A 60,948-nucleotide genomic window follows, 5' to 3' on the forward strand; every position below is an offset into this window, starting at 1 on the left:
TCGATGAAGGACTCCCTCAGTGGCTTCCAGTTCAGATGTCAATTACAGCTCATCATGAGATGAGCTCCCATTGCCCAAAGACATTGGGAATCTTAGAAGAACGAGGGGTTTGTATTTCATGGTGGGAGTATAATCACGTTGGCAACATATGATAGGAACCAAGGTCCAAGGCTAGCACAACAAAGAGGAAGTGTCTTAATGTAAAAGGTATTTAAGGGAAAGTTGTGAGAGATTTATATTTGATTAACATCTCCAGGTTTGCTGCAACGCCTGTTAATGTGAGGCTTGCTTGATCAAACAAAGCTTTTGTTCAATGATTTCTCGCCGGCGTCCTCTTTGATCCATTCACAACACAAAGTTGTCCTCAAGCCCGGACGGGGAAGACAAAACCAGCAATTTTCAACACCTTAAAAACTCCTTCCAAGAGAACTGATAAATGTTAGCAGTAAGCCTATCAGTGCCAGGTGGTTTATTTGAAAACATTTGTAGTGGAATTTCTGCCTATTCGTATCTTGTACAGTGTCAGGGCGACCCTGACACTGTACAAGGTAAGAATAGGCAGGGTCAGGGTGGCCCTGACACTGTACAAGATAAGAATAGGCAGAAATTCCACTACGCATTCACATTAAAATCAAATCTAATTCTTCTCCTTTAAATTGTGCCTCACATAAGTCTTTGAAATAGTTTGATTGATTGATTGATTGAGACTTTTATTATTAGGTTGCAGGCACGTGCACACATAGGGCCCTATGGGTGCTTGAGCACCTGCCCTTTTTTGCCTCGTCTTAAAAAGTGCCCTCTGCCTGTGTGTGTGTTTTTTTTCTTTTCTTTAAACAACATTAATAAATTCCTGTCAGGGATGTAAAAAAAAAAAACAGCGGTACAAAAACTCCACGTTTTCTTGTAATACCGGGTTGTTTGAGCCTGCCGCTTCCCCTGAGACGTGACAGTGGAGCAACTTGAACCTGGGAGTTATAGTCCAGTCGCCGTCCACTTATTCAGCATCTAATATGGGTAATATTTCAGAAAAACGCTGTATTTTTCTATTATTCAATGTGTTAGCTTCTGTTTTTGCCGGACGTCGGAGCACGGCGCATCAATTGAGCACGGCACATCAAGTCCGCACAGAGCAGAGCGGATCGTGCGGGACAGGAAGTAGTGTCCAAAATACAAAATAAAACACCGGGTTAATTTTCAAAATAAAATGCACTGTGTTTACGGCGGATCACATTTTTCTCACAGTAGAGTTTTAGATATAAAGTTTATTGTGACTTTGCTATTACTGTGTGGGTTAACAAAATAATAATAATGATAATAATAACAATAATAAGAATAATGATAATAACAATAATAAGAATAATGATAATAATAATAATAATTATTATTAATAATAATAATTATTATTTCAGCATTCTGGGGATATAAGATGTAGGTTATCTGTTAGGAATATTGCCATCTGTATTTAAACTTGATTCATGTTGATTATGCCTGCAGCACAATGCCAAAAAAAAGAGGATACAGCCCTCTACTGGCCCCTGGTCCATATTTGTGGCCCTGTATTGCGTTTCAGTTGTTTAGTCTGAGCATTAAGTGAGAAAGACCATAAGTTACAACTTGATGGTGTTTTCATCAAGTTAAGGGAAGAAGGACAGATTTTCACATTGAAGTTTTTTTCCATTTGGATATTTATTTTTGTATTTTTTTTCAAAGTTCATGTTGCACTGTTCAATGTTCAATATTAAAATGCTTATCTTTAACAATAAATAGCCTAATAATAAACCAGTGTTTTGTTGCTTTTCATGTCTTCCAAGCCTATGATAATGTGAATTAACTCATTATGACAATAATTTGTTGACGCAAAAGAAATGGCAATCACTTTTACCTACAAAGGACACACAGCTAAGTAGTTAGCTTCCTATTAGCAAATTTAATTTTACATTAGTTTCCATATTGTGTAAAAAAAAAAATTCCTGCCCTTTTCTGACTTTAAACTGTATTTAAAAAAATATATATATATATATTTTTTACATAAATAAATACAATCATGTGTGCTTACGGACTGTATCCCTGCAGACTGTATTGATCTATATTGATATATAATGTATATATTGTGTTTTTTATGTTGATTTCATTAAAAAAAAAAAAAAAAATTTAAAAAAATTATTTTTTTTTAAATTTCATGTGCAGCCCGGTACCAATCGGTCCGCGGACCGGTACCGGTGGTTGGGGACCACTGGTCTAAAGCGTGACGTGAAGAGTACCACCTGGAATAGGAGACATTTTTTTTGGATGCTTTTAGGGCTCCCCAAACTTTTTGACTCAGGGGCCGCATTGGGTTAAACAAAATTTGGCCGGGGGCCGGGCTATACATATATATATATATATATATATATATATATATATATATATATATATATATATATATATATATATATATATATATATATATTCCGAGCGCGATGTCACGTTAAAATGCATTTTCACGGGAAAATGCATTTTTAGACAATTTGGATCTTTCTGTGTGGAGTTTGCATGTTCTCCCCGGGCACTCCGGCTTCCTCCCACCTCCAAAGACATGCACCTGGGGATAGGTTGATTGGCAACACTAAATTGGCCCTAGTGTGTGAATGTTGTCTGTCTATCTGTGTTGGCCCTGTGATGAGGCGGCGACTTGTCCAGGGTGTACCGTAGCTGAGATAGGCTCCAGCGCCCCCCGCGACCCCGAAGGGAATAAGCGGTAGAAAATGGATGGATGGATGGATGATTTGCCTGAGCGGCTAGGAGACGCAGAGAGTAACAAGCGGTAGAATATGGATTAGAAAGGAAAGATTTTTATAAACAATAGAAAAATGAATAAAAACTTATTTTTATTTTTTAACTTTGGGGCCGGATTTTGGACGCTAGCTGGCTTGATCCGGCCCGCGGGCCGTAGTTTGGGGACCCCTGGACAGTGTCCCTACAAGAGACTTTTGTAATGTGAAATATGGACACAATTAACTCTTTCAGGAATTTGATCGTTTACAGTACACAAAAAAAATCAGTTCTTGTGACAGTAGCTAGTAGCATTGAAGATTCCAAACGTCTTTTATAAATTCATGTTGTTTGGACAACTGTCCTTACATGGCACATCAACAAAGGGCAATTTGCATTTATTAGTGTTTCGTGTTTTATTCCACGTAACTGCACGAACTGATTATTATTATCATTATCATAATTAATTAACGTTTATTTTAGATATTGCTACCGGAACAACTTTTACTTTGAAAGGTAACTTTCCTCTTGCGTTCACGTATCTTAACAGATAAGTGTCGAGTTTTTTTACAGCAAGAAATTGTTCAAGTAGAAAATATAGAACAAGACGAAGATTGGTTAGTTTAGCCGTAAACGATATTGTGGACTTCCGACAGGATTCCGTAGAGGAACGTCGAACAGTAGGTGTTTTTTTGTCTCCTTTTGTCCACTCACTTTTTGACCCCAAACGTATGAAAGCGATAAGGAGCAACAACATGTCGACTTTACGACACGTCTTAAAAAAGTAGTTGTTTTTGTTTTAAGTAATGACAGTTAGCCCATGTTTATAACCTTATAGGATTATATTCCTTTACTTCATTAACGTTTTCCTCTCGAAGAGGATCCATAACGCCATCATTGAAATATGTCAGGAATGCAGCTAAAAACAACTGACTTTAACGTCTTATCTAAACATTTAGTCATATTTTGTTTGAAGTGACACATTTAAGTCAACTTTTGCCAAAGCGTTTTGACAGCAAGTTGGTCAAATTGATTTTATTTGGTTTGGTCCGTTGCTCCAAATCCGGTGACGCGTTTTCCTCCAGCATCATCTTCACACCGCAAAGCATTCTGGGAAAACTCCCGATGGGCAACACAATTGATTTAAACATAAACAAAAGCAATCAATGTGTGTTGTTAATTTATAAATGTAATTAGAACAACGATTTATTGTTATTCATTTGTTCCTGAATGTGTCAATATTTTTCGTGGTGTATGGCTTAATAATAAATATGCATATATTTCTGAGGGTATGAGTACCCCTGCTGGTCGCATTAGGTACTAACTGCATATCAATAGAACATTTAAACTTAATTTAAAAGTTTGTCGTGATGTATGATTAATTATTTATATTTAACATAATAGCTTTCCTTTAGTAGTTCATGGTAATTAATAATCATATAAGTTAATATATATATATATATTTTTAAATCAATCCAACAAAACAATACACAATACCATAATAATGCAGTTCCAATTCCAGAATATTAACAACAGTATCAATATTGATAACAATTTCAACATAGCAGTGATTAAAAAATCCCTCATTGACATCATTACAGACATTTATAACAAATAAAAACATTTAAAAAACAACAGCAAAAAACCCCAAAAATGAACAATAGTGTCACAGTGGCTTACACTTGCATCACATCTAAAAGCTTGACAACACATTGTGTCCAATATTTTCCACAAAGATAAAATAAGTCCTATTTTTGGTTCATTTAATAGTTAAAAGAAATTTAAATAATGGATCCCATAGTCCAATATATGACTCATTATATAATCTAAATGCAGTTTTTTCTACTGATATCATCTCCATAGCTTGTGTATACCAATCAGTACGTGTTGGACTATCAACATCTATCCATTTTTTTTAATATTACCCTTTTTGTTATGATGAATATTGAAATAAATACATTTTTACTCTTTGATGACACATTACTAAATTGATGGAGATCCCCAAGAATACAAGTTTGCAGTGTCATTGGGATGTTTATATTAAGGAATGTGATTGCTTCTTTTGTTGTTTTCAACCATAACTCTTTTATTCTCTGACAGTCCCACAATAAATGAATAAGAGTTGCCTTGGCTGCCCGACACTTCATACATAACTTGCTTATCTACAGCACCAATTTTAAACAGCTGAGAAGATGTGAAATACAATATATTCAAGATCTTAAATTGACTTAGCTTATCTTTAATGTTTCTAAAGGGTTTATTGGCATTTTTCCAAATATCATTCCATGATATGTCTCTTTCATCTAAAATGTTTAAGTCAAGTTAATATTTCTTAGTAAAATATTTGTTGGTCAGTCTTTTGTTGAATACTGTAGTCACTGATCTGGGGTGTATTCCAAATAGGATGTTCAACAAATTTAAGTTTGAACCTTAGGTCTGGGTTTATTTATCATCAGATGGGGAAACTCCATAGCGTAAAATAATATTAGACTGAAATTACAGATAATTACTGCCAGAGTGAATGTGTAAGTTTGAATGCAGTAGTTTATGTTGTGTACAGGAGGAGGAGACGGCACAAACAGCAGGGGGCGTAGTAATTAGCTCTATGTTTATTTATATATGTATATATACACAATATATAAATAACAAAATAATAATATATATATGTAAACAAGGGAAATGGAGTGTGAACTAATCCAAATATGTGTGGTGTGTGACTCTGTGTGGAGATTAGCTGTTGAGTGTAGGCAAGTCCAAAAGGGGCAGGGCAGGCTCGTAGATCTGAGAGACAGGCAGGAAGTCGGGCCGATAGAGAGGCGTCGAAGGTCCGTGTCCAAGCGGGAGGTCGAGATCCAAGAGGCAGCCAGGGAAGCAAAGGGATCGCGGGAAGATGAGACACACAGCTCGTAGCGTGGAACGAAGGCAGGCTGCAAGGAGGACGACAAGGAAGGACACAAGACGATAAACACAGAGAGAGAGTTTGTGTAGAGCTAGACTGGTTTGGTTTACTGTACAGGACAGGTTGCTACGTTTAGGCGCGGGATGGCAGGTTGTGCAGGCTTATGAAGGCGGGTCTTATGATCAGCTCCAGGTGCGCTGATTGCTGGTGATTGCTTGGAGCCTCAGCAGGAGTGGCGCAATCAGCAGACCGCACAGATGAGTGCGCATTGGCATGCGCCCGGGCCGTGACAGTTTATTGATTTAATGTTTAATCACATTTTCTTATTGGCACACAGGTAAAAAAAAAAATGCAGGATTGATATGAACTCAAATCAAATTTTAATTTAAGTACAATCTCACCGGTAAAAACACACATGGAAGCTGCTGAAAATAATATATTTTATTTGTTTGAATTATATTTGACATGTAAAGTCAATGCAAATGCAAAGTAAACATCTTTTGGCGGTTATTTGTGTATATTAGGAATGTGCTGATCAGGGTTTCATGCTGCTGATTCCGATACCGATATATATATATATATATATATATATATATATATATATATATATATATATATATATATACATATATATGTGTGTGTGTGTGTGTGTTTGTATATATTAGGGCTGCAACTAACGATTAATTTGATAATCGATTAATCTGTCGATTATTACTTCGATTGATCGATTAATAATCGGATAAAAGAGACAAACTACATTTCTATCCTATCCAGTATTTTATTGAAAAAAAACAGCATACTGGCACCATACTTATTTTGATTATTGTTTCTCAGCTGTTTGTAAATGTTGCAGTTTATAAATAAAGGTTTATTAAAAAAACAAAAAAAAATTATTAAAAAAAACAAAAAAAAACTGCGCATAGCATAGATCCAACGAATCGATGACTAAATTAATCGGCAATTATTTTAATAATCAATTTTAATCGATTTAATCAAATAGTTGTTGCAGCCCTAAAATATATGTATATATATATATAACTTCTGCCTTGTTTTTAATGAATACTTGGAATGCTTGGGCTTACTACGCTACTAGTTTTCTTTTCTGGGGTGGTACTTTGTGAAAAAGTTTGAGAACCAATGGTCTACATACTATTTTCTGTTGACCTAAGGCAAGGACTTGTCCAATGTTTGACTTTTTACTGACACACTTCCAGCTTTGAGTGTGTTGTTGTTTGACATGTCATCTGAGCTTGCACAAGTCAGGTAAATAATGATAAATGGGTTATACTTGTATAGCGCTTTTCTACCTTCAAGGTACTCAAAGCGCTAGGTAGGTAGGGAGTGGTACCTCTCTGAGGTAAGATCTTTGAGCAGTAACACTAGCCCAAACCTGAGCCTGGCCCAGAACACACAAATATCTTATGCTGAGGTCTTAAGTCAGGAAGTGGCACTGAGCAATGGGAGGGACATGCGAACAGCCAATCAGTTAACAGTATTTACTGAGCAATGGTAGGGACACGCTAACAGCCAATCACGTAACAGTATCAACTACAGAGTGTTACACCTTTCCTGTTGTTCGGTTCCTAGTCCCAGACCGTAGTCGAGGAGCTCAGGGGAGACGTTCCCTTCAGGGCTGATGTTTTCGTCGGGGGTAACACACTTCACTTTACCCGACAATAGGTCTGCTAAGCTCGGTTTTCGGGTCGGAATGACGAGGCCGCGATTCCTGACAATATAGTCTTATTTCTGCAGGACACAACCGGACACATTCGGCAGTGGCCACTACTGCTGCAAGCTACCACTCCCTCTCCTCACTCTTCCATTCACTCACTCACTGATGTCACTCACCCAACACACAGCCATTCTTAAAGGAGCACATACGCTACTCTCATAACTAATGTGGTTGTGCCGTCTTTCTGTCTTGCTGTGGATTCTCTGCATGGAGTGAGAAGAGAAACTGTAATAATTTGATACATCAACTCAATAAAAGAAACTTGTCTTTAGTTTTGTTGGTTTTAATGCAGACTGTGCGGCAACATCCTGACACTTCCAATGTGTCGGTTTAATGAGTAGCTTCCCAAACTACTCTGTGGAGTGTTCAATACCTTATACACTACTGCAATCTGGTGTTTCAAATCTGCAACTACCTCCAAATCTACTTTAATTATTTTATTACCTTAGCAGCGCTCATATTACCTGGTTACCAGACATCTACTCCACTGATAAATAGCACCCTTGGTTAGTTGGAAATGATTTTACTGTATTTATTTGCAGGCTTAAATAAGTCATAAAAAGTATCAATGACAAGCGATATTGAGTAATATAAAAAACGTATATCGTGAGTTTTCGGCCATATTGCCCAGCTCTGTGTTCTATTACCTGTTAACAAATGCTACAAGTCTATTGCAGCTTCCTGTTTAGTAAAACAGGAAATTGTGTCACTTCCTGTTTGTCTTTTCCCTCTGCAGACAGTAACAGCATGTAAACACTTTCTGACTCATCACGCCAGAGTCGAAGGAATATCTTCTTATGGGCTCCGACTGACCAGACTACTCGGACTACATCCTGTGAGAGCGCACACGCACACACACACACACACACGCACACACACACACACACACACACACGCACACACGCACGCATGCACGCACGCAACGCACGCACGCACGCACGCACGCACACACACACACATTCTTGTATTTGTTACCTTCTTGAGACCTCCGAAAAATGCCTACCTCTTTAGGACCACCCTTTCTAGATATATAAAGATTTGTATTTACAAAATTAATAATATATACATACTATGCAAATATAAAAAAGGTAAGCTTTTAGTTAATTTTTAAAATGTTTTAATTTTTTGTTTGTAATTGGTTTTTAATCTTCATTAATTACTTCAAGTTATTACAGTATGTCTCTATATACATATTTATTTATTTTTTTAAAATTAATTTTGGGTAATGGGGGCGCATTTCAATTTCATACGCACACTTGTTATTTCATATGTTGACCACAGGAGGAGCACTTTTAAAACCGACACACATTCAATTTGAAAAATCCCTCCTTTTTGGGACCACCCTAATTTTGATAGATTTTACCACCACTGGTGCAATGGTTTTCCGTATTGGGACCATGATTTCGGTCCTAACTTGTTCACTGGTCCTCATATGGAAGGTAGTTTTCCTTGTTGATGTCTCAAGAAGGGTAGAAATACAAGAACACACACACACACACACACACACACACACACACACACACACACACACACACACACACACACACACACACACACACACACACACACACACTTACATACAGACACATAACCACAAGCACACATGCGCACACACTTACATACATTAATGCGCTTTGTTAAAAGTGTTTAATGTCTTTACTTTTAGGACTTCCTGTTTGTGACAGCCATCATGTCTCTCTTCTTTTCTGGAGCGGTCACTAGTACGTTATTTACATCATCGTCATGCTAACATAATTCCATGCTAACATGTGTTCTCTCCAGGTTCACCAATAAAAAAGCGTCTGCGGTCTAGCGCCGCCTACCAAAGGTAAAACCGCCATGTTGTCTCCCCCCCGTGCAGCAGAAATGAACCGATGCTATTAATGTCATCTCTCTCATCAGCCTAGACGTGTCCCTCCTGTCTCCCGACTCCTCGTATGTGTGTGATTTGACTGCGCAGGGCAGCAGCCATCGATGTTGCTGCCGCCGCTCGCCACGCCTTCTCACCAACGGTTACTACGCCGTCACCGACGACAGCTTCCTCCGGGACGACCATGGCAATGTGTCTTTGACGCCATGCACCGCCAGCGTGTCCTATAAGGAGAACGTCCACAGGTGGAAGTCTTTATCGAGATGTTTGTTGATGCATCAAACGGTTGCTTGAAGAAAGTCAGTACGTTTACATGCACTAAATTAATCCGATTTCTTAAATAGTTTGGCATGGAAACACCTTAATCTGATCGTGTTTGGCTTTTGAAAAGTACAATTAACACTTGCAATTGGAAAACAATTTTTTTTCTGCGGCATGTAGGCGTGCGCCATTCTCTTTGGAGGACCAACACTATTTTTCTACATTATTCACAAGCGGAAAAAAATAAGCCGCTGGGTGGGTTGGGAGTTCAGGGACTGTTTACACCAGCAAGCATACAAAGTACAAATACGGAAGCTGAAATAACTCAATATTTGAAATACAAAAACCTACCCGTTTAATAAGTGTCAGGAGTTCTCAAAGAAGACATTCATTTTGTGACATCACACCAGCACATCCCAGCTGAAAGGAGAGACTTATGGAGAAAAAACTCTAAACAGCTGTATTTTGACACTGGAAAAAAGGGACAAGCGGCAGAAAATGAATGGATGGCTGGAAAAGAGTAAAAAAAAAAAGTGTATGTTTTGTAATTAATAGTGGTAGATCACATGACTTCAAAGCACCACTGATCTAATTAATTCAGATCCACAATATCATCGTTGTTCATACTTTATTTTGTGATGTAATAATTTAACGTCCAACTACAACAATAGAGACTACTTAATTGACAAAGATTATAGTGATGTGACAAGATGTGCGGAGGCTTCGAGGCTTGTGTCGCGTAATGGAGGGGGCATTTCTGCGAAACGTGTATCGAGGCTTGCTTTTGTGAAATTTCCACAGAAACACGGAAATTCACGTTTTTAAACATACATTTTTGCGTCAAAATATTACTTACGCGTTTTTTAAATGAAATACCAATAAAGATAGGTTTTAAACAAAATTTGTATAATGCTCTCCCCAGCTGCAGGTACTCACCGTTCTTAATGCTTCTTAGAATTTTACATTACTTTTTCAATGGTAATAATGTTAGTAAATGATCTACTAATGAAACTAAAAATGATGTAGTACATTACATGGGACGGGGCAGCACGGTGGTACAGGGGTTAGTGCCACATTAAGATTACATTAAGAAGGTCCTTATCAGGCTTGACACAGACAGTTGGTCATGTTTGTGTTTTAATTCCTGTCTTGCATGCTTATTTCTAGTTTCTACTTTTTAGTCGGCTTTCTGTGCACCTCACTGTTGCCAATAAATGTACAAACCCCGTTTCCATATGAGTTGGGAAATTGTGTTAGATGTAAATATAGACGGAATACAATGATTTGCAAATCTTTCAACCCATATTCAATTGAATGCACTACAAAGACAAGATATTTGATGTTAAAACTCATAAACTTTATTTATTTTTTGCAAATAATAATTAACTTAACAACGTTTGGGAACTGAGGAGACTCATTTTTTAAGTTTCTCAGGTGGAATTCTTTCCCATTCTTGCTCGATGTACAGCTTGAGTTGTTCAACAGTCCGGGGGTCTTCGTTGTGGTATTTTTGGCTTCATAATGCGCCACACATTTTCAATGGGAGACAGGTCTGGACCACAGGCAGGCCAGTCTAGTACCCGCACTCTTTTACTATGAAGCCACGTTGATGTAACACGTGGCTTGGCATTGTCTTGCTGAAATAAGCAGGGGCGTCCATGGTAACGTTGCTTGGATGGCAACATATGTTGCTCCAAAACCTGTATCTACCTTTCAGCATTAATGGCGCCTTCACAGATGTGTAAGTTACCCATGCCTTGGCCACTAATACACCCCCATACCATCACAGATGCTGGCTTTTCAACTTTGCGCCTATAACAATCCGGATGGTTCTTTTCCTCTTTGGTTCGGAGGACACAACGTCCACAGTTTCCAAAAACAATTTGAAATGTGGACTCGTCAGACCACAGAACACTTTTCCACTTTGTATCAGTCCATCTTAGATGAGCTCAGGCCCAGCGAAGCCGACGGCGTTTCTGGGTGTTGTTGATAAACTGTTTTCGCCTTGCATAGGAGAGTTTTAACTTGCACTTACAGATGTAGCGACCAACTGTAGTTACTGACAGTGGGTTTCTGAAGTGTTCCTGAGCCCATGTGGTGATATCCTTTACACACTGATGTCGCTTGTTGATGCAGTACAGCCTGAGGGATCGAAGGTCACGGGCTTAGCTGCTTACGTGCAGTGATTTCTCCAGATTGTCTGAACCCTTTGATGATATTACGGACCGTAGATGGTGAAATCCCTAAATTCCTTGCAATAGCTGGTTGAGAAAGGTTTTGTTAAACTGTTCAACAATTTGCTCACGCATTTGTTGACAAAGTGGTGACCCTCACCCCATTCTTGTTTGTGAATGACTGAGCATTTCATGGAATCTACTTTTATACCCAATCATGACACCCACCTGTTCCCAATTTGCCTGTTCACCTGTGGGATGTTCCAAATAAGTGTTTGATGAGCATTCCTCAACTTTATCAGTAATTATTGCCACCTTTCCCAACTTATTTGTCACGTGTTGCTGGCATCAAATTCTAAAGTTAATGATTATTTGCAAAAAAAAAAAGTTTATCAGTTTGAACATCAAATATGTTGTCTTTGTAGCATATTCAATTGAATATGGGTTGAAAATGATTTGCAAATCATTGTATTCCGTTTATATTTACATCTAACACAATTTCCCAACTCATATGGAAACGGGGTTTGTACTTTTACCTGCTATTTCCGCATCCTTGGGTCACGCTACAAGCAGCGCTCACCAAACCAGTCCTGGGTTCGGGTCCCCGGGCTTGGGGTCTTTTTGTGTGGAGTTTGTATGTTCTCCCTGTGACTGTGTGGGTTCCCTCTGGGTACTCCGGGTTCCTCCTACTTCCAAAGACATGCACCTGGCGATAGGTTGATTGGCAACACTAAATTGTCCCTAGTGTGTGAATGTGAATGTTGTCTGTCTATCTGTGTTGGCTTTGTATACATACTGAATGTCATCTTTCAACAAGTAAAGAGCACTTCCTGCTGTCTGTCGTTATAGAGTGTTCCGGCGTAGACGTAGACCCCGCAGTTCGCTGGTTCGCCTGCTGAGCGGCGTCTCTGAAACCTGCCAGTCTTGGCTGGACCACAAAGTCTTCAGGGGCGTGTTTGGGACAGGCCAGCAACTAGATCAGGACAGAGACCAAGGCCGTGAGCCTTTAGAAGACTGGGCCAGGACAGAAGGTTTTACCACATTGGAGGAGCCGAGCTCGTCAGGGCTGGTCAGTCCAGAACCAGACGACAGCTGCAGCTTCTTCACATACGGTAAATATCTCTCACTTCCTGTCTGTGACGTATGGTCAAAGTCACGCCTTTGCTGTGTACGTACATAAAGACATTTTATGTGGAAGGATCTTAGGAAATTAAAACAACATTGTTTTCCTCCCAGACCCAACTGAAGCACCGCCCCCCGCAGACAAAGTGGCACAGCCCTCCAAGCAGATCCTCCTGGAGATTTGCTCAGAAATCTGTCAATCAAAGGAGCACTTTACCCAGTCAATAGGCGGACTCTCTGAAGTCCCACCTCCTTCTGCCTTCTACACCAATGACTGCCTTCAGGTGGCACCTGAATGCACAGGTGCTGTTTCCTTCTTGCCATGATTATAAATATAATTATCACAAATAGTTGTTCCAGACATGTTTTTTTATTGTTAATTGTTTTGTCCTTTAGCGATGAAGACTCTTGTGGTCTTCATGTTGGCCGTGTTCGTGTTGTGGAGGTAAAAAGTGTCCTTCTCAAATGACAGAAAGAGAAAGTATTGACGTCTTTGTCCTCCTGCAGCTGCTTTCCGTGGAGCGCGGGCGTGATGGCGTGCACGGTGCTGGTGGCGTGCGCAATGCTGGCCGCGTGCACATGTGAGTGTTCCATAAGGAATATATGGGCGTCGCGTTTGAGGCTGCAAACATTTTCAACTGCTGTTGTTTTCTGCTTCAGTCGTCAGCAGGTCAGGTCAAATGGGCCGGTGGAGGCAGGCCAAGACGGAGGTGAGTCGCTTATCCCAAACTTTGTTTTATTCACTCTAACGTGAAACAATTCCACTTTCCAGGATATTACATCACGAAACGAGTGACCCAGCGCCGCCTGTTTGCCACCAGAACAGCTACACACACACTTACACTTAGCACTATTGAGCATTACTCTCACTTATTTAAGTTACATTTAACTTTTTTGAAACATGTTAAGTGTTTTTATTCACATGTGTACTTTATAGTGTTATCAAGTTTAATATATTGAAATCAATTATGTGATGTTTTGAATGTAATCATGTTACTTTTATACTTTTATAAGCACCCGTTAAAACCACAATTATATATTCAGAATGATTTGTTTTACCCTCACTAATCCTGCACCACGTTCCTGGAGAGATACAAATTCACGTTTTTCATTGCATCTAGAGCAGGGGTCCCCAAACTTTTTGACTCGGGGGCCGCATTGGGTTAAAAAAATTTGGCCGGGGGCCAGGCTGTGTATATATATATATATATATATATATATATATATATATATATATATATATATATATATATATATATATATATATGTATATATATATATATATATATATGTATATATATATATATATATATATATATATATATATATATATATATATATATATGTATATATATATATATATATATATATATATATATGTATATATGTGTGTATACATATATACATTATCTTTATAATCCGTTTTGTCATTTAACATCAACATTTAACATTGTTACGTTATCGATGGGAAAATTCATTTTTAGACAATATGATTTGCCTGAGCGACTAGGAGACACCAAGAGTAACAAGCAGTAGAAAATGGAATTTTTTTTTAACTTGGGACTTCCTGTGGGCCGGATTTTGGATGCTGGGGGGCCGGATCCGGCCCGTGGGCCGTAGTTTGGGGACCCCTGATCTAGAGGGTTGTGTTACTGTACTTATCATTGTACAAAACAGCGCTCATCTGCCATTTCTTGAAATAAAAACAGAACCAAAAACTAATTGTAAACAAACAATTCCCTTCATTACAATTACATGATCATTTTAATGCACCTTTTTTGTGATTATAAAGATCTTACATGCAATTAAATCTATAATTATTAACGCTCTACATCTCTTTGTTAAAATTAATCCTACTGTAAAAATGATGTTTTGTATGTATCTTCGTAAGAATAATATTTGTAGTACTCCACTAGAAAAATGTTCGATGTTGTTTTGAAGTACATTGTTCTTCACACTTGGTGAGCAAAAACTTGGATTTAATTCTCATCTAATGAAAGAAATGTAAATTTAGCCTAATTAATATGCAGAGTCTGTGTAAAAAGTGATGATTAATGATAATATGTGCAAAACCTGTTAAGTAGAGACATATGATATTGGCTAATTGCTACATATTTTGTTATCGTTCATATCGGTATCAGAAATGAAGTCCTGGACAATATCGTTATATCAGATATAGGTAAGAAAGCCAATATCAAGTACCAATCCAGTTAATAAAACTGAGCAACATTCTAAAACTTTATTAACAGGCCACCCCCATTTTCACACTGATTGTATTGACGTCAAAAACATGCTTAACATATGTGGGCATGTGTGACGCACGGTTCAGCTTCTGCACCAGGAGATGTGCCCGGACTGCGGCACCTGATCTAAAAGGTGTACAGTTTACAATCTCTAAAGACTTCAGTGGTTCTAAAAGACTGTCCAAAAGGATCCAGACCCCCAAATCACTTGCAACTCTGAGAGGGTCGAACAAGTCTCGCAAGACTTGATAATGAATGTCCAAAGACTGGACAGCAGGACTCCACACTGAAGTGTCCCTCTAAAGATCCTGAAAGACTTTAAAGGCTTCTAATCAAGACCCTGGCAGAGGTCTAAGACTCTACAGCTGTTCCTAAAGTCTGCTGCACAAGAACTAGCAAATGTCTGAGCTGTCCATTTTCAACTGAAGGAGACAAAAGTCAACTCCAAAGTCTCTGACGTCCACTAAAAAGACTAAATAGTTCAACGTATTTTAATGGAGCTTGTTGACATTCAGGGTCTTGGTGCAGGAAGAACATGCAGTTCTGAGGTTCAGTCCAGGTCTGTGAGCGGGTGCGTTGCTGGGCAGAAGAGGCTGAGAAAAGGCCTGGAGAGAACCTTGCCCACGTTGGCAAAGAAGTGGTTCTTGGAAGCCTTGCCTTCGCTGAGCAACTGGATTTGCGACTTGAGATGCTTGAAAACGGCATTGTCAAATTTGGAGTCCTGGGCCATCAGCGGCTGATGAGGAGAGTCAAACTCCTTAGAGAGGTCTTTAGCCACCGCCTGGACCACAGCGTCGTAGGCGTCCATGTCCGTGAGGGCAGATGCGAGGGAGGGACTTATCTCAACCACCGCTCTCTCCGACAGACGCTTGATGGCAGGCAAGATGGCAGTGATGTTGGTGCATGACCTGTAGCGCCACGACAGGCGCATGACCAGCGTGACAATAAGGGCACTGACCAGGCTCCTCATGTGCGCTTCGTGCATGCTCCTGCTCCGCGTCGGCCTGTCCGATGAAATGGGCCCGGTGCCACCACCACTCATGCCGGAAATGAGCGAGTCGATGTCGTTGAGGGCGCCTGACACTTCCACGCGACTCTTGGCGTTGACTCGCAGCACTTTGAGCCACAGGCGCATCTGTTGCAGGTACTTCTTGATGGTGTCGTCCGTGATGGCGTACAGGACATTCAAGTAAGAGTGCTGTCGGACTGTCTTGGTGGTGTCCGTCTCCGCGGCCACCAAGTGCTCATACACGGTGTCGGTTAGCTGCTGTTGGTTGTCCTCGTTGCGGCTCTCCAGCTCCCGGTCAATGAGGTCGGAGGTGAGACTGTTGAACTCACTGCTGAGCTCCTCCTCAGTCAGAGGCTGCGACAACCTGGACGTCTTCTGGCTGCTTTTGCCGGTGGTTGACTGACGAGTAGTGTCCAGGCTCGTGCGAAGTGGCAGGCTGACCACGAATGGCGGCGTAGGCTTCTGGAACATGCTCTTGAGTCCTGCCATCATCTTCTTGAACTGAGCGCAGCGCACCGTGTTCAACGAGCTCCTGACGACAAGCTCGTCGGTGCTGGCGGAGGGTTTGGGTTGGGAAGCGAAGAAACACTTGACCTTGTCCAATATGGCGGACATGTCGATGCAAGGTCTGGACACCATGCTGGTCCTGCTGGTGCCGGTGCACCCGGACTGCTGCTGGAGCTGGACCATAGTCTGTATTATTTCCTCTGCTGTGGACTGAGCTTCTTCCGAGCGCTCTGTATTTCCTTTGTCTTCGCCATCTCGCCCCTCCTTGGCCCACTTGAGCAGGATCCCCGCCACGGCCCTGGTGGCGGAGTCCATGTCCACAGGGGTCAGGCCGCTCATCTTGTAGAAGCGCTGAGTCATCTTGCTCAAGTAAGACAAGCATTTGTGAGCGTGGCACACCATTTCGTAGAGCGTGTTGACGCTTGACATGGTAGCGTTAACGTAAAGCAGAGGCTCCGATTGGCCCTCACTGCTGATGGCAGAGCTTAACACAGAGTTCATCCTCACGTTGGCCTCGGTCTCGATCAGAGCCGTGAAGCGCTTGGCGCCCACAAAATCCACCTCGGGCACATCGGCGGCTGCGGCGAACGTGGTCATAATACTGTCGCCAAGTTGTGGCGTGCATCTCTCAATGGCAGTGCTCATCTCGTCGGGGGAGGCGCGGCCCTCCAGGTGCTCCACCAGCACCGGCACCACCAGCCTCAGAACCTCCGTGGCCACCGTCTGGACGATCTCACCGCACATGTCTGCTAGGATCATGTCGATGGCTGGGTCGCGTACACCCGCCGCCAACAAGGCCCACTGAGCGGGCGAGATCCTCAGGAAATATTTCTCCGTCAAGGCCAGAAGCGCCTGACTGGAGATGTAACTTTCATCCTCCATCTTGATCCAAACAGGAAGAAGACTCACTCACGATGCGCAGTCCACAACAATTCAAACATTCTTGATGATTGATGGTTTTGGCCCTCCTTAAACCGTGATGTCACGTTTGATATAAACATGACGTCACCGCTCAAACAAGCACGATGTCATGTTTGATACAAACATCTTTGACAAAGTGGCCGGCAGGTCTCACTTCTGCCCGGAAGTTGGCAAGTTAAAAGTGTTGTTATCTTATCTCGGAAAAGGAGCAAAATGGGCGGACTAATGACACTTGAAAGTTGAAGGTGTACCTAATCAAGTGTCTGGTGGTGATGACGCGTTAGTATGACTGCAGTTCATTAGCAAATGTTGTATATTTGTTGGTCGTGTGATGGGTGATGAGCCAAGGAGACTGACTGGACTGGACTCTCACTATTATGTTAGATCCACTATGGACTGGACTCTCCCAATAATATGCTAGATCCACTCGACGTCCATTGCACCAAGGATTCTCATTGTCATCCTATTGGGTTGAGTTTTTTTCTTGCCCTGATGTGGGATCTGAGCCGAGGATGTCGTTGTGGCTTGTGCAGCCCTTTAAGACACTCGTGATTTAGGGCTATATAAGTAAACATTGATTGATTGAAGGAGACGCCAACGAGGAATCGTCAAACAAAAAGCTGTATTTGTTTCAGCGAGCCTCTGACTGGAGCTGCAGTTCCAGGAGAATGAGTATGGGCCGGATTACTCTTCTGCTGTCTTCTTGGACAACTGTCCTCAAATACCTTTTACACAAAGACCACCGCTCTTCGTAACTCTAGCCTTGGAGCCGGTCATGTCCGGACAAAAGCCCAGCTTGTTGTTTGGCCAGTCAACCTATCTCCTGTGATCGGTTTGAGTCGGGTGACCTCCGACCCCTATCCTCTACCTCTACTTGTGAGAGCTTCCTACCAGATGTTGCTAAATGTCTTTGCTCTTCCTCCTAAAACCCAAACTAGCATTCGGGTAGGATTCCAATTTCCTGGGGGCAAGAGCCACCACTCTCTGGGGAGCTTGTGAGGGACATGTGCACTTTTGACCTTAGTACACTGCAAAAACTGAAATCTAAGTATGATTAAATATCTCAAATAAGGGTGATATTTGCTTATTTTCTGTCTGATAAGATAATTATTCTCACTAAGCAGATTTTATGTTAGTGTTATAAATAAATGATAAATGTGTTATACTTGTATAGCGCTTTTCTACCTTCAAGGTACTCAAAGTGCTTTGAAACTATTTCCACATTCACCCATTCACACACACATTCACACACTGATGGCGGGAGCTGCCATGCAAGGCGCTAACCAGCAGCCATCAGGAGCAAGGGTGAAGTGTCTTGCCCAAGGACACAACGGACGTGACTAGGATGGTAGAAGGTGGGGATTGAACCCCAGTAACCAGCAACCCTCCGATTGCTGGCGCAGCCACTCTACCAACTTCGCCACGCCGTCCCCTGTTCTACTTGTTTTAAGGGTTTTGGTACTAAATTATCTCAATAAGATATTACAACTTGTTGCTGAGATTTTATGACCTATATTGAGTAAAACATGCTTGAAACTAGAATATCAACTGATGCAAAGCTGTGTCATTAACACTCACAAGTATAAAACTACTTTTTTAAAGTAATAATTTCTTACTTCATGCATGAAAAAAAGAATCATGATGCCGAGCGCATATCATTATGTCAAGATAATGGCACTAGCATTTACTCAATTTAAGAATATTTTTCAACATATTGAGCAAAAAGGGTATTTTTTATACCAAGAAAAGTGCACTTGTTATTAGTGAGAATATACTTATTTTAAGGTATTTTTGGGTTCATTGAGGTTAGCTAATTTTACTTGTTTTGGAAAGTCTTGACAAGCCGAATTTGGTAGATAATTTTGCTTAGTTCAAATAAAATATCCCTAATTTTTGTATTTTTTTTCTTGTTTTTGAACACTGACTTTTTGCAGTGTAGAATAATCCTCTAAAGCAGTGGTCCCCAACCACCGGGCCGTGGCCCGGTACCGGTCCGTGGATTGATTGGTACCGGGCCGCACCAGAAATAATTTTTTTTTTTTTTTTTTTTAATTTAATTTAATTTAATTTTTTATTTGTTTTATTAAATCAACATAAAAAACGCAAGATACACTTACAATTAGTGCACCAACCCAAAAAACCTCCCTCCCCCCATTTACTCATTCGCACAAAAGGGTTGTTTCTTTCTGTTTTTAATATTTCTGGTTCCTACATTATATATCAATATAGATCAATACAGTCTGACAATAAACATAAACCCCCCCCCCCCTTGTACGTGCTAGTAAACAATCATATAAGAAAACGGTACACGGTATAATTGACCTCACATGTTTAATTGTATGTAAATTAACTAAAAACACCAACCACCAATCTGTGATGGCAACATGTTGGCTGTAGCAGTGGTTTGAAACGCTTCAAAACAGGTATAAATAAGTATTTGTTTTGTCCGGCATGTCAATCACAAGGTTGCCAACCGTCCCTTGAAAACAGAATCGTTCCGTATTTACAGACAAAAGTTTGGTATTGAGTTTTCAACGGATGCACTTTGTTCCGTATTTGTATTACCGTGAAAATAAAAATAGTATCAATAGATTCCATTGAATACAGCTTTGACAATAGTTTGCTGCAGGCCAAGGCTAAACCAATCGATGCCAGCATGTCTGATCGCTCATCCGTCAAACCCATTGCAGTTCAACTTTTCTGGCATTTGTTTGTCTTGCCTTGGCTGCTGCCACTCTGCATTAGCGTTAGCCGAGCTTCTGGCAATGGGACTACAAATGTGACTTTTTACCACAATTACATTTTTCTACAAAAAAAACAACAAAAAAAACAAGGCAAATTTGGAATTTCGGAAGTCATTTTTTTCTGAGCTACGTGTAGCTCACGTAAACTACGTATGTGCTAACTTACAGAGCATCCGTAAAGAATTCACAGTGCTTCACATTTTCCACACTTCAAAATGAAATAAATTATTTTTGTCCTCAAAATTCTACACACAATACCCAATTTGGGGGAAAGTTTTTACTTATGTACATGTGATTTCTTAGTTTTTTAATTTTTATTACATTTACAAACATTTCTAAAAAAATTTAAAAAAAACTGTTCACATTGCCATTATGGAGTATTGTGTGTAGAATCTGGAGGACGAAAATTTATGTATTCCATTTTGGAATAAGGCAAAATGTGGAAAAAGTGAAGCGCTGTGAATACTTTCTGGATGCACTATTAATGGCTGGCTCACTCTTTTCAGACGTGTCATTTAGCATATCTGCTCTAGTTCAAACCCCGGCCGAGTCATACCAAAGACTATGAAATTGGGACCCATTACCTCCCTACCCACTCAGCATCAAGGGTTGGAATTGGGGATTGTCGACGTATTCGTTTAATCTGGAGCCAGAAGATGTTTAAAGAGGACACGATGCGTAAACTTAAAATCAGAAGTATTTATTCCCTATTGGATACAATTGTAATACAATTGATCTGAGTGCTATCTTTCCCTAGTATCATACAACATGGCGAATATAAAGACAATATAACATACATCCATAAACGTGGATGCATATGCAAAAGTGATATATTTGTACAGTAATCTATTTATATCTGCACATTATTGCTCTTTTATCCTGCACTACAACGAGCGAATGCAACGGAATTTCGTTCTTATCTGTACTGTGAAGTTCAAATTTGAATGACAATAAAAAGGAAGTCTAGTCTAAGTCTAAAAAAAAAAATGAAAGAGTTCCAAAGTGGGTATTTAGTAAAGCAGAGTGGGGAAATTTTGAGGACTTGCAGAAGAAAATATGACAAAGGTCAACGTTGTAAATAATGTTAATGTATGGGTCAGCAGTTAGGTCAAAACCTAGAAGCAGAAGCAAAGTCAATAAAAAGCTAGTTCCATGGTGGACAGGAGTGCCGTCCAAACAAAGCAAATAGACAATTAACATTTTAATGAATGAATTTGAATTAATTTATTTATTCCGGCAGACAGACATATACAGCAACACTTCATCACTCTTTGTAATTTGACAGACATGCAACGGCACCCACCGAAAAGGGATACGGGAAAAAAGCAAGAATGCTTATCCATGTCCCGCCCCTAATTTACAATCAACTTATATGTTGGTTGTATATGTTGGTTATATAGTCCCAAGTTTCAACAGCAGATTTGATGGATACATCACAATTTCAGAACAAGTATAACATTTGATAATGGATGATGATGACAAGTCAGTATACACACACAAGGGGTGTCCAAACTTTTCCCCCTGAGGGCCGCACATGGAAAATTAAAGCATGCGGGGCCATTTTTAAATTTTTCATTTTCAAACCATAATAAAATATATGGACTTTTTTTTTTTTTTTTACCTTTAGCTCCCGGGGACCATAAAGGGTCTCAGTCATTAAAATGTTAAAAATAAGTCAAATTATTATTTTTTATTTTATTTAACGCTTACAGTAAATCTCTATATCAACTTCAGGTTGATATGAAGAAAAAAAAAAAGCCTTTTTTGTCAAAGACAACTTTGTTTTTTATAGTAAAACTGAAATATGCAGTATTTAGTAATTAGAGCCATAAAAGATCAATAGTGCAGGACACCATTGTTTTTAATTCATTATTATTTTTGAGTAATCACAGTGTAAAGATAAATAAAATCCCACTAAATGTATTTGGGATCCAAAAGGTGCCCCACTCTGATACATTTTTATTAGTTACGAGATCAACTTCAGATATATCTGTCGATTTTACGTTTGAACTATTATTTGGTTTGTTTAATGCTCTTTTGTCAAAGAAAACTTTGGTATTTTTATATGGCAACCACACAATATATGCAATATTTTTTCCACATAAAACATTTTAAGGTGACATTTTTTAAGTAATTGCAGCCTTGAAAATAACACATCTAAACAGATTTGTCTTTTTTTTTTTTTTGAGAAATGGCAAAAAAAGAAAAATGAAGTGTCAGGTTCAAACACTGATGACATTTATTAAACAAAAAGGAATCATGCAGAGACAGAGTTAAATTTTGCTCAATTGAGGAGAGACGTTTTTTGGGCTGTACTCTAGTTACAGATCCAAACTACGCTCTAAAGTCCAGTCCACGTGCTTCCTCTATTTGGGAGGTCCCTGGTTACATCGCTGAGGGAAGGGGGTAATCTCGACAGCCCCAGTTAGACACAATATATGACTATTAATGAAATGCAAATGTGTTGATACTCGTGATATCGCCCTGTCTCTGCTCTGTCTGCGTCACGGCACTCGATGTTCAGCCTTGGCAGTTAGCAGGCCGATTCTGGAAACAAACACTGATACAAGACTGGCTTTGCACAGATACAAAAAGTACAACTTCAGCACAATTGATAATAACTATAGCAATGGCAGCGATGATATTACGGACCTTTGATCCCTCGGGCGGTACTGCATCAAAAAGCAACATCGGTGTGTAAAGGATATCACCACATGGGCTCAGGAACACTTCCGAAAACCACTGTCAGTAACTACAGTTGGTCGAGGAAAATAAAGCAAGGAAAGCAGTCGTGTGCATTGATGAGCATAAAAAAACACAGCATCAGAAACAAGAGAAGATTTAGTTTATGAAATACGGTAATTCAGGCAATCTGCAGAATAAATAAAGCGGGAGGTGTGGTAACATTTCTCTGGGTGCCTGCTCATGTAGGAGTTGTGGCCAACGAGTTAACAGATACGCAAAACAAGCAAGCACTAAAACAGAAGTAAACATGGAGATTAAGCACAGTAAAGAAGAAGTGAAGAACATAATTAAGATAGAACACAATAAAAAGTGGCAGGATAATTGGAATAAGGCAACAAAAGGTAGGGAGTATTACAAAGTCCAAAGGAGAGTAGGTGTAATGAGCGGAGGCAATAGAAATAGGAAGGGAGAATATATTATAACTACAATGAGATTAGGACGTACATAGGACAAACAGAAGACTGACATTGAAAAACACAATCTAAAAAATATTTGAGTACAACATTTTTTGTTTTATGTGGACAGCAGGCTCGAGGATGCAGTTTTATCTGGTAAATCGAATGACTAGAGGCCGTGGGGCCGAAACGTTGATTTTGATTTATAAAGAAGTTGTTTTAAAAAAGAATAATACAACCCATCATTTTGGTTTTTTTTTTAAAAATTAATTTTAGATTATTTTAGTTCACTGAAATTGATAGGGAAGCATAATACAGGGCTGTGTGACTGTTGCCATCAGATAGAAAGTGTTAGGACATGTTTTATACATTGTAGGAAATACAATAGAGAAAGGGAAATACTGGAAAGTAAGTTAGCGAAAGAGAAGATTAGGTTAGCAGAGGAAGATATTTTAGGATTGCACTCAGAACACATAGGTTATAAAGCATTATACACATGTTTAAAAAAAAAACTGGGTTAAATAAAAAAATATAGAGTAGGGATCCACCTCGGTGTACACACCATTTCAGTAGATGGCGGTAATGCACACCAGAAGGTTGCTTGCCAACCGCCATTAAACAAAAGAAGAAGAAGAACCAGGAAGTGAACGTTATAATGCGCATGCTGATTTATTTTGAAGGGGCATGGCGGAAATCAAAAGCGGTTTCAACAAAACCATTTGCGCGTCACACCAGGTAAACCAGTCCTCTGTTTCTGCTTCGACTCACATCTCGGCGGAGGTTTAGCGATGAAGAGCTTGGTGGCGTTCCACTCCCAGCTAGCCGCCATTATGGAGGCTCTGACCCGGGCAGCCGTAGCGGAGATCAGCGAGCTGGTGGAAGAAAGCTATACCGTCCTCCAGATGGAAATCAGCCGCAGCAGCCAGGAGAATGAAGCCCTGAGGAGGAAGCTGGACCTCATTGAGACCATCGTCGCCCCGGAACATGGCGGCGGAGGGGTCGCCGTGCTGGGCCCTGGCAGCCCGCAGGACTCTGGAGGGGAGGCGGGCTACTTGACCGCTGGTAAGTGACAGGATGCAGGCGTCAAAAGTGATCCACTGGACGGCCAATTCTCTTTAAAGTCCAACAACAGGATTTTACATTCCTAACACACATCATGACTGTTCAATTGGAGACAATACCAAACACACAGCCTGCTGTTAATACTAATATTCCTTGTAAATTGTATTCAAATTACATTGTATTGTCATACCAGCACATATGAAACATGCCATGAAGTTTAGCCCAGATTTAGCCCCATGAACAATTTGATTGATTGATTGATTGATTGATTGATTGATTGAAACTTTTATTAGTAGATTGCACAGTTCAGTACATATTCCGTACAATTGACCACTAAATGGTAACACCCGAATAAGTTTTTCAACTTGTTTAGGTCGGGGTCCACGTAAATCAATTCATGGTAAAAACATAATAATTCAAACAGAATATGATATAAATAGAATAGGTTATAAACAGCACAGAATATGAATAGAATAGAATCAATCAAAACATAAAATAAATGGTGATCCTGTAGTGCAGTGGTTCCCAACCACCGGGCTGCGGCCCGGTACCGGTCTGTGGATTGATTGGTACCGGGCCGCACAAGAAATAAATAAAATAAAAATACAAATATATATATATTATTTTATTTTTTTTAAAAATTAAATCAACATAAAAAACACAAAATACACTTACAATTAGTGCACCAACACAAAAAACCTCCCTCCCACATTTACACTCATTCACACTCATTCGCACAAAAGGGTTGTTTCTTTCTGTTATTAATATTTCTGGTTCCTACATTATATATCAATATAGATCAATACAGTCTGCAGGGATACAGTCCGTAAGCACGTATGATTGTATTTTTTAATGACAAAAAAAAATAATCCCCCCTCCCCGGTCCGTGGGACAAATTTTAAAGCGTTGACCGGTCCGCAGTTACAAAAAGGTTGGGGACCACCGCTGAAGTGCATATAGAATGTAAAAACAATGACAGTAAACCAGGGATGTACCGGTATTGTGGATACTGCGGTATTGCGGTTTCAAAGTCTTCACGTTCTTCGGCGCAGAACGGGTTCGACAAGGTGGGGCATATAACGCCTTAAACAGGGAGTGAAGTGTGTGTGTACTTGTAGTACAAACCCCAAAACCAGTGAAGTTGGCACGTTGTGTAATTGGTAAATAAAAACAGACTGCAATGACTTGCAAATCCTTTTCAACCTATATTCAATTGAATGCCCTGCAAAGACAAGATACTTAACGTTCGAACTGAGAAACGTTGTTGTTTTTTTGCTAATATTAGCCCATTTGGAATTTGATGCCTGCAACATGTGTCAAAAAAGCTGGCACAAGTGGCAAAAAAGACTGAGAAAGTTTGGGAATGCTCATCAAACACTTATTTGGAACATCCCACAGGTGAACAGGCTGATTGGGAACAGGTGTGTGCCACAATTGGGTATAAAAGCAGCTTCCATGAAATGCTCAGTCATTCACAAACAAGGATGGGGCGAGGGTCACCACTTTGTGAACAAATGCGTGAGCAAATTGTCGAACAGTTTAAGAACAACATTTCTCAACGAGCTATTGCAAGGAATTTAGGGATATCACCATCTACGGTCCGTAAGATCATCAAAAGGTTCAGAGAATCTGTAGAAATCACTGCACGTAAGCGATGATATTACGGACTTTAGATCCCTCAGGCGGTACTGCATCAAAAAGTGACATCAGCGTGTAAAGGATATCACCACATGGGCTCAGGAACATTTCAGAAAACCACTGTCAGTAACTACTGTTGGTCACTACAAATGTAAGTGCAAGTTAAAACTCTACCATGCAAAGCGGCATGGCGTAGTGGGTGGAGCGCCCGTGTCAGAAACCTGAGGGTTGCAGGTTCGCTCCCCGCCTCTTACCATGCCGTTGTGTCCTTGGGCAGGACACTCCACCCTTGCCCCGGTGCCGCTCACACCGGTGAATGAATGTTGAATGAATGATAGGTGGTGGTCGGAGGGGCCGTAGGCGCAAATTGGCAGCCACGCTTCCGTCAGTCTACCCCAGGGCAGCTGTGGCTACAAAAGTAGCTTACCACCACCACCAGGTGTAAATGAATGATGAGTTTTTAACATGTAAAGCGACTTTGGGTACTTAGAAAAGCGCTATATAAATCCGAGGTATTATTATTATTAAAGCGAAAGCCATTTATCAACAACACCCAGAAACGCTGCTGGCTTTGCTGGGCCCGAGCTCATTTACAAAACCCGTTTCCATATGAGTTGGGAAATTGTGTTAGATGTAAATATAAACGGAATACAATGATTTGCAAATCCTTTTCAACCCATATTCAATTGAATGCACTACAAACACAAGATATTTGATGTTCAAACTCATAAACTTCATTTTTTTTGCAAATAATAATTAACTTAGGCTGTAACACGTGCCAAAGTAGTTGGGAAAGGGCATGTTCACCACTGTGTTACATGGCCTTTCCTTTTAACAACACTCAGTAAACGTTTGGGAACTGAGGAGACATTTTTGAAGCTTCTCAGGTGGAATTCTTTCCCATCCTTTTTTTATGTACAGCTTAAGTTGTTCGGGGTCTCCGTTGTGCTATTTTAGGCTTCATAATGTGCCACACATTTTCAATGGGAGACAGGTCTGGACTACAGGCAGGCCAGTCTAGTACCCGCACTCTTTTACTATGAAGCCACGTTGATGCAACACGTGGCTTGGCATTGTTTTGCTGAAATAAGCAGGGGCGTCCATGGTAACGTTGCTTGGATGGCAACATATGTTGCTCCAAAATTTGTATGTACCTTTCAGCATTAATGGCGCCTTCACAGATGTGTAAGTTACCCATGTCTTAGGCACTAATACACCCCCATACCATCACAGATGCTGGCTTTTCAACTTTGCGCCTATAAAAATCCGGATGGTTCTTTTCCTCTTTGGTCCGGAGGACACGACGTCCATAGTTTCCAAAAACAATTTGAAATGTGGACTCGTCAGACCACAGAACACTTTTCCACTTTCCACAGTGATTTCCACTTTTTATATTTGATTAGTACTATTTTTTTCTAATTAGCCCGACCTAAGCCTAAGGTTTTGTGTTAAATAAATAATAATCTTTGTGATTAACACATGATTTCATATAATTTGACAAGGTTGTAAACTGTAAGTAGGCCCATCTGTAGTGGCAAAGTCCCGGGCTTAAAAAGGTTAAGAATCCCTGTCGTAGAAGATGTTTAGCTTCTCATATCAGGCCTCATCAGTTCATGTTCAGAGACTACAGAGGAAAGATCGAGTCTGAGCGCTTGGTGCTGAATTCAAATGAGTTTTCCTCTGCCCTGACAAGAAAAGTCTTTTTTTATTTTAAATGTTTTTATTTTTTGCTAAATGATGATTTTGGTTATTGAAGTGTTTTTTCAATTTTTCTATTTGTTGTCCAGTGTGTGTGACATCATCACGAGTTGCAAAGTCGCCAAGCCTTGAGAGACGTAGTAGGCGGGGCTTGTCATCAGCACCAACAGCAGAGGTGAGCGGTCAATGACAGGGCAAATGTGATGTGTGTGTGTATATATACACATAGAGGATATAATACCAGCATTTGTGTTAAAGTGAAGAAAGCATGACTAAAAAGGACAACAATTAGTGAATAATTCTACTTTTCAAGGAAAATGCGTCATCATTATTGCAATACTTACCTGTTTTTGAGGGCCCAGAATGGAATAATTTAAAGGCCTACTGAAATGAAATTTTCTTATTTAAACGGGGATAGCAGATCCCTTCTATGTGTCATACTTGATCATTTCGCGATATTGCCATATTTTTGCTGAAAGGATTTAGTAGAGAACATCGACGATAAAGTTTGCAACTTTTGGTCGCTGATAAAAAAAAGCCTTGCCTGTACCGGAAGTAGCGTGACGTCACAGGCTGAAAGGCTCCTCACATTTCCCCATCGTTTACACCAGCAGCGAGAGCGATTCGGACAGAGAAAGCGACGATTACCCCATTAATTTGAGCCAGGATGAAAGATTTGTGGATGAGGAACGTGAGAGTGAAGGACTAGAGTACAGTGCAGGACTTTCTTTTTTCGCTCTGACCGTAACTTAGGTACAAGGTCTCATTGGATTCCACACTTTCTCCTTTTTCTATTGTGGATCACGGATTTGTATTTTAAACCACCTCGGATACTATATCCTCTTGAAAATGAGTCGAGAACGCGAAATGGACATTCCCAGTGACTTTTATCTCCACGACAATACATCGGTGAAGCGCTTTAGCTACGGAGCTAACGTGATAGCATCGGGCTTAACTGCAGACAGAAACAAAATAAATAAACCCCTGACTGGAAGGATAGACAGAAGATCAACAATACTATTAAACCATGGACCTGTAAATACACGGTTAATGCTTTCCAGCCTGGCGAAGCTTAACAATGCTGTTGCTAACGACACCATTGAAGCTAACTTAGCTACGGGACCTCACAGAGCTATGCTAAAAACATTAGCTATCCACCTACGCCAGCCAGTCCTCATCTGCTCATCAACACCCGTGCTCACCTGCGTTCCAGCGATCGACGGCGCGACGAAGGACTTCACCCGATCATCGATGCGGTCGGCGGCTAGCGTCGGATAGCGCGTCTGCTATCCAACTCAAAGTCCTCCTGGTTGTGTTGCTGCAGCCAGCCGCTAATACACCGATCCCACCTACAGCTTTCTTCTTTGCAGTCTCCATTGTTCATTAAACAAATTGCAAAAGATTCACCAACACAGATGTCCAGAATACTGTGGAATTGTGCGATGAAAACAGAGCTTTTTGTATTGGGATACAATGTGTCCCAATACTTCCGCTTCAACCATTGACGTCACGCGCAAACGTCATCATATCTAGACGTTTTCAACCGGAAGTTTCCCGGGAAATTTAAAATTGCACTTTATAAATTAACCCGGCCGTATTGGCATGTGTTGCAATGTTAAGATTTCATCATTGATATATAAACTATCAGGGGCCGTACTTATCAAGCTTCTTCGAGTGCCATTTTACACTTAAGACCTGAGAATTTGCGAAATTTAGTCCTACTCTCAAACTTAAGAATAAAAGCTTTTTATCATGTGGGGCGGTATAGCTCGGTTGGTAGAGCGGCCGTGCCAGCAACTTGAGGGTTGCAGGTTCGATCCCCGCTTCCGCCATCCTAGTCCCTGCCGTTGTGTCCTTGGGCAAGACACTTTACCCACCTGCTCCCAGTGCCACCCACACTGGTTTGAATGTAACTTAGATATTGGGTTTCACTATGTAAAGCGCTTTGAGTCACTTGAGAAAAAGCGCTATATAAATGTAATTCACTTCACTTCACATCACCGTCAGTCTACCCCAGGGCAGCTGTGGCTACGAAAGTAGCTTACCACCACCAGGTGTGAATGAATGATGGGTTTTTAACATGTAAAGCGACTTTGGGTACTTAGAAAAGCGCTCAATAAATCCCAGGTATTATTATTATTATTATTATCAACGTTCTTAAGTCTAAGAATCACTCCTACTCTCCACGATATTTAAGAGACCTTCAGAGGTGTCTTAAGTGGTTAGGAGTTGCCAGCAGGGGATGGCACTGAGGCGAGAGAGACGTGCGCGAACGTTCAGGGAACGGAACAATGTTTTTTTTTGTTTTTTTTGATGACGAGCAGCTGATCAAACGGTATCGTTTAGGCAGAGCGGATATTTTTGTCACAGATTTAATACTTTTCGATTCCTTGTTGATTTCTGCATGTGGCTGCAGTGGGCTAGTATATATAGAGCCACCCACACCAGTTTCAAATTAGTTGCCTAATTAATGAATTGGAAAGAAAATGTTATGACAGTAGCGTATGTGTGTGGCCGTGAGGTGAGTGACGTCAGTGAGTGTGTGGGCGATAGAAGAGAGGGAGCGGTAGCGTGAGTGTCGGCGGGGACTAGTTTGTTTTGTATTATTTTGTAGTTTATTGTCAAAATATACACTCCCATTGTCCACTTAAATATTTCCAAGATATTTCTTTATTCTTAGACAACGGATTCCCTTCCGTGATTGGTCATTTCTATGGACACAGAAATGACGTCACCTAAAATTCCGTTTACGGCACATAGTAATGTCGTAATTCAGCTCTGAGTGTGACACTTAAGATTCAGTCCTACACTTCGCTGAAAGTGTGAGTAAGACGCTTGATAACTAACTTTTAAGTGCAGCTTTCAGCGAAGAATTTATTTACTCTTAAGTCAACTCTTAGCAGACTTCTTAGGAGTAATTCTAAGAAACTTGATAAGTACGGCCCCAGGTCGGTAGTAGTGGGTTTCAGTCGGCCTTTAATTTTAATGCATTTCAATGTTGATTTCAATTGATTTGATATAAACGCTCCACCAATTAAACTGGTAAGTCAAGGTACTACTGTACCGTCATACAACGACATGCTGTTTTTTGAAATTGTTGTGTACATATTTTTCCTCAAAATAAAATCTGCTTCTCTGAGGACCAGACCAGAGAGAAGGATGTTGTTGTGATCAAACAGGAAGTCGCCAGCGACACAACTAGCCAGCTGCTTGTGGATGACGGTAAGAAAGTGACATCACACACTTTATATGTTGATGTGATGTTGACATGCTAATGTAGCATCTTCATAACACGTGTGCGTGTGTTTAAAGGAGCGACGATGCAGCCATCGCCAGCTGACCTTCAGGGCGGGCCCTCTGGCATGTTCGCCCCTCCCTCAGCAGATCTGAAACCTTGGGAACAAAACAGCGACGCAAACCCGGTCGAGCCTCACAATTTTGTGAGTGTTCCTGGGTCTCCGGCATTTGCAGGTTCCGCCAGGGACATCTCAAACGTGTTTGATTTGGCCTCAGGGTCAGACGAAAAAACGTCAGTAGCAGCGAGGAGGTTCCCGGCAGGAGGTCCGGCAACCGGCGAACTGAACCAAGCCGTCTCTCTGCACGGTGACACCACCGAGCTGGACCTTTGTGGTCCATGGGGCAATCAGGGCCTGTCAAGCATGCTGGCGGTCTGTCACAGGCGGCATTCGGAGCCAGACCGCCGTTCAATGGCGCTGGAAAAAATGTCTGACATGACCACGACCTTTCCTCTGGCGCTGGGCCTGGCTGCGCACAGACTTGAGGCTGTGGACCAGAACCACCTCTGCAGGGACAGACGCTTCGTCTGCAACTACTGCGGCAAACGCTTTACATCCTCACGGAGCCTCGAGACGCACGAACGCGTCCACACGGGCGAGCGTCCATACAGCTGCGGTCAGTGCGGGAAGCGCTTCACGCAGTCTGGTCATCTAAAGACCCACCAAAGCGTCCACACGGGCGAGCGACCCTTCGCCTGCCAGTACTGTGACAAGAGGTTTGCTGGCAAACAGAACCTGCGCATCCACCTGCACAAACACCACCCGGCAGAGCCAGAGCAGCCCAACTCTCTACAGCAGGAAAGATGAGCCTCCTTCCTGGGGCAACTTGCCAAACTAAATCTTCTGACGCTTTTATGAGGAACTTCAATTCTTGAACTTATTGTAGACCTTTACCCATCCTGATGGACCCTACCTCATACAATGTGGAACCTTTTGTCATAGGTCTGGCGGACAGCTCAGCCCCCACAAGGTTGTTGAAGACTGAGAACAGGGTTTCCGCAGGTCATTAAAAAGCATTCAAAGTCATTAAATTGATTTTGTGAAAATAAAGATATTAAATGGCATTAAAAAGCATTACATACATACAATGTCCAGAGGCAATAAACATTTTCAAACAATTGCAATTGACGACAAAACAAACCACCAGACCCAGTTTTTTCAATTGGGGAAAAAACTGCACTTCAAGATGTTCAATATTTTTTGAAGTGCAATATTTTCCAAAAAATACTTTTATTTATCAATTTTATTTTGATGTTTGTTTGCCTGGCAGCATGGTGGTACGTACCACCATGCTGCCAGGCAAACAAACAAACATACAGGGGTTAGTGTATGTGCCTCACAATACGAAGGTCCTGAGTAGTCCTGAGTTAAATGGTAAATTAGTTATACTTGTTTAGTGCTTTTCTACCTTTTTTAAGGAACTCAAAGCGCTTTGACACTATTTCCACATTCACCCATTCACACACACATTCACACACTGATGGCGGGAGCTGCCATGCAAGGCGCTAGCCAGGACCCATCAGGAGCAAGGGTGAAGTGTCTTGCTCAAGGACACAACGGATGTGACTAGGATGGTAGAAGGTGGGGATTGAACCAGTAACCCTCAGATTGCTGGCACGGCCACTCTCAACTCCGCCACGCCGGGCTCGGATTCTTTCTGTGTGGAGTTTGCATGTTCTCCATGTGACTGCGTGGGGTACTCCGGCTTCCTCCCACCTCCAAAGACATGCACCTGGGGATAGGTTGATTGGCAACACTAAATTGGCCCTAGTGTGTGAATGTTGTCTGTCTATCTGTGTTAATTGACCCTGTGATGTGGTGGCGACTTGTCCAGGGTGTACCCCGCCTTCCCCCTGAATGCAGCTGAGATAGGCTCCAGCACCCCCCCGCGACCCCAAAAGGGACACGCGGTAGAAAATGGATGGATGGATGTTTGCCTATTTAGGATACATTTAATTATCGGTTATTTACCTTCCACACACAATAGCTAAAAATACTACAGGGATGAAAACTATGTAAATTGCGTTTAAAAGTGTTACTTGTGTTATATTTTATGATTACATTAGTGCTTAATTACAATGATCAATTTCAAATTCTTACAATTTGTTCAGACAATTGGATGCTTTTGACGATATGTAATAACGATCTGCAGTAGGACATGGGCATTACATTGGTTTTAAGTTGCATTAAATTAGATTTGCTGATACCTGCAGAACACCCTGGAGAAAGCTTAAAACGCAACAAACCACACGTGTCTCTACAAATTTGAACTCGAACATTCAGTGTTGAAAATAAAAATCCAAACACATAAATTAGAACATTGTTGTGTGCACAACAGCCTTTTTTTTTTTTTTTTTAATAAAAAGAAAAATACAATATTTACAGTCCTGACATAAAATTACATACTTACCTCGTGTAAGCTTTTCGTTCACAAACAAACGTCTACTTTTTTTAAATTTATTTTTTTACTGTAAACAATGAAGTGCTTTTATTTTGTAACGTCAATAGTGCGTTACCGCCGGTGTTGTACCAAAATCTGTTACCCATCGGAATTTGTAACTCCAGGGGGCGATGTTCCCATGGCGTTTGTTTGATGGTATAACGGTAAGCCCAAAGAGGAGGAGAAGAAGAACGCTTGCGTAAATGGCGTAAACTATCCTTAATGCTGAAACGTCAGTTGTCAGAATTTCAGCTTTAATAAATTACACATATTCTGGAAATCAATGACTTACTTTCATTATAGTATGAGTCCATTGTATCAGCTGTTGATTCTTTCTCACACACATACATTTTCCGGGTTAAAAGCTATCATGGAATGAAACGTCAGTTGTCTGAAATTCTGACAACTGACGTTTCAGCATTAAGGATAGTTTACGCCATTTACGCGATACAATGGACTCATACTATAATGAAAGTAAGTCATTGATTTCCAGAATATGTGTAATTTATTAATGCTGAAATTCTGACAACGGACGTTTCAGCATTAAGGATAGTTTACGCCATTTACGCAAGCGTTCTTCTTCTCTTCCTCCTTGGGCTTGCCGTTTAACCATCAAACAAACGCCATGGAAACATCGCCCCCTGGAGTTACAAATTCCGATGGGTAACAGATTTCGGTACAACACCGGAAGTACGGGCGGAAGTACAACACTTTGTTTTACAAATCAGCGTTCTAAAGAAACGTCTTCACAGATTCAGGCTTTCAGTGTGAAGAAGGTCCGGTTCGGCCCCAAATGTCAGTTTTGACGGGACAAGTTCTCCGCGACCAGCTCAGCGTCATCATGGCGAGGCTGAGCCAGGCGGCCATGATGGAGATCTGCGAGTTGGTGGAGGGAGCCTTGGTCGGCCTGCGCACCGAGAACCAGCAGCTCAAGAGCAGGCTCGACCTAATCGAAGCCGTCGTGGTTCGGGGCAGCTTCGGAGGGAAGGAGGCCGAGCAGTCGGAGCCCGACGGCGGCGGAGGAGAAGCCGGTGGAGGCGCTCAAATATCCGGCGAGGAGGTTAGCAGACGTTTGACTGGAACCTTGTAGAACAAATAATATTATTACATTATTTAATGTTTAGTTTTGACATAGTTGTAATGGAACTTTATTGTCATTGCACCTAAAAAGTACGTCGGAATTCGTTTTCACTACAACCCGTCCAAGAACAAGACATACAATAAACGGTGGTAGATAGAACATGAAGACCGATGGACCCCGTAAAGACTGAAAAAACAAAAAGGTAAACAAAGAGGGAGGAGGGAAAAAAAGCAACTCCCAAACTAAGCTATTTGGCGGGGGCACAGTTTGAGACCAGAAAAAGACCTCAGTCAACATAAGCACGTATTAGTATAGTATATGTTGATGACCTTTTAAACTAGACGTGACGTTACATTCAATGACTAGATCTAGTTGATGTACCTTGTCTTTTTGATGACGTCAGAAAAAAGTTGTCCTATGCGCCAATCATTAAAGAGATGTGTAAGCTCCGCCTCTTCCGCTCAACGACAACTGCAGCTATTTTTGCAATAAAAGGCTGCTGAAAAGTGGTCCTTTTGGGTACATTTGAGCACCAAGCAAAACATAACTAATAGTACTATATACTAGGGCTGCAACAACTAATCGATTAAAATCGATTATAAAAATAGTTGGCGATTAATTTAGTCATCGATTCGTTGGATCTATGCTATGCGCATGCGCAGAGGCTACTTTTTATTTAAATGTTTAATTTTTTTTTATAAACGGCAACATTTACAAACAGCTGAGAAACAATAATCAAAATAAGTATGGTGCCAGTATGCTGTTTTTTTCCGATAAAATACTGGAAAGGATAGAAATGTAGTTTGTCTCTTTTATCCGATTATTAATCAATTGATCAAAGTAATAATCGACAGATTAATCGATTATCATATTAGTTGTTCGTTGTAGCCCTACTATATACTATAGCAGGGATGTCAAACGTACGGCCCACGGGCCGGATGAGGCCCGCGAACAGGTTTTATCCGGCCCGTGGGATGAGTTTGCTAAGTATAAAAATGAGCAAACATTTTTGAATGAAAGAAACTGCTGTTCTAAATCTGTTCACTAGATGTTGCAATAGCAATTGTTTGTATCTTTGTAGATTATACTACATATTTAAAAAAAAAAAAACACATGTTTGTGCACCAGTTGAGGAAAATGAACAAACTACATAAATAACATCTTTTAATTAGATTTTGATATTTTTTTTATCTTGATAGATTGAAAATTAACACCCATGAGTTGACTGATGAACATTATCACATAATTTATTCAGAAAGTGTAAATACAGACAAATAAATACAATTAACCGCAACATGTAAGTGTAAAAAAACCCCCAACAACATTATGATTTGTACATTTTCAGAATGTGCTTGCTCTATTTTTAAACAAAGAAAACAATCTGAAGTTGTCTTTATTTTTTAGTTATCGTATCGTGATTTTACTAGTCCGGCTCACTTGGGAGTAGATTTTTCTCCATGTGGCCCCCGATCTAAAATTAGTTTGACACCCCTGGTCTATAGCATACTCTGTTGTACTATAGTACAGTATACCGGAATGGGCTTTTTCCTGCATTTTAGTATACTGTACTATGCTAATATATATTATGCTGTATTATAATAACCTGTACTGTACTATATAATATAGTATTCTGTACTGTTATACTGTAGTAATCCTGTACTATGCTATAGTATACTGTATTGTGCTCTGATACGCTACGCTATAGTAATACTGTGCGATGCTATAAGAATACTATGCTATGATGTTAGTATATTTTACTCTGGTATACTATGCAGCTGACGTTTTTTTTGTGTTTTTACAGCTTCCTGACGTGGTGCTGATCAAAGATGAAGACTCAGACATTATGAAAGGTGCGTGATGATGTCATCTAAATGGGGCGGGGCTAAACGACAGTAACAGCAGAACGCTAAGAATTATTTGTCTTCAGTAGAGGACGTCACGCCGTCATCCACCACCCGACCAAAGAAGAGACATCGAGCGAGAGACAAGGACTCGGAGAGAAAGGTGTCCTGTGATGAGGTTCAGGGTGGGGTCACTGTGTACTCGTTGAACACTCTGGGCTCCTCCTGCCAGCCTGCCGCGGGCGAGATGTATTCTTCGTTCGCCCCTCTGGAAGAAGAAGAGGTCCAACTCATGGACCAGGACAATCTGTCGTATTTGTCCACTAACACCCTGATGGACGGGCAGCCTTCCACAAACGTCAACGCGGCATGGAGCGAGCCAGCGGCAAGTCACGTGACCTTTGCGCACTTTGACCACAATGAATCAAGCGACGCCTGCGGCCTCAAGATGGTCAGCGTCTCGGGCGCGGCACCGCCCGACCGCAGCGACACAACGTTCGAGTACCAGGCGGGTGATGTGTCCGACGCCTTCGGAGGCGGCAAAGGTCGTCGCTTCGTGTGCCACTTCTGCAACAAGACCTTTGCCACGTCTCAGAACCTGGACGTACATATGCGCATACACACGGGCGAGAGACCCTTCTCGTGTCAGCAGTGCGGAAAAAGGTTCACGCAGTCCGCGCACCTCAAGGCTCACCTCAACATCCACTCGGGGGCACGACCCTTTGCCTGCACCATGTGCTCGCGAACTTTCAGTGCCAACTACGCCCTCAAGATGCACGTCAAGAAGTGTCACGTCAATGGCTGACGCTCCGTTATTAGGACATGATTATTTATTATTGCTACGTCTCAATCGCTGACATTTTTAAAATACATTTACACTTCCGCAAACCTATACATACACTATATTGCCAAATGTATTTGGCCACCTGCCTTGACTCACATATGAACTTGAAGTGCTATCCCATTCCTAACCCATAGGGTTCAATATGATGTCGGTCCACCTTTTGCAGCTATTACTGGGAAGGCTGTCCACAAGGTTGCGGAGTGTGTTTATAGGAATTTTCCACTATTCTTCCAAAAGCGCATTGGTGAGGTCACACACTAATGTTGGTCGAGAAGGCCTGGCTGTCAGTCTCCGTTCTAATTCATCCCAAAGGTGTTCTATCGGGTTCAGGTCAGGACTCTGTGCAGGCCAGTCAAGTTCATCCACACCAGACTCTGTCATCCATGTCTTTATGGACATTGTTGTGTGCACTGGAAGACGAAGGGGCCCGCTCCAGACTGTTCCCACAAGGTTGGGAGCATGGAATTGTCCAAAATGTTTTGGTATCCTGGAGCATTCAAAGTTCCTTTTACTGGAACTAAGGGGCCAAGCCCAACTCCTGAAAAACAACCCCACACCATAATTCCTCCTCCACCAAATTTCACACTCTGCCCAATGCAGTCCGAAATGTAGCGTTCTCCTGGCAACCTCCAAACCCAGGCTTGTCCATCAGATTACCAGATGGAAAAGCGTGAGTCATCACTCCAGAGAAGGCGTCTCCACTGCTCTAGAGTCCAGCGGCGAGGTGCTTTACAACAGTGGTCCCCAACCACCGGACTGATTGGTACCGGGCCGCGCAAGAAATTAAAAACAAATTTTTTATTTTTTATTTTTATTAAATCAACATAAAAAACAATATATACATTATATATAAATATAGATCAATACAGTCTGCAGGGATACAGTCCGTAAGCACACATGATTGTATTTCTTTATGAAAAAAAAATAAAAAATTCCACCCCGACCACTGCTTTACACCACTGCATCCGACGCTTTGCATTGGACTTGGTGATGTATGGCTTAGATGCAGCTGCTCGGCCATGGAAACCCATTCCATGAAGCTCTCTGCGTACTGTACGTGGGCTAATTGGAAGGTCACATGAAGTTTGGAGCTCTGTAGCAACTGTCTGTGCAGAAAGTCGGCGACCTCTTTGCACTATGCGCTTCAGCATCCGCTGACCCCTCTCTGTCAGTTTACGTGGCCTACCACTTTGTGGCTGAGTTGCTGTTGTTCCAAAACTCTTCCATTTTCTTATCATAAAGCCGACAGTTGATTTTGGAATATTTAGGAGCGAGGACATTTCACGACTGGATTTGTTGCACAGGTGGCATCCTATGACAGTTCCACGCTGGAAATCACTGAGAGCGGCCCATTCTTTCACAAATGTTTGTAGAAACAGTCTCCATGCCTAAGTGCTTGATTTTATACACTTGTGGCTGGGCCAAGTGATTAGGACACCTGATTCTGATCATTTGGATGGGTGGCCAAATACTTTTGGCAATATAGTGTACCTTATCTTAACATTTACGTACGATTTCTATTCTTAAATACATACTATCTTAACATACAATCACCGTATTGCCTCACATGATTATTTATGGGTGTGGCAAATCACAAATTACAAACTGTTTTCAAATTGGTGTCAATGATTTTGTTCTATTGTGGTGCAAAAACAGCAGCTATTAGGGGACAGAGTGAGAACACCACTGGTTTGAACCCACACCCCAGAAGATGGATAATATATGTCAAATGATATATCATAATCATGATATGTACATGCGATTATGAAAAATATCTATTTGGTCCTCACACTGTATAATTATATATATATATTTTTAACACTGTAATAAATGTAATGTGAAGTGTTTTATTTCTTTTTTTTACCAAACTAAAAACAGTTATAAGATAAAAGCCTTCCTTTCTAAAAATGTATTTTCAGCCATGGCCAACTTGCACTTGCATGCACAAAAATACTACTATGAAGATTTGATCCATGTGACTTGTAAGCACCAGAATATTTAAACCAAGATAAACCAAATGAATAAAAGATCAAAGTGCTTCGGCGCCATTAAAAATTTTTATTTTGAGGGGTCTCTTGACAAAAGACACAGAGTGGTATGTGGGGGTTGTTGGTGGAGATGGGATTTATGGCTCTGAAGGGAATCGGATCTAGAAGAGCTGATCAAAAAACTGGCTCCTTTAAACATTTTTTAGAAGTTCATGAAGGAAATTATCACGGGCAGAAATTGTAGGATCCAAAAAACGAATTTTCAGCAATTTATACTCTTTGTGGGAATTATTGTAAAATATTATTTAGTCTGTATTGTGTTTTCATGTTAACATTGCAATAAAGTGGAACCTAATTCCAATGCTCTGCCAGATCAATATTTTGAATTTTTCTCTTACCGGGGAAACGTTATGGCAAAATAAAAACTAAACTAGCCTACAAACAATACATGTAGAATACCCATCCATCCATCCATCCATTTTCTACCACTTGTCCCTTTTGGGGTCGCGGGGGGTGCTGGAGCCTATCTCAGCTGCATTCGGGCGGAAGGCGGGGTACACCATGGACAAATCGCCAACACAGATAGACAACATTCACACACTAGGGCCAATTTAGTGTTGCCATGATCAACTATCCCCAGGTGCATGTCTTTGGAGGTGGGAGGAAGCCGGAGTACCCGGAAGGAACCCACGCAGTGACTGCAAATACTCTGTATAAAAATATAAACAAAACAAAAATACATATTTGCAAGATATATAGAGCAGCTAGATTCGGTTCCAGCTCCTGTATTCCTGAAGGGACAAGCAGGAGGAAAATGGATGGATGGATAAACTAAGCAAATACAAAATTGTACTGCTCTACCTGGTGTGTGCAATAAAGGCAATTAGCATTTAAAAATGGCTCGCAACTGCAAATTGGTTCTCCATCATAATCACTGCCATTGTGTTCTTGGGCAAGACTGACCACCCACCTTGCTACTAGTGCCAAGTGCGGAAATGTGTATCTTAAATGTAGATAATGGGCTTTTCAATGTAACGCGTTTTGAGTCACTAGGAAAAAAGCGCTATATAAATATTAATCGCTTCACTTCACGATGTCAGTTACTTGAAAGAGCTGGTCATAAGACGCAACTGGTTCGCAAATGTCACATCTGAAACTGTTGGTGTTTCCCAGTGCGCTTGAACGCAGCACCAAGGTTGGTTTCTACAGCAACGACTGACAACAGACGAAGATGGTTTACAGTAAGATGACTCTTTAACTCACGAAAATATGCCTCACCTAAATATGAAGAAAACTGGGTGTCTGGTTGGTTTTAATTAACTTGGTGAATATTGTATAGTAAAGGCGACTAATAACACGCTGCTATAACTACCTTAACTTACTATAGACGATCTAGCTAATTAGCTACCGTAGTTTAAAACTGAGATGCTAGCAAGTCGAGTAGCTAAACAAACTACTGAGTCAGTGTTAGGTGAATAGGGGTCGGTGCATCTATTGGCCATTGATATTTTCGTTTAATTAATGAGAATTGAAAAACAAATAATGATTATTTTGAAACCAAACATAAAATACAACACCACGCTGTTTCCCCCTACTTGCCAGCCCATGTCTTTCAAAAGCAACTTCCCGTTCCGGTGTCAGATTTTTTTGTTCCGTTTACTGCAGACTGAAAAATGTCATTTTTGTTTTGTCAAATATAAATTAAAAAGCGTTTCAGATTTAGTTATTGCTATTCGACACTGAAAAAGAAAAACACTTTATTTTTCTACTTAAATTGTAAAACATTCGTTCATTAAAATAAAATTTCAATGACAAACATACACTGGGCAATGGGTGAGGGCCGACATCCGGGCAACTGAGCTACATACGGGTTCTTCGAGCCATAGCAACCAGACTGGCGTTGAAAACAAACCGTTGCCATTACTCTTTAACCTGTCGACCTACGCTGGTTAAACCCGTCATTCTGCCTCCAAAATGCCGAAAAACTGTGTTGTTTTTGGTTGTGCTAACCACAACTGGAAACAGGTAAAACAAAGGTTGTATTTTGTTCTGCCAAAGCGTGATAAAAGCCCACAGAGACGAGACAAATGGCTCGCAGCTTTACACTGGGAAAACGAGGACGGTTCTCACTGGAGTCCCCCAAAGTCCCGGGTCGTGTGTTCGGATCACTTCGTTTCTGGTAAATATAAGGAACAAAAATCCACCTTCTTAACCACAACTTGGCTATACCGTCCGTGCTAATGTTGTACTTGTTGAATTTGTACCTTATAACGTTCGACAGCTGAAGTTGTTGTTGTACAAAAATAACATGCGGTATATACTATATAGTCTATAGCCTAGCTAGCTATTTTCGAAAACCGGACAACGAGAGGATACCAAAGGCAGCGTTATTAAGATGGACACCACCGGGAAAACGTAAGCCAGGGCGGCCAAAGAACACCTGGCGAAGAACAAGTTGAAGGGGAGCTGAAAGAGATGAAGCTTACATGGGGCGAGGCACAGAGACGAGCACATCAGCGAGATGAATGGCGTCGAGTCGTCGAAGCCTTATTTCCCATCCGGGAAGAAGAGGATTAAGTTAAGTAAGTAATATACTATATAGTCTATAGCCTAGCTAGCTATTTTCGAAAACCGGTTTCGTTTAAATTTGCACTTAACAGTTGGGTTTTTAAAAACCAATAAACCGTATAATTTTCATGTTGCCATTCAATACATGTAGCCCTCAAATCTCTCAATATTTTATACACTAACACTTGATCTTGTTGTTGATAACTTCCGCGTCTCTTTCTTAGTAGCGCGCAGGCTAAGCTAACTAGCAAGCTAAGCTAAGCCTGAGAAGCTTTAAAGTTCACTGAGACGAGTCTGACGCAAATAATACATTTTCGTTTTTTCACACGATATGCGAATAAGTAAAAATGCGTAAATGAAGGCTTTAACGCCGACTTCCAAGCCACAACGCTCGTTAAATGCTTTTTCTGTCAATGCTGTGTTCGCTGTGAGCTGGTTTGTTTTCAACGAAATCCCGGTTGCTAGGGGATTGGTAGGCGGAAGTGACGTAGGTCCGCCCTCACCCATAGGCTTATTGTAAGAAGTTTGTGTTTTTGGTAACTTTATAGTCCGTAAGAAATGGGGTGTTTGGTGTTTGCAGTCACAGAGGACCTCATTCGTCGGCGGGCGGAACACAACGAGTGCCAAATCTTGTCCCTAGAGGAGGTCTCTCTGCACCAGCAGGACATCGAGAAGATTGAGCACATTGACAAGTGGTGCAGAGACCTCAAGATCCTCTACCTGCAGAACAACCTTATTCCAAGGATCGGTGAGATACTTGATGGCCTCCTTAGCCGTGTGTCAGTCTCAAAAATGTTCTCCCGGTCTTTCATCCTAGAGAACCTGGGTCGCTTGAAGAAGCTGGAGTACTTGAATCTGGCCTTGAACAACATTGAAGTCATTGAAAACCTTGAAGGTCTGTTTGGGAGTGACAGCAAAGACCTTTGACCTTCTTCAAATGTCTCTAGTGTATGTGTGTGTGTGTGTGTGTGTGTGTGTGTGTGTGTGTGTGTGTGTGTGTGTGTGTGTGTGTGTGTGTGTGTGTGTGTGTGTGTAGGCTGTGAGAGCCTTTGCAAGTTGGACCTGACGGTGAACTTTGTAGCTCGTCTGAGCAGCGTGCAGACGCTGAAAGACAACGTCCACCTGCGGGAGCTCTTCCTTGTGGGGAACCCGTGCACGCAGTTTGAAGGCTACAGAGACTTTGTGCTTGCTTCGCTGCCACAGCTGAAGGTATGAACTTGCTGTCCTCGTCTGACGGACACGACCAACATGGATGTCTCATGTTGGACGTATACTTAAGTTGTGGCTTGTCTCTGCTCAGTCGCTAGACGGGACACATGTCACAAGGTCGGAGAGGATCAGAGCCTCTCAGGGGCTGGAGGAGGTTAGGAGGCGTGTCTCGGAACAAGAGGAGGAATACCTGAAGAGGAGAGCAGTAGAGAAGGAGGAAGAGCACAGGAAGGGAAAAGGAGACGAGACAGGAAGCCAGGAGACCGAAGGAGACATTGGCAGGTAGAGTCATGTGGCGACTATATGCGTATCGTTCACATTTGAATCGATACAGTACCAATGCTTGCGATATTTGTATGTTAATAAGTGTTTAATAACATCCTATTCTAATTCTTATGTACCATTTATAAATGAGTTGATTATGATGTCTGTGCTGCCCAGATTGTACAGCTTGTGTTTTTATTATTACACTTTGCAAGTATTATTTGCAGTATTATATAGTAGACTTTGCACGCAGTTGCAGTCCCTAAACACAAGATGGCAGTAGTGCATAAGCTTTGGTGTGTTGCTCAGCTAGGAAGTAGCCTATGCCATTAAGCTGAATGTGCCAATTTTGGCTGGTGTTGCACCCTACAAAGTGTTTATACCAGGGGTGTCAAACTCATTTTATGAGGAGAAAAATCTACTCCCTAGTGGGCCGGACTGGTAAAATCACGGCACGATAACTTAAAAATAAAGACAACTTCAGATTGTTTTCTTTGTTTAAAAATTAGAACAAGCTGATTCTGAAAATGTAGAAATCATAATGTTGTTGGGATTTTTTTTACACTTACTTGTGGCGTTAATAGTATTTTACCTTTTATTTGTCGTTATTTATACCTTCTGAATAATTTATGTGATAATGTTCATCAGTCAACTCATGGGTGTTAATTTTCCTTCTATCAAGATAAAAAAATAAATACTACAATTTAATTACAGGATGTTATTTATATAGTTGGCTCATTTTCCTCGACTGGTGCACTAACATTATGTGGTTTATATATTTTTTTGCATATGTAGCATAATCTACAAAGATACAAATAATTGCTGTTGTGACATCTAGTGGACACATTTAGAACAGCAGTTTCTTTTAATGCAAGAATTTTGGCTAATTTTTATACTTAGCAAACTCATCCTGCGGGCCGGATCAGGCGAACAGGCTTTATCCGGCCCACGGGATGAGTTTGCTAAGTATATAAATTAGCCAAAATTTGACACTCCTGGTTTATACTGTAAGTATTGTACTTATTTCACTCCAGCTGATTGATTGTAATGTGTATCTTATTTGTAGTTTTCATTAAATTTGGAGGTGTAATGTAAAATTGTCATTGCTAATCCAATATAAATTAGAATCAAGCAAGCGCATTTTGGAAAAGTGGAACCTTATTTTACGTTCGAGTGTTTACCATCAGGCATACATGCTTTGTTGGTATTGAACATTTCACCATTACCTTAAGGCAGTTTGGCTGTGTCTGCTCTTAGTGCTGCTTGAGTGATTGTTTCCTCGCCAAGTGTTTGAGCTGGCGTTTAGTCTAAAACTGGACGCGACATCACGAGCTACAAAGGTGCATATATAGGGAATATAAAACCGTATAAGTTTATGTGCATCGATACCCGGTAGTACAGACATAATTTGGTCGGTGCCTATGAAAGTACCAAATTTGGTACCCATTTCTTAAAGACTTGAATGTCAGAGAAGAAGTGACGTTGTCCTCACAGCCCCGCCTTGGAGGACAAGCAGGAGTTGAAGGAGACGACCGAGTCAGATGAGGAGCGACGGGAGAAGGAATTCTGGAACACTCCGTGTCCTTTCACCCCGGAATCCCGTCTGGAGACTCACCGCCATCTGGAGGAAAATAAGCGGACAAAAGATAGGTAAGTCCCACAAATATCACATGGCATTCATTGGATGCGCTCTGTACCTTTCACCACTCGGGGTCACTACAACACCAATCAACATCCTGCGTGAAGGCTTCCCTTTCAGAACACCGACAGAACATTCCAAAACGATTGATGTGACAGATCCATCTTATCTTCTTACCCACCTTTATCTTGAAACCACTGACATGTCACATGACCACCATTGGCTGCTTCTTCCTGTAATGTGTTCCATATTGGTCCAGACTGGTCTGGGGTGGTCCAATGTGTGTTGGGAGGGGTTTTTGTCTCAGTACAATTTGAAGGCCTGACAGTTGACGCACAGTGACCAAGGGCAGTGACTCATGGCGCTGCTCGCCACGGCCTCGACCGCCACATGGCCCTTCACCTTCGCCTCAGTGTGGACTCGATGGATGTTTCCTGCCAATGCTTTGAGGGGAAACATCAGCTGGAACAGTTAAATGGCGGAACATATAATATGATCCTCTTGGAATGTGTGTGTGACTGACCTATGACTGTGTCTTATGGGGTCTGAGGGGTGAAGGACCAAATCTCCTCAGGAATATCAAAAGAATAGACACACACACACGCGCACACGCACTCACACTCACACACATACAAAACAACAACAAAGTTGATGATGTTGTGTGTCTGCAGAAGCAAAGAAAAGAAAGCAAAGCCCCCAAGGACTCTGATAACTGCTGATGGACGAGTCTTGAATGTCAATGAGCCAAAGTATGAATGTGCACAAACACACACACACACACACACACACACACACACATGCATGCAGACCCATGATCTTTGATCGAGGCTGATGCCAATGTTGGTAGGGGCACATTCTTGACTTTCCAGGCTGGGCTTTTCTCTGACTGAAGACGATGACAACAACAGGATCATCCTAGATCTGTCAGTGTACAGGTACACACGCACACAAACACACACACACACACCCACACAGGCATCCGAGTGAAGTGACAAATGTTATTAAAGCTAGTAAAAGTGTCTCATTGTGGCCTCCCATAGACACATGGACACCTCCTTGATGGATGTGGACGTGCAGCCAATGTACATCAGAGTCACCATCAAAGGAAAGGTACACCCTATTACAGACCTGGGCAAATTAAGGCCCGGGGGACGCATGCGGCCCGTTAAACGTTTTCAATCTGGCCCGCCGGACATTCCCAAATATTTTTTTTTTATAGATCTTTTAAGATGGAAACTGTAGCTGCCATTATGATGTGCAGTGATGTTTTCAAATTACCGTAAGTCTTGACCTATACAAAGTATTTTAATGGTTGGAATCTGCGCTTTTGCATTACTAGTTACTATGGTAATCTAAGTCATAGCAGCTCAGACGAAGCACCAAGCAGTGTGGGTGGGGAGCGTTTCCACAGAGTGTTTCTAGAGCGGGCAGCCTGAAATGCGGGTGTCAGGGACAGACGCGGAATAATATTTTTACAACAAAGTTCTAAAGCTTAGTTGTATATCAGATTGTAGGTGTTTTTTTTACCCTTTGCGTTCATATTTCGCTGTTTGTTGCATTTTTGTTGCGTTTCGCTTGATTGTAAAATATGTCAAACAATGTAAAATATGTTGTCAATATTCAGTGTTTTATCGTTCATAGTTAGTATTGTAAATCCCACATTCTTTATTTTCATCTACATTCTGGGTGTCTCATTCAGTAAAAAAATTTAAAATTAAATTCCGTTTTTTAAGGCGGTCTGTCATCAAGGTTTTTAGCTTTCAATCAGACATTGTGAGGTTTTGTATTAGTGTTCCTAAAAATAGGACCCAAGCACACATACAGTACAGCAGATTTTCACAGCTTATATATATACAGTATATATGTATGTGTGTGTGTGTGTGTGTATGTATATATATATATATATGTGTGTGTATATATATATATATACATACACATATGTATATGTATATATATGTGTGTGTGTGTGTGTATATATACACACACACATATATATATGTGTATATATATATATGTATATATATACACACATATATATATGTATATATATACACACATATATATATATATATATATGTGTATATATATACACATATATATGTGTGTGTGTATATATTTATTTCCACACATATATGTATGTATGTATACATATATATATATGTGTGTATATATATATGTATGTATGTATGTACATAGATATACCGGCCCCCCAGACACATTTTTGTCTCTAAATTTGGCCGCCCGAGTCAAAATAATTGCCCAGGCTTACCCTGGCATCATCATCATCATCATCATCATCATCATCATCATCATCACCATCATCATTTTCTTGCTGTAATGGCGATAAAGTTACTCCAGCCACATCACTGTTGTCATAGAGATATAGTTACTCCACATCACCAAAAATTATTCCCGGGCGCAGCACTGCTGCTGCCCACTGCTCCCCTCACCTCCCAGGGGGTGAAAACAAGGGGATGGGTCAAATGAAGAGGACACATTTCACCACACCCAGTGTGTGTGTGTGTGACAATCATTGGTACTTTAACTTTAACTCCTGCAGCGTCGCTGTCGTCATGGTTGATAAAGTTACACCAAAAGCATTACTGTCGTCATGGAGATAGTTAGCCCAGCAGTATCCTATGTACAAACCTAGAGCAGGCAGGAGCAGGCATGCTAAGAGCCAAATATAGAAACAGTTAGTCTTAAACAGAAGAAATTAGTGCCTAGTATAGTGTAGTTTAAGAAGATGGAACCACGTTACAACAGAAAGTAAGCAGCTAATAATAGGAAATTAACTAGTAGATTAGTAAGAGTCTAATATGAACAACAACTGTTGGTGTGTCAGCATTGTCACAGTCAGTAAGAGGAGGGCAGATCGATCCATAAACTGGAAGTGGTTACACCAAGGTAATACAGTATATGATTAATACTAGAATGATTAGATCGATATTTTTATTTTCTTAAAATAATTGTTATTATTGTTTTTGTTAATGTTTTACAAATTCAGAGACTAAGTACCTGGAAACAGAAGGATTTTGCAGGATATATAGATGTTTTTACTTTTGTTTAGTTATTTTGTAATATTGAACTTGTTTTGCTCAAACAATTGCATGTAATAAAAGAGAATAAGGAACTAGTTTAAATATTGTGTTGATATTGTTAAACTGTCAATAGCACTTACCATAAATAAAGCGAACATTTTACAGTTAATACATGTGATTGGCATTGGTATTGACCGATCTTACTCATGGTGATTAGTATCCAAATTGGCAGCATCCCTAGTCATGTAGATAAAGTTCGTCCAGCCGCATCGCTGTCATCATGGAGATAAAGCTACCCCAGTAGGATCAATGTTGTCATGGAGCTAAAGTTACCCCAATAGCATCACTGTCATCATGGAGATAAAGTTACTGCAGCAGCATCAATGTCGTCATGGAGCTAAAGCTACCCCGGTAGCATCACTGTCGTCCTGGAGATAAAGCTACCCCAGTAGCATCACTGTGGTCATGGAGATAAATCTACCTTGGTTGCATCACTGTCGTCATGGAGATAGAGCTACCCCAGTAGCATCACAGTCCTCATGGAGATAGAGCTACCCGGTAGCATCACTGTCGTCATGGAGATAAAGCTACCCCGGTAGCATCACTGTCGTCATGGAGATAAAGCTACCCCAGCAGGATCAATGTTATCATGGAGCAAAAGCTACCCCAATAGCATCACTGTCATCATGGAGATAAAGTTACTCCAGCAGCATCACTGTCGTCATGGAGATAAAGCTACTCTATTAGCATCAATGTCGTCATGGAGATTAAGCTACTCCAGTAGCATCACTGTTGTCATGGAAATAAAGCTACCCCAGTAGCATCACTGTCGCCATGGAGATAAAGCTACCCCAGTAGCATCACTGTCCTCACGGAGATAGAGCTACCCTAGTAGCATCACTGTAGTCATGGAGATAAAGCAGCATATCAATTGTCATGTGGACGATTGGTCACAGGTGAGGACACATCAGGGATTCACAAAAACGTCATGCTGCAGATTTGGGTCGAGAACAATAGAAAACCTGATGGCTGGTGCTAAGTCATCAAGTTGGTCGCTGAGTCAGCAGACCAGGCCACAGTGATGGAGGGGTCCCAGCTGAGGTCATCCTTTCATGACACAGCAGTGATCGGGCACCACACCTCCAACCCGCCCCCAGCGACCTTCCCGCCTGATTAAACAGCTCATAAATTCAGCTGCTCTCGTTCATCCCGAGCAAATTATAAAGTCGTTAGCTCGCCAGTGTCACGCCGCCGTGGGACAGACACATGCTTTATGGAGGGGGTCAGCACGGGGGCACGGGAGGGCTGATTTCAGCAGAGACAGACACAAATTTATGGAGGTTCCCCTTGAACCATTGGTCACTTCATCCTGCAGGTGGTCTCGCTCAGAGAAGTTCTGTCAGAAAAATTGCATTTCAAAAAACGCTCAAAAATCGACTTCTTCTGCAGATATTCCAGTTGCTTCTGCCCTCTGAGGTCAAACCTGACAGCTCCACGGCTAAGAGGTCTCAAACTACAGGCCACCTGCTCATCAACATGCCAAAGGTGCGTACACACGCTCGTCACTCTGTGGGAGGGTGGGGCTTTTTGCAGGGTTAAGATGTTGTTTGACAAGGTTTTGTTAACACTTGTCATTTTCTCAGTTCATCTTATATTAACATCGCTAGCTAACATGCGCTTCTTCTTTGGGACATGTAGGCTCTAGGCGAAATCAAGGCGCCAAAGGCCGCCGCACGTCCGTACAGAGACGACCACCGCCAGCGCAAATCGCCTGATGACAAAAAGAGGTAAAGCCATGCCGCCAACTCACCCTACACTGCTTGAAATTGTCTTTTTTTTAAACACACACTGATGGTGAAAATAAACACACACATCATGAAAGTAAACAAACTGTGGATGGTGCAAGTAAACACATATTGACAGTGCAAATCAACACACTGATGGCGCAAATATACACACACTTTGCAAGTAAACACACATTGATAATGCACATAACACACCTTGCAAGTAAACACATACTGATGGTGAAATTAAACACACCTTGGAAGTAAACACATGCTGATGGAGCAAATAAACACACACTGTGCAACACACACTGATGGTGCAATTAAACACACACCTTGCAAGTAAATACACACTGATGGTGAAAATAAACACACACTGTTCAAGTGAACACACACTGATGATGCAAATAAACACGCCCTGCAAGCAAACACCCACTGATGGTGAAAATAAACACCCAGCTTGGATGTAAATATGCACTGATGCTGCAAATAAACACACACTTTACATGTAAACACACATTGATGATGCACATAAACACACACCTTGCAAGTAAACTCACACTGATGGTAAAAATAAACACACTTTGCAAGTAAACACATGCTGATGGTGCAAATAAACACACTCTGTGCAACACCCACTGATGGTGCAATTAAACACACGCCTTGCAAGGAAACACACACTGATGGTGAAAATATACACACGGTGCAAGTAAACACACACTGATGGTGAAAACAAACACACACTGTTCAAGTGAACACACACTGAGGGTGAAAATAAACACACAACTTGCAAGTAAACACACAGTGATAGTGAAAATATACACATACTTTGGATGTAAACATACACTGATGCTGCAAATAAACACACACTTTGCAAGTAAACACACATTGATGATGAACATAAACACACACCTTGCAAGTAAACACACACTGATGGTGCAAATAAACACACACTGTGCAACACACACTGATGGTGCAATTGAACACACACCGTGCAAGTAAACACACACTGATGGTGAAAATAAACACACACTGTTTAAGTGAACACACACTGATGATGCTAATAAACACGCCCTGCAAGTAAACACCCACTGATGGTGAAAATAAACACACAACTTGCAAGTAAACACACAATGATAGTGAAAATATAAACACACTTTGGATGCAAATATACACACACTGTGCAAGTAAAAAAAAAATGGTGATAGGAACACACACACACACACACACACACACACATACACACACACACACACAAACAGAAGATGCAACTCAGCAGCATCACATGCCATCAACATGGTGGTGATGGGGTTGCACATGTTGACATTACATATTAGTTACATCACCTGATAGTGATGATGAGGCTTTGCCCCCTCTCCATGGCCCTGCCTTCATAAGCGTTTTACAAGCAGGACGGCTTCTCGTCCTTCAGCCGCGCTGCCTCCAGGGTTCAAATGAAACATTTGATCAAAAATCTGCGCTGGTCGAGGTGACGGCTGACTTATTTATAACAACCTCTGACCACGGCCTTATTCATATTCATACCCGTAGTGACCTTTCCACACAGGTCAAGAGCTTGTTTTTTATTTTTCACCAACAATAACCAGCGAGTCATCACTGGATTGGGCGGGGCTAACCTTATCAGTGGTTCCTGGTAAGTGGGCAGGAAATGGTATACCACTCATGAGGCCGTAAGTGTGAATGTTGTCATGGTGAAATGGGCCATTTACAGGCTTGCTAGGTTGCAACCACATGACAAACAAAAAGCATAATTTCTCTACATCTGGTTGGTATAAGAATCAAGGTCTTTGCAAAGCAAATTAACTGATCAAGTTCTATGTCTTTGTTTCAGGCATTATCTTTCTTAGTTGGGATATAATTTTTCCATAAAAATTGTAATAGTTTTATTTATGTATTTATTAACTACCTTTGGTTTCTGATGGGTAAATATTTTCTGAGGTTATAATCACTTCACAGTCCACCATATTCTCCAGCACATGACGGTGTCCCTCGGGACTGATTAGGTGATGTTTGTTCACGCCATATTCATCCTTCAACCCCTGACCCCCTACCCCCTCTGCGCCCCCTGACCTCTGCAACCTTCTGACAAATGACTTTGTCAGTATTGCAGCGTCTGCACTCCATCAAGACAAACTACACCTGTGTGATGTCATAATTCCTCAGTAGCTGCAGGACGAAACCAGGCAGCCATATTGTATTGATGACTTCATCCATTCCAGCATCATGCTGTCAAGCTATCACATGCTCAAGCTACCATGCCGTCAAGCTATCATGTTATTGAGCTACCATGCTATCATATGTGTGTGTGTGTGTGTGTGTGTGTGTATATATATATATATATATATATATATATATATATATATATATATATATATATATATATATATATATAATCAGTGGCGTGCGGTGAGGTTAATGTCTGGTGAGGCACGACTGCATCATCACAGTCAGATTTACAAACATATGAACCTGCAGTGCAGGTGTACCTAATGTTGTGTCCCTGCGGTCGTTCGCGGCTCCTGCAGCGCGAGCATTGTTGTTTTTGCACTTTTTGGCTTCTTGAACGGCAAATGTGAAAATAAAAATAAAAATAATCTAAAACTGGTGAAGTTAAATGGAAAATAACTTTAGTATAATCACTGGATACATATAACAATTTAATAAATTTTTTTTTCTTTTTACTTTTTTTTTTCTTTCCATGATGGCAGGTGAGGCCGTGCCTCCCCTGCCTCTAGTGACGGCACGCCACTGATATATATATATATATATTTAGAGGTGGTATAGTAGCGAATATGATTCATTAATATCGCGGTACTATACCAAAACCGGCATACCGTACAACCCTATTACACATACACACATATATGTGTACATATATATATATAATATATATATATATATATATATTCCTAGGTATTGTGTGGCAGAACGATCGCTGTGGATCCACCACGAACCGCCCAAAATAATCAGAACATCACACGTTAGCATTCGAATCAGTAGACCAGAATGTTTCTAACTGCTGTTATTTGTTGGAGATTGCAGAGTCTTTTAGGAATGGTTGAAAGGACGGTGTTGTATGTTGGAGATTGGTGGTGTCGCAGACCACCTCTTCTGTTCAGGGATAGTTTTTCAACCTTGACATAGATGGCTTCCCTCACTCCTCTTTCGTACCATCCGTCCTCCCTGTCCACAATCTGTACATGTTTGTTCTCAAAGGAGTGCTGTTTCTCCCTGAGGTGCAGGTAGACAGATGAGTCTTGCCCAAAAGAGTTAGCCCGTCTATGCTGTGCCATGCGTCGGCTTAGTGGTTGTTTTGTTTCTCCAATATACAAATCAGTGCATTCATCATTTCACTGGATAGCATACACTAGATTGTTTTTGTGGGTGTGGGGTGTCCCGTCTTCAGGATGCACCAGGGTGTTGCCTGGTTTGAAGTGTACTGGGATGTTGTGTTGGTTAAATTTCTTCTGAGTTTCTCATATAGTCCTGATACATATGGAATGACCATATTTTTGCGTCTGTCACCTTTTTCCTCCTCATCCACTCTGTTCTTGTTATTTCTGGACGACCAGCTGGGGTAACCACAGGTTTTGAGGGCTTCCCTCAAATGCTGGCTCGTGGGAACATTATCAGCTCTGTGATGCAGGGTTCTGATGACGGCCTGTTTGTGTTCCAGTGGGTGGTGTGAGTCAAACGGTGTATTGATCAGTACACGTGGGTTTTCGGTAAACCCCAACATGGAGGCCCCTGTTCTCTCCAATGTGGACATCACAGTCTAAAAAAGGCAACTGGCTGTCTTTGACATCGTCACGTGTGAACTTGATGTTTTTGTCCACTGAGTTTATGTGCTCAGTGAAGGCTGGCACTTACTGGCTTCTGATTTTAACCTATGTGTCATCCACATATCTGTACCAATGACCTTGTCCTGTTCCCTTAAATTAGCTTAGCGCTCTCTTTTCCATGTCTTCCATGTAAAGATTTGCCATTATTGGGGATTCACATGATCCCATGGCACAACCATGTTTTTGTACACTACCATGCTATCATTCAACCACGCCATCATGCTATAATGTTATCATGCTGTTTTTTTAGGCACTGACTTGTCCACATAAATACGATTTCACTCACTCGCTTACTTCGACGTTTTGTAGGAGACAGAGGTGTCACTTTTGAGTGACGACGTGAGCAGTGACCAGGTCATAACTTTCTGTTAGTCTGAGTTGAAGTCACTTCCCTGGAACCCCTGCGGGGAGTTATCTGAATGTGTCCATCCGGCCGTGCAGAACATCTCATCCAGCGCTGGCCTGTGATTGGTTTAGTTTGCTTCTTATCTGAATGTGAGCAGATAGGATTAAGATGGGACCTGTGACATGACGCGATGTCCAGTCTTTGCAGAGTGGATCCCCAGCGACCCGGCTGCAGACGCTAAGCAGAACAGGCTGATGCTGTCACAGAGGACGCTTGCAACTCAATTAGCTCGCCGGGGCTAAGAGCGCCCGCTTCAGGCCCCACCTCCACAAATGTACCAGCAACTTTTTTTAAGGCCACAAATGTCACCAGCATCACCGTGTGACTGGTCTATGCCATGTCATGCCATCTTCAAACCATCAAACCATCAAACATCTTCCAACGTAGTCAACTGAAGGTTCTAGATGAAAAACAGCCATGTTTTAAATGATTTTTTGTTGACTTTGTTGGCCATAATCGTCTGAATAATTACCATTATCACTATGGAGATCCTTTATGGATACAAATTAATTTTTAACGATTTGAATATGTTCATGAACCTGTCTGTCTGTCTGAGCTGCTCACATTGACACCCCCCACATCCCACAGCTATACTAATGACCATTTTTGACAAATAGCTGCCTGCAATGGAAGTCATTTTTGTTGTTCTGTTGACATATGTTTATATGTTTGTTACATTGTTGCTTATTTGGTGTGTAGTTGAATTTTATAAAGGAATTATATATATACAGTACAGGCCAAAAGTTTGGACACACCTTCTCATTCAATGCGTTTTCTTTATTTTCATGACTATTTACATTGTAGATTGTCACTGAAGGCATCAAAACTATGAATGAACACATGTGGAGTTATGTACTTAACAAAAAAAGGTGAAATAGCTGAAAACATGTTTTATATTCTAGTTTCTTCAAAATAGCCACCCTTTGCTCTGATTACTGCTTTGCACACTCTTGGCATTCTCTCGATGAGCTTCAAGAGGTAGTCACCTGAAATGGTTTTCACTTCACAGGTGTCATAGTTTTGATGCCTTCAGTGACAATCTTGAACTAAAGAAAACACATTGAAATGAAAAGGTGTGTCCAAATTTTTGGTCTGTACTGTGTGTGTGTGTGTGTGTGTGTGTGTGTGTGTATATATATTTTTTACACCAAAACATCTCTTATTACGGAAGAAAAACCCCAATTTAAGTTAATGCCACAAGGGTTAGTGCGTGTGCCTCACAATACGAAGGTCCTGGGTTCGATCCTGGGCTCGGGATCTTTCTGTGTGGGGTTTGCAAGTTCTCCCCGTGACTGCGTGGGTTCCCTCCGGGTACTCCGGCTTCCTCCCACCTCCAAAAACATGCACCTGGGGATAGGTTGATTGGCAACACTAAATTGGCCCTAGTGAGTGAATGTGAGTGTGAATGTTGTCTGTCTATCTGTGTTGGCCCTGTGATGAGGTGGCGACTTGTCCAGGGTGTACCCCGCCTTCTGCCCGAATGCTGCTGAGATAGGCTCCAGCACCCCCCGCGACCCAGAACGGGACAAGCGGTAGAAAATGGATGGATGGATGGATGGATGGACAGCATTGTCTAGTGTGACAGTGTTCATTGGAGCCTTTTGACATTCCAGAGAGAAGAATGTTCCAGAGAGGCTGGAAGTGGACGCCAGCAAGGTATTGGACCTCGCCAACATTGTACCACGCCACAATGCCACGGAAGGTCCGCTGGAAGCGACACCATGGCAACAAATCCCTGTCCCCTCTGAGGACTTTGTGGACGATTTTGACGTGCCGCCACTCATTTAGTACTCAGCCCACTCCCTCCTGTGCAAACTTACTATTGTACAGTCATGCTATCATGCTAACATACTAAATGCTATCATGCTAACTTACTATCATGCTAACATACTAAATGCTATCATGCGTTCATGTTATCATGCACATGCTGAATGCTGTCATTCTGTCATGCTATCATTGTGTCCGTCTGTCATGTTATCATACTAACGTCCTAAAAGCCATCAAGCGTTCATGCAACCACGTTGCCATTTTGTAATGTTATGCTAACATCAGGGCTGCCAAGTTTCAGAAAATACAAAAAAAAAGGGGTCTTTTTTTAAAAACTGATTTGGCCTGTTTTAACGTCCATTTATACCTTAAGAGTAAGACAAATGTTTCTCACCTTGAACAGCTGTCCCTGCACTGTGGCCTCTTAATGCTAGACTTAATTAACCAGAAATTAGAAATGAAAATCATCTTCACTGTTTTCTCTGCTGGCTCTTCTGTCTCGTCCTCTGCATCTGTGTTCTCAATTTGCATCGGTTCTACATCTCCATCCTCAATCTCTTCTGATCTCTCTTCATCTTCCAGTGTTGCCAACTCCTCGGTAAGGACAGTAGCTATTGGCTGTCATTAAAGTTGGTAGAAGTTGATGGATGACATTGGCTCATTTGCATCATTGATTAACAATGTACGCTGTAAGAGAGGAATAACGTGGTTGTAGACATCATTTATTTATTTTTATTTATTTATTTGACGGGCACAGTACAATTAAACATTGCTACCCATAGGTAACCAATGTCAAAGTACATAAAGCTTCTTGCCACAGGCTAATTTCCAACCCTCGTCCCTGGTTAGGTTTTTAAAGAAAAGTGAAAATTATGATAGGATGAATAAATTTTTTTCCTTTGATTCTTAGTTGAGTTGTATTTTGTGTTTTTCTTTGTTCTACATTATTAAATGTTAGGAATATCAAATTTGATCAGAAGACTGAAGGCTTGTGATATTCACGAACAAACACAAACTGGCTCAATAGTTAACTTTTTTCCCCCCCAAATGTGACAGTGATGAGATATTCACATTAATCTCACTCCAATTAAGGTAGAAAAAGCGTCATCTTTGCACAGGGTGGGCATCTCCTCTCTGCTTGGACTGGACTTTATTGTGATTGCACTTAAAAGTACAAGGAAATGTGTATTCAGTATATACTGTCTTGTACGTTAAGGGCATTTTGAGTGATACGTGCTGTCATGTCTCCAAGACATCCCAAAAAGTCACGAGATACGCTGCTCGTCGCTTTTGAGAAAGAAAGTCACTAAGAGGAGTTGGAAAGATACTAGCGAAAAAATTGCAGAGTTGACGCGCTGCGGTGTGTGCAAAAGACGAGATGCCATGACCCGCCTTAGGTTGCTTCTGATAGGTTTAAATTGTGTGGTGCTAGATTTAGGTACACAATATAAAGGACTGGTCTGTGATTGGTAATTTCGGTCAATCAATCAGTTACTCTAACTACGACATGTCACGAGGAAAAAAGTTTATTATTATAAAAAAACTTATAGAGTACCACAGGAGTGTCAAACTCCTTTTAGCTCAGGGGCCGCATGGAGGAAAATCTGTGCACACGCGGGCCGTACTATTAAAATCATGGCATTAAAAGTAAAAAATAAAGACAACTTCAGATTGTTTTCTTTGTCTTACTTTGGCCAAAAATAGAACAAACACATTCTGAAAATATTAAAATAGAAATATAGACAAAAATACCGGCAGCCGTAAAGTTTAGATCCATGAAGGAAATGTCATAATCCGTGGTCCGGATCATGTTTTGTTATGTTCTGTTAGTTTTGGACTCCACCATTAGTTCCTGTTTTTGTGCACCCTTGTTTGTTTTAGTTACCATGGTTACTTATTATTTCCACCTGTCTCTGATTAGTGTTCGCCCGCTCACCTGCTTCCCGAGCACTAATCAGAGGCATTAGTTTTGGACTCCACCATTAGTTCCTGTTTTTGTGCACCCTTGTTTGTTTTCGTTACCATGGTTACTTATTATTTCCACCTGTCTCTGATTAGTGTTCGCCCGCTCACCTGCTTCCCGAGCACTAATCAGAGGCATTATTTAAGCCTGCCTTTGCCGTCATTCGGCCTGACGTCATTGTTTGCTTCATGCAACCTGCTATGTAAGTTTTGTTTGTTTCATGCCACAGTTAGTGAGTATTCCTTGCCCATAGTCCATGCTAAATAGTAGCATTAGCTTCGAGCGCGACTCGTTTTCCATTTTTTGTACTACTTTGATGGAATAAATCATGTTCCTACCTGCACGCCATGTCCGGAGTGGTCCGTCTGCATTTCGGGAGGACGAAACCTGCAGTAAGCTGCGAAAACCCCGTCCTGACAGGAAAGAAGAAAGTCAATGACTGTTCATAACTGAACAAATTTGCATATTCATAAAAATTTGTTTTCTTTTGTATTATTTTTCTTTATGAATTAAGTAACGTTTATGACAACCTTTTTCCAAAACACAATATAGAATGTGAGATGTAACAGTATAATGCATACATTTATTTTTTCAAAACGGTTACAAAAAAGTGGGACCCCAAAAATTTACTGTGGGACCCCATTTTTATGACTTGATGGGGTCCCTGGGGTCCAACACTGATGGAGTATTGGTGCGTGCAAAACAGCAGCAGGCGGCTGTGGCCTGCGGGCCGGTTCTAATACTTATTAAATATCATCCCGGGTGCCATAGATAATTCGGCCTTGACTTTGACACCCCTGGAGTAGCAAATGGGGAAATATTAGCGTGAGAAAAGTCAAGTGTGGCATGTGGCGTGAGAAAGTGTTAAAATGCGTGACTCTCACACTCAAAGCGTGAGGCTTGGCAGCCCTGCAACACACTATCGCTCTGTCTTACTAGCAGGTATCATACTATCATGCTATTCCATCATGCTGTCATGCTAAATACTATCATGCTAAATGCTATCATGCTGTCACTATATCATGCTAAAGTACTACTGTACTGCCATGCTGTCATGCTATCATACTGCAAGGTTGCCAAGTTTCAGAAAATGACAAGAGTGAGACTTTAGTGTCATGATGCGTTCAAATCTTCTTTTTTTTCTTTCCTTTTTAACATTGTTTTAAAATTGATTTATACCTTAAGACTGATGTCCTCACCTCCAGCGGCTCTCCCTGCACTGTGGCCATTGTTTTGATTGAATACTATTTTACATTGGTTCTCAAATTGGATTCCAGGGACTGAGGGTTCCTTTAGGGCGGTCTAAATTGACCCTTACAAGGCCTGTAAATCAGTGTTAGGTCCATTTGGTCCCATTTATACATTGTCAGAGTTAACGTTATACCTTGAAATTTAGAGTTTTGACAGATACTGCTGTATGGGGTCTAAATTTATATTTAAAAGTCTGTAACACACACACACACACACACACACACACACACACACACACACACACACACACACACACACACACACACACACACACACACACATACATACTGGTTATCATTTGGAATGGGGACCAAGTTTTTGATCATCACTTGTGGGGACCACCTTTTCTACAGGTTGTGGAGGCATAACATTTTTTGGGTAAAATGGCCACTGCCCAGTTAGTTCATACATGTCTTTAAATCTCTGGATTGATGAAGTAATGTGCTGATCATTCTTACTGGGGACCCTGGGGAAAAGAGTTAATATGGTTCATGGGGACCAAATTTAAACAATTTTGCATAATTCACAGAAATTGGTACGTGATTACTGAGGACCATTTAAAAAGTTCAAATTAATTATGACATGAGCCTCAGAATACAGCACTACAGCTGTCCTCTTATAGGAAGTTTCACCACTTAAATGTTAAAGCAAATCCTGCATCTTCTGTGACATTACTGAAAACTGCTATTCAGCAGTAATGAAGGTTTCTGTGGTTTTCCTTTAGGGGACCTGTTTCTTTGTCCCCATACCGTCAGAGGTCCCCTAAAGGTGACTGTGTAAACAGAGCGATGTCCCCATTAAGTAAGCATTGCCAGAACACACACACGCACACACACACACACACACACACACACACACACACACACACACACACACACACACACACACACACTGATCGAGACTAATGTTGTAGTCTCGTTCAAGTTTGTTGTAGTCTCTTTTTCAAGTGTGAACAGGCCAAGAAAAAAGGCAAATGCATGTTACACAGCTTTGCAACAAATACAGGACAATGATAGATTTACAGCAGCAGCCATACAACAGTACACATGAACTAGGAATCAAAGTTGGGTAGTTACTTTCTTTTAGCAAGCAGGAGAATGTTGAGTGGGTTTTAAATGTTGGCGGCGTTGTATGTGAAAGATAGTTTGAGATAGTTTGAGATGCCAAGACCCGCCTTCTTTCTATGCTTTCTATCTATACTGAAATGGAGTGTGAACCGAAATGGTGTAAATGCGCGCTTTTCTACCTTCAAGGTACTCAAAGCGCTTTGACACTATTTCCACATTCACCCATTCACACACCCATTCACACACTGATGGTGGTAGCATCTTATTTTAATAAAGTGCAACCAACACTTTAGGTTGAATTAACAAGAGGAAATATTTTCTGCTCACATTTTAAACATTAAAACAATTTTCTATAAAAGTACAGTAACCAACATTTGAACTGTAGATGATTTACCTGCTAAATAAAGTTCCCTGACCTGTTAATACAGTATCTGTTCTCTACCCTGGTGTTGGCTCCTCGCTTCCTAATTTCCATGACCTCCTTCATCCATCTCTTCTATTTCTTTCTTCCTCATAAAATGATTCTCCTTGCCTGCCAGTTTCTTGCTGTGTGTCACACTTCATGTTGTTGTGTTGCTGAAGTTGTTGCGTCGCCTAATTTGCTTCGCTGTCACTTTCCGTGTGGCAGTCGCGCCTTTTGTAGCTTGATGTTCTGATGTGGCTTTAAAGGCCTACTGAAATGAATTTTTATTTATTTAAACTGGGATAGCAGATCCATTCTATGTGTCATACTTGATCATTTCGTGATATTACCATATTTTTGCTGAAAGGATTTAGTAGAGAACATCGACGATAAAGTTCGCAACTTTTGGTCGCTGATAAAAAAAAGCCTTGCCTGTACCGGAAGTAGCGTGACGTCACAGGC

The 60,948-nt window shown here is 41.2% G+C and overlaps 4 protein-coding genes across 9 annotated transcripts; all 4 read left to right on the top strand.

Moving 5' to 3' along the window:
* The first annotated feature begins 3,273 nt into the window (after nucleotides 1-3,273).
* tmem71 (transmembrane protein 71) lies at nucleotides 3,274-14,035 on the top strand. The gene is made up of 11 exons (XM_062023577.1): nucleotides 3,274-3,431; nucleotides 8,119-8,217; nucleotides 9,049-9,103; nucleotides 9,165-9,210; nucleotides 9,285-9,497; nucleotides 12,537-12,799; nucleotides 12,924-13,112; nucleotides 13,206-13,254; nucleotides 13,317-13,390; nucleotides 13,470-13,519; nucleotides 13,582-14,035. The coding sequence occupies exons 3-11, from the start codon at nucleotides 9,073-9,075 to the stop codon at nucleotides 13,603-13,605; spliced, it is 939 nt and encodes a 312-aa protein (XP_061879561.1). The 5' UTR covers nucleotides 3,274-3,431; nucleotides 8,119-8,217; nucleotides 9,049-9,072; the 3' UTR covers nucleotides 13,606-14,035.
* A 9,986-nt stretch (nucleotides 14,036-24,021) lies between these two features.
* On the top strand, nucleotides 24,022-32,218 carry si:dkey-7l6.3 (replication initiator 1). Its single transcript, XM_062023578.1, has 4 exons — nucleotides 24,022-24,435; nucleotides 27,861-27,946; nucleotides 30,918-30,993; nucleotides 31,084-32,218. The coding sequence occupies exons 1-4, from the start codon at nucleotides 24,162-24,164 to the stop codon at nucleotides 31,872-31,874; spliced, it is 1,227 nt and encodes a 408-aa protein (XP_061879562.1). The 5' UTR covers nucleotides 24,022-24,161; the 3' UTR covers nucleotides 31,875-32,218.
* Nucleotides 32,219-34,151: 1,933 nt separating this feature from the next.
* On the top strand, nucleotides 34,152-39,713 carry LOC133631384 (zinc finger protein 180-like). 2 transcript variants are annotated; one of them, XM_062023579.1, is made up of 3 exons: nucleotides 34,152-34,567; nucleotides 36,390-36,438; nucleotides 36,516-39,713. In XM_062023579.1, the coding sequence occupies exons 1-3, from the start codon at nucleotides 34,301-34,303 to the stop codon at nucleotides 37,232-37,234; spliced, it is 1,035 nt and encodes a 344-aa protein (XP_061879563.1). In that variant the 5' UTR covers nucleotides 34,152-34,300; the 3' UTR covers nucleotides 37,235-39,713. The 2 variants fall into 2 exon arrangements, with proteins under 2 accessions (XP_061879563.1, XP_061879564.1); XM_062023580.1 differs by having other exon boundaries at nucleotides 36,519-39,713.
* A 550-nt stretch (nucleotides 39,714-40,263) lies between these two features.
* On the top strand, nucleotides 40,264-57,698 carry dnaaf11 (dynein axonemal assembly factor 11). Of its 5 annotated transcripts, none has more exons than XM_062023028.1 (12): nucleotides 40,264-40,502; nucleotides 42,410-42,577; nucleotides 42,647-42,724; nucleotides 42,866-43,038; nucleotides 43,130-43,320; nucleotides 44,797-44,952; nucleotides 45,613-45,690; nucleotides 45,811-45,876; nucleotides 45,982-46,051; nucleotides 49,432-49,527; nucleotides 49,681-49,769; nucleotides 55,649-57,698. In XM_062023028.1, exons 1-12 carry the CDS (start codon nucleotides 40,493-40,495, stop codon nucleotides 55,821-55,823), a joined length of 1,350 nt encoding a protein of 449 aa, XP_061879012.1. In that variant the 5' UTR covers nucleotides 40,264-40,492; the 3' UTR covers nucleotides 55,824-57,698. The 5 variants fall into 5 exon arrangements, 4 of the variants coding, with proteins under 4 accessions (XP_061879012.1, XP_061879011.1, XP_061879009.1 ...); XM_062023026.1 differs by lacking the exon at nucleotides 40,264-40,502 and adding an exon at nucleotides 41,153-41,440; XM_062023027.1 differs by having other exon boundaries at nucleotides 42,410-42,724.
* Nucleotides 57,699-60,948: the final 3,250 nt, after the last annotated feature.

Source organism: Entelurus aequoreus, linkage group LG16, assembly GCF_033978785.1.
Source record: "Entelurus aequoreus isolate RoL-2023_Sb linkage group LG16, RoL_Eaeq_v1.1, whole genome shotgun sequence".
In the NCBI taxonomy this organism is placed as follows: domain Eukaryota; kingdom Metazoa; phylum Chordata; class Actinopteri; order Syngnathiformes; family Syngnathidae; genus Entelurus; species Entelurus aequoreus.

Bases quoted from the DNA above. Each gene is read 5' to 3' on its own strand.
- tmem71 (XM_062023577.1), top strand. From the start codon at position 9,073: ATGTCTCTCTTCTTTTCTGGAGCGGTCACTA. The intron at 9,104-9,164 runs GTACGTTATTTA...TGTTCTCTCCAG, and splicing joins CTTTTCTGGAGCGGTCACTA to GTTCACCAATAAAAAAGCGT. The intron at 13,255-13,316 runs GTAAAAAGTGTC...GTCCTCCTGCAG, and splicing joins GCCGTGTTCGTGTTGTGGAG to CTGCTTTCCGTGGAGCGCGG.
- si:dkey-7l6.3 (XM_062023578.1), top strand. From the start codon at position 24,162: ATGAAGAGCTTGGTGGCGTTCCACTCCCAGCTAGCCGCCATTATGGAG. The intron at 27,947-30,917 runs GTGAGCGGTCAA...TCTGAGGACCAG, and splicing joins CATCAGCACCAACAGCAGAG to ACCAGAGAGAAGGATGTTGT. The intron at 30,994-31,083 runs GTAAGAAAGTGA...GTGTGTTTAAAG, and splicing joins CCAGCTGCTTGTGGATGACG to GAGCGACGATGCAGCCATCG.
- LOC133631384 (XM_062023579.1), top strand. From the start codon at position 34,301: ATGTCAGTTTTGACGGGACAAGTTCTCCGCGACCAGCTCAGCGTCATC. The intron at 34,568-36,389 runs GTTAGCAGACGT...GTGTTTTTACAG, and splicing joins CTCAAATATCCGGCGAGGAG to CTTCCTGACGTGGTGCTGAT. The intron at 36,439-36,515 runs GTGCGTGATGAT...ATTTGTCTTCAG, and splicing joins AGACTCAGACATTATGAAAG to TAGAGGACGTCACGCCGTCA.
- dnaaf11 (XM_062023025.1), top strand. From the start codon at position 41,236: ATGCCGAAAAACTGTGTTGTTTTTGGTTGTGCTAACCACAACTGGAAA. The intron at 42,725-42,865 runs GTCTGTTTGGGA...GTGTGTGTGTAG, and splicing joins AGTCATTGAAAACCTTGAAG to GCTGTGAGAGCCTTTGCAAG. The intron at 45,691-45,810 runs GTATGAATGTGC...TTGACTTTCCAG, and splicing joins TTGAATGTCAATGAGCCAAA to GCTGGGCTTTTCTCTGACTG.